The sequence below is a fragment of the Brachyhypopomus gauderio genome, chromosome 18 (genome assembly GCF_052324685.1).
Source record: "Brachyhypopomus gauderio isolate BG-103 chromosome 18, BGAUD_0.2, whole genome shotgun sequence".
In the NCBI taxonomy this organism is placed as follows: Eukaryota; Metazoa; Chordata; class Actinopteri; order Gymnotiformes; family Hypopomidae; genus Brachyhypopomus; species Brachyhypopomus gauderio.
The window spans coordinates 15,048,256-15,120,344 of NC_135228.1; the positions used below are offsets into that span (position 1 = coordinate 15,048,256).

The 72,089-nt window shown below is 41.5% G+C and overlaps 1 protein-coding gene and 1 long non-coding RNA gene across 4 annotated transcripts; one reads left to right on the plus strand and one right to left on the minus strand.

The window, feature by feature from the left end:
- The first annotated feature begins 7,543 nt into the window (after positions 1-7,543).
- Positions 7,544-59,803, plus strand: LOC143481487 (complement factor B-like). 3 transcript variants are annotated; one of them, XM_076979526.1, is made up of 18 exons: positions 7,544-7,632; positions 13,541-13,741; positions 13,838-14,023; positions 14,134-14,307; positions 14,895-14,981; positions 15,230-15,363; positions 15,719-15,866; positions 15,968-16,099; positions 16,188-16,283; positions 16,494-16,631; positions 16,784-16,890; positions 18,924-19,053; positions 19,172-19,316; positions 19,407-19,486; positions 19,652-19,761; positions 20,687-20,813; positions 21,968-22,017; positions 59,410-59,778. In XM_076979526.1, exons 1-18 carry the CDS (start codon positions 7,569-7,571, stop codon positions 59,572-59,574), a joined length of 2,274 nt encoding a protein of 757 aa, XP_076835641.1. In that variant the 5' UTR covers positions 7,544-7,568; the 3' UTR covers positions 59,575-59,778. The 3 variants fall into 3 exon arrangements, with proteins under 3 accessions (XP_076835641.1, XP_076835640.1, XP_076835642.1); XM_076979525.1 differs by lacking the exon at positions 59,410-59,778 and adding an exon at positions 22,165-22,471; XM_076979527.1 differs by lacking the exons at positions 7,544-7,632; positions 13,541-13,741; positions 13,838-14,023; ... (12 more) ...; positions 20,687-20,813; positions 21,968-22,017 and adding exons at positions 25,243-25,343; positions 41,545-41,745; positions 41,843-42,028; ... (12 more) ...; positions 58,887-59,019; positions 59,161-59,210 and having other exon boundaries at positions 59,410-59,803.
- On the minus strand, positions 21,334-24,302 carry LOC143481488 (uncharacterized). The gene is made up of 4 exons (XR_013122032.1): positions 24,248-24,302; positions 22,661-22,696; positions 22,249-22,323; positions 21,334-22,041 (listed from the first exon to the last, which is right to left on the minus strand). It is a non-coding gene; the product is annotated as an uncharacterized LOC143481488 (long non-coding RNA).
- Positions 59,804-72,089: the final 12,286 nt, after the last annotated feature.

Consider the following 72,089-nt stretch of genomic DNA (forward strand, 5'->3'; position numbering starts at 1 on the left):
AGTTGAGTCAAATAAAATGTCATGTTGTCCAAACAATTCTTGGTAACAATTCTTGGTTACTGATTACATTCATTCCCAGCACACCAGGGACGTCACGCGGCGAACCTCCTACAGGGTCTTTAACCACTAAAACCCCACACTTTGGTACCACCTTACTGCATAACTCTACATCCAACTCCAGATAGCCAAGGTAAGGAATAGCCAGCCCGTTCGCTGCTCTAAGCTGCAGCCACTGACACGAATGAAGACGATCTGGACCCCAGGGCTCAAAGTGCTGTGAGAAAAAACTTTCAGTAACTGGACACCATTGACCCAGTATCCACCAGGCATGACACCTTGACTCCACCAATAAAAACATCAATATGGGGACATGACGCGATTAAAGTTGGCCTAATACCTGAAGTATTTACAATCCCTGAGCCAGTAAGCACCCCATCCGAACTGTGGCTCTGCAACTCGGTGGGTGCTAGTTTTCCGACACCTGATGAGGGCGAGAAGCACCACCCAAGGTTGAAGGTGGCTCCCGAGCAGGACCAGGGGGAGTACCTGAAGTTCCCGGCTCTCAGGTGCACTCTCTAGCAAAGTGTCCAGGCCTTAAACACCTTCTACAAACCATTCTACCCCTATGAGGTGGCCTGGGTCTGTGGGACTCCTGTAGAGAAGCAACCATTTGAACAAGTTGATTTAACTGATCTTGTTGCCGTTTCAAGATTTCTTTCAATTCCCCCAATTCAGATCCCACCCGGACACCCCCTGTCCCTGCCTGGGTACCCCCTTGAACCCCATACTGAATACCATATGCAGGCACAGACAGGCTTCTAGCTCGAATGCCCCCTAGCATACCCTCTTGCTCCCACCGAATGGCTTCTGCACGAACCTCTAATAAAGTGACAGTGGGCTGCCGACGCACCAGTTGTTTCAACTCCCTACGAAGAGCGCATTCAGACACATGCTCAATAAATTGGTCACGCAACAGAACTTCAGCATTAGGCACACCACTAGGTGCACGTTGTTTAACTTTTTCCATCAGATGTAATAATGCTAAAGAAAATTCCTGCAACGTTTCACCATCTTGCTGCTTCCGAGAAAAAAATGCTTCCTGCAAGGCTACATAAGATACAACAATGAGAGCACCCATACAGTTCCTGCAATATTGCGATGACCTTATCCGGATCTCCGGATGGTTGTGCTGGGACAGCCACTTGTAACGGTCACAGCGACAACTAGCTCCGCGGAGGCACAAAACAAATGTGCGCAGGCAGGTTTTCGATTGGTCCAAACGCCGGCAGTCCCACTATAATTCGCACGGAAAATCACGAATTTACAACAGTAATAAAAGGAGGTATTCTCATAGTGTGTCTTTACCTTAACGCCTAAGCCAACCAGGCTCAGATAGTGGCAAACACGGTATGGTGCAGTGATGACAGACTTTCTAAATAGAAAAATAAAATAAACATTCTGAACGCCAACTACCACCTGCGCCCCGACCGCACGCACGCACGCACACACGCACACACACACACACACCCACCTCAGAGCACGGTAACGACAGACTTTCTCGGGGCAAAGCAGCGACCCGGAAGGGGAGGGGGAGAACCCAGAGCAGTCCTGATGGCCTCAATCAAGCCCCTTTTATAGGAGCCTCGCAATTAAAAGAACCAGTAAACTCGATGTAGTAATTAAGTTACCACCAATAGAAATGATCATTGATTTAATCTTATTAAAACTAAACCACCCGGCTACAATAACATACAGACAAAACAGAACTGAAATATCGAATGAATGTAAAGACTAAAATTACACACACGCGTACACACACAGTAACTAGAAAATACAGAACTCACGCTACAATACGACATCACTATAACATCGAGGAATAAGGGTAACGGAAGAACAACACAAGCTGAATGAGACGGACTGGGAACCATTAACTGAGGCAAGGAGGAACAGAAGAAGGAAAATACACGAAGAGTAAAGGTAGACGAGACAGAACTAACCAGACCGGCACACGGGGAAAACAGGGAGTAACAGGCTATATACAATATAGCGAAATCAGAACACAGGCGCATAGGAGAATCTAAAGGATACAATGACCGACAACGAGGGGGTAAAACAGAGGGCATAATATACTCTGAAACAGGGAGGAGAAACGAGACACAGCTGAGAACACTTGAGGACAGGGGCGTGACAAACAGAAGGGAAACCAAGGAAACGAGAAAACAAGGCGGGGCTAGGGCAGACAACACGGGACTGGGGAGGCGAGCGGAGCTGGATGTGACAATATCATCCATGTAAAGGAGGTATTTGAGGGTTGTTCTGTTCCATGACTGGTATCCACAGCCGCTTTTGGTGATGACTTCACTGCGGGGGTTCTGGCTAGAGGTCTGCGCGGGACTGCTTTTTTAATCCCGCTCCCGCCCGCTCCCACTTGTTTTAGACCCGCTCCCGCCCGCTCCCGCCAAAAAATCGCTTGTTTTCATCCCGCTCCCGCCCGCACCTGCTTGTTTTAATCCCACTCCTGCCCGCACCGGCCAAAAAAGCGCTTTTTTTTAATCCCGCACTCGTCCGCCACATATATATTTCTGTCGCCCCCGCCCACAATCCTAATATGAATTGAATTAATTAGATTTAGTACTTGAAATTTTCTTATGTATTAATTAAAACAGCAATATAGCGATGGATCGCGCTGTCCCATTTCTTAGCACTGTCCAAACACGTGCCGTCAGGTGACGTACACCAACACTTTCTGACATCTATCACAACAAGCCGATTTCCATCTCCATTAATTACAATGGAATATGACTTCCATACATCAGACTTTCCTGTAGTTTGCTTAATTGTGGTGTATTCGCCTGTTTTAATAGAATTTTATATAGACGGTTGACCGTCTACAGCAGGGGTCGGCAACCTATGGCACGTGTGCCACCATTGGCTCGTGAATTAATTAGATTTAGTACTTGAAATTTTCTTATGTATTAATTAAAACAGCAATATAGCGATGGATTGCGCTGTCCCATTTCTTAGCACAGTCCAAACACGTGCCGTCAGGTGACGTATACCAACACTTTCTGACATCTATCACAACAAGCCGATTTCCATCTCCATTAATTACAATGGAATATGACTTCCATACATCAGACTTTCCTGTAGTTTGCTTAATTGTGGTGTATTCGCCTGTTTTAATATAATTTTAAATAGACGGTTGACCGTCTACAGCAGGGGTCGGCAACCTATGGTCTGATCGCGAAGGAAGTGTCGGTCGATCGCGAAGGAATGTGCGTAGATCGCGTCACATAAAATAGTAGTAGATGAATCGCACATCTGCACTGACGGTTGTATTTTGATTGACATTCACGGTAGCCAATCTCAATCTGCAATCCACTCAACAAATTACGTTCACCACCCCCCCCCCCCACCCCCCCCCCCCCCCGCTCAACATCTTATAAGTAGCTCGCAAGCTGAAAACTGTGGGCACCCCTGGTCTACAGTCTCTGCCATTTCTGTATCAAAATGACAAAATGACACACTTCATGTTCACATGATCAGTTGCTTAGCCAATATTTTGAATTGGTTTATTGCTTACTTACTGAATGATTAGTTGTTTTCGTCCTGTTCCTTTTGCATGGAAATCATTGCGTTGTTATTATTATAATTTTCTAGACTATTAATTTGCGGGATTTTTCTACATGTATATGTGGTCCCGCTCCCGCATCGCCTGGACTAATTCAACTCCCGCTCCCGCCAATAACAATTAAATTCTGTCCCGCGCCGCAAGATATTCTGTCGGGTCCCGCGGGACCCGCGGGATTACCGCGGGAGTGCAGACCTCTAGTTCTGGCCTATGCAGAGCTGCAGTGGGGACAGGCATCTTCATCTTCTTGCTGAATCCCACACTTGATCAGACATATGCATAGTATTTGGAAACAAAAGGGGAAAGGTCATTATTGTGCAATAACAAAGAGTACAGATATTCTTCTCTTGTTCCATCCAGAAATAAACCTCTAAGTTTTATATTCATTATAAAACACAATAAATGTGTTGTATTTGTAGGAAGGAATGTAATAAGAGACCAAATAAGCACGAAACACACTGTAATACGAACGTGGTTCTTTTTACTTCACTTTTCTTCTTCTACTCTGAACATTGGCTCTTTTTACTCACACAGCGACACCTGCAGGCAGGAGTATACTACACAACAAAATGGAAATGGAAAAAAAATCTTACCTGAGAAATAACAGGTTTTGTCTCTCACTCAAGGCTTTAAACTTTAACTATATAAAGGGTAAACAATGAGAAAGGATTGGAATAATTATGATAATAATTATTATTATTATTCATGCAAAAGAATCAGTAGACTCATAGAACTATTCACTGCATAAAATGACAATGTCATCCTAAAAGTGCAAGAGCATGAGTGAAAAATACCTGCAGTGTAGAAAACAACTAGATAAGAATACCTATAATTTCTCTATATTATATATACATGTTACATGCATCTTATAGGGATGTGTGAAAACCACTGAACGTAATGGGGAACTGAAGTTCACAGGCGAGTTGCAAATGGAAACCATAGCTGTGCACATTGCTAAACGTATCTCACGCTATGTTCCAAATGGCCTACTGCACTCAGTACATACTGGATACTGCATACTGGTCCTTGTAGTAGTATGCAGTACAGAATCCAGTATGTGACAAAAGCAAAAGCTCATGGGCTGACACGAACGTTTAATGCTCCACCTATTTATCTTTTGACACCAAAGACTAGCGCTTCTGTTGAAGTCTCGAAATATCCGACTGCTTACCAGTTTTGAAGAGAAACGAGGAAAAGACTTTCAGACCAGCTAGTTAGTTATAACACATGATTCCAAATTATCAGAATCAGGTGTTCCAATCACTTCCATGGCCACAGAAATATAAAATTAAGCACCTAGACATGCAGACTGTTTTTACAAACATTTGAGGAAGAATGGGTCACTCTCAGGAGCTCAGTGCATTCCAGCGTTGAACTGTGATAAGATGTGACCTGTGCAACAAATCCAGTCGTGGAATTTCCTCACTCCTAAATTTTCCACAGTCTACTGTCAGCTGTATTATAAGAAAATGGAAGTGTTTGGGAACTAAGTGGTAGGACATGTAAACTGACGGAGCGGGGTAAGTAGATGCTGAAGCACATAGTACGAAGAGGTTGCCAACTTTCTGCAGAGTCAATCACTACTGTCATCCAAACTTCATGTGGCCTTCAGATTAGCTCAAGAACAGTACGCAGAGAGCTTCATGGAATGGGTTCCATGGTAGAGCAGCTGGATCCAAGCCATACACCACCAAGTGCAATGCAAAGCATCGGATGCAGTTGTGTAAAGCACGCCAGACACTAGAGCACTGGACTCTAGAGCAGTGGAGGCGTGTTCTCTGGAGTGACGAATCATGCTTCTCCATCTGGCAATCTGATGGATGAGTCTGGGTTTGGCGGTTGCCAGGGGAACAGTACTTGTCTGACTGCATTGTGCCAAGTGTAAAGTTTGGTGGAGGGGGGATTATGGTGTGGGGTTGTTTTCAGGAGCTGGGCCAATCACTTAGTTCCAGTGAAAGGAACTCTGAACGCCCATGGTAGCAGACCCCTTCCTCTTCCCACATGACTGTGCACCAGAAGCAAGGTCCATAAAGACATGGATGGCAGGAGTCTGGTGTGGATGAACTTGACAAGCCTGCACAGAGTCCTGACTTCAACCTGACAGAACCCCTTTGGGATTAATTAGAGCGGAGACTGAGAACCAGGCCTTCTTTTTGGCAATATAGTGTTTGTGTGTGTGTGTGTGTGTGTATATATTTATAATTAAAAAAAAGGAAATTGCATCATAACAGCATTTCAAGTATATTGCAAAATGACCACCTACATAGTCATTGCCAGTGTTGGGAACATTACTTTAAAAAAGTAATTAGTTATAGTTACTCACTACTTGTTCAAAAAAGTAACTGAGTTAGTAACTGAATTACTCTATAATAAAAGTAACTCGTTACCAGGGAAAGTAACTATTTGCATTACAGTAAAAAAAAGGTTATATGCCAATGAATAAGGATTTTTTGAAAAAGCAGTTTTCACAGTCAGTTGAAATGAGTAGATCATAAAGGTGTTTAACTTTTGACATTTATTGCACATCAACAGACCAGTGCAGGATAAAATCCTTTAAAATCCCAAATCTTTGAAAAACAAAGAAGCAAAAGTAAACAGTTACACTATATACACAGTAAAGTGCATTTACATCTATCAAATTAAATTAAATTCTCTCAATCTGAGACAAATGGTTTGTTCACAACAGAAGTAAACTTAACAATTAAACCTCTATTCTTAATTAAATAAATCAAAGACCCAGTCTGGTAGACATTCAGGAACTTCAAGTATTTTCTTCACGGACGTAGTTTTGGGGGGGGGACGGGGGGGACATGTCCCCCCCACTTTTTCAAAAGCCGGTTTTGGTCCCCCCCAGTTTTTACAGTTAAAACCAAATATTTAAGTAGTGACGAAGTCATGTCCCCCCCACTTTTTAACGGTAAAAAAACCAATATTCAAATAGCGACAAATCTAGCACTAGGATCATGCAGCACCCCCCCCCGCTTAACAGTTCGCCACCCCAGGTTGTGTCCCCCCCACTTATGAAATCAAAACTACGTCCATGATTTTCTTAAATAATGTTTATATCGCCACCTTGAAAATGATAATTTTTCTTCGGCTTGCTCCTGACTCGCCATTTCTGCCTCTTCTCCGTTTGTGTCGTAAAAACACTGGCTCTGATTGGCTACCATAACGCTGCCTTAGCCAATCGCTTACTGACTTGTTAAGTTAAACAGGTGTTACACCGAGAACTGTGACCTATCGAGATCTGTTACTCCTCACTAGTCTGGGCAGCGGTCCGCTCGGATTACTGTTAGTATATTAATATATAGTAACCCACCGCTTTTAATGACCAGTAATGTCAACGGCGTTGTAACGACAGGAAAAGTAATTAATTATATTATCCCGTTACTGACAAAATGATGCCGTTACCCAACACCGTTATTTTTAACGGCGTTATTCGCAACACTGGTCATTGCAGGCACCTTCTGTTTATTCTGTATTTCAGTCTGTATTTCAGATGAGAATTATTTTCTTGTTTGCAAAGCTAGGGAGTTTTGGATAGAAAGTTTGTTCAACGAGGTTATTTGCATTGCATGTAAGTATAGGTAAAGTTCCACTCTTACACAATAATGTAGATTACAGTACTTCTCTTGTCTATTACACATGGAAACGGTGTGTTCTCTATCTCTCTCTCTCTCTCTCTCTCTCTATATATATATATATATATATATATATATATATATATATATATATATAAATATAATTTACAACAATATATATAATACAGAATAATATAACAACCTCTGTGAGTCAAGTATTTTATAAGTGGCTCTTACTGTTTTACTTCCTATTAAAAAGTGACAATATTTCTATATGGCCATGCCTACCCCTACTATATAAGTATGCATCTGCCTTTCTACTTCCTTATCATCTCATTTAAGCTTGTAAAGGCAACATGGTGTCTGTTCTTAGTCTGATTTTATTCAGTTTTATAATAGGCTACTGTCCGCTTGTAACTGGTAAGTCCTGATGATTTTGACTAAGTTTCGCTGGCCGGTAAAAACGTACATAATTATAATTTAAAAGCAACAATTTTTTAAATAATTTTAAAGAGATCTTTATTAGCTGACTTTTATTAACTTAGATCAAGTCTTGTTTAACAAATTGGATTACAATAACGTACAATGTTACGTGTATTCTACCGGCCTTACGTCTACTGACCACTCAGCATGTTTATGGTTTGTTTCTGGCAAGGCACACTTTGTTTTGGTAAACATAACTGGTTGGGTATCTGTTACGCGAGTTTGGTACATTTGGTCAAGTACGAACGACGTTGTTAAGCCCGAGAATGGTCCAGAACACCGATCTCTGGTCCTTTCGATCTGGTCTCTGGTCTACAGAGTTCTGCTGCGTTCCGCTCCGGTGATTGGTTAATTGTGTGATGTTACCGATTCGGTTTATCACATATGGAAGTTATTCGGTCTCAGTATTAAAAATTAAAATGTAATACGCAAAACGGCAATGTAATCCTAATCCCAATTAAAATAAAGGCTTAAAATAAAGCATCAAAATCTATGTGTAAATGAAATATTTACAAAAATTGCGTTTGACTTTGAATTTTGAAGTTGCTTGAGTGGAACATGTAAATGCATACCTAGGATTACATTGCCATTTTGCATATTAAATTTAAATTTTAATACTGAGACTGAACAACTTCTATAATCACAGTGGTGATTTTGGCCGCTGGAGTGTTTATACCCAAGGGAAAAAACAGCAAACGGATAAACCTAGTGCATAACATTTAGCAAAGCTAAACGAAATATTCCCCACATCAGCTGAACGTAATTTCGCACCCTTAGGGTACGTTTAATTTTTTTATTTGATTGTGTCAAAGCAGAAAATGATGCATTACATTTTAGTCCTGCTCATGGAGTATAGTCCTGGAGTATTTACCTTGGGACAAAAAATGTCAATGAAAGTCACATAGTTATGATCACATCTTGATTGAACAGCTTTTATGACGTAGGCTATAGTTTGTGACAAGTACATAATCCTCTATGCTGTGCTAAATGCATAGTTTGTGTATGCATTACTAGTTGTAATCTAAGGAAACGTTGCTCAGGCAAAATTCATTAATCACCACAAGGAAATCCTCCAATGCAATAAGTGCATTTCAATAGGCAATTTAAATAACAACATCACTAGTGAGAAGCACACAAACATCAGCAAGGGAAATGGAGATTTGTGCCATTGATTCACAGTGTTGATCCTATATCGAACAGCTAAAACAATGAATAAAACATAGCAGGCTGGTGACACTTTATTAGGTACACCTTGCTAGTACCGGATTGGGCCCTCTTTTGCCTTCAGAACTGCCTTAATCCTTCATGTTGGCTGCACATCCATGATGCGGATCTCCCGTTCCACCACATCCCAAAGATGCTCTATTGGATTGAGATCTGGTGACAGTGGAGGCCATTCGAGTACAGTGAATTCATTGTCGTGTTCAAGAAACCTATCTGAGATGATTCGCGCTTTTTGATATGCTGTGTTATCCTGCTGGGAGTAGCCATCAGAAGATGGGTACACTGTGGTCATAAAGGGATTGACATGGTCAGCAACAATATTCAGGTAGCCCATGGTGTTCACACGATGCTCATTGGTACTAATGGGCCCAAAGTGTGCCAGGAAAATATTCCCCACATCATTGCACCACCACCACCAGCCTGAACCATTGATACAAGGCAGGATGGTTCCCAAGGCTGGACTGGGACAAAAAATCGGCCCTGTCATTTTTGGTTCAGACCGGCCCCTCATAATTAGCAGAGCACAACCGACTTGTAATGTGGGGTACCACGTGGAAAAAAATAATTAAAAAAATTACTGGTTAGTCACTGGATTCAATCTTAGCATTATTATATCATAATCACTATTATGATTTTATTGAAATCATCTCTAATATGTATTTTTTGAATTTCTTCGATATAACAGTTCAATTCTAATTCTTCAGGTTAAAGGTGCTCACTTCTTTAAACACCTATAACATGTATTTGTATCTGTCACGGTGAGGCGGCCCCCTACCGGCCGCCTCTGTCCACAGCGGCTGTTGTTGTTGTTGTTTTGTGACGTCATGTGCGTCCCTCAGGTGGGCGGAGCCCGTGATCCGTCTTACCTGAGGGTCTATATGTCTTGTCTTTGTACCAGTTGACCGCTGGTCATTATATCCTTAATTTGGATCTTTTGCATGGGTTTTGGTTTGCACACTTTCTATTAAACCATCTTTTTTCCCTGAGACTTGGCGTGATCGCTTCCTTTTCAGTTGCTCACACCGCCCGTCACAGTATCCGGCTACAAACAAAGCTGTTTTATGAATTCATGCAACGCAAACATGTCTTAAAAGCATTTTACATCGTTTTACTCTTATTCAGTGTGGGCATATCTTTTGCTAATATTACTTATATATATATTTTTTTACACTTACTGTAGTCATGCTTAAATTGCAAAGCTTTTATTTATCATTTAAAAGTTTTTAAATCTGTAATTGCACTTGTTTGAGTGCTTTAAAAAACATGTTGAACCACAGCATAGAGGCTACAAATTCAAACTACTATGCAGCCTTTCAACACGCCTTTAACATAAATATCTAAAATGCTATGATAGCCTAAAATGGACACTTGCTGCTCATCCAACACTTCTCAGTTTTGACCATTTGCTATTTTATCAGAATAAGGCTGCCAGATTTTGGGAAGTATACAAATACCAATTAATATTAATACTAATCAATCGCCATTGCTCATCATTCTCATGTAATAAAGTCCCCGTTTTATCCTAACATTACTATCTGCTTACGTACTACACTTTCCCGCTCAGTTTGTCCCTCGGTTTTTCTTTCACAAGCCTGCATCTCTGGCTGCTGCTCCCCCTGTCTGCTGCTGTCTTCACCTACAGAGGACGCGGAGGCTACAGCAGCGAACATGTCTGTGATTTTTACACATTTTGTAGCATCTTCATTGAAACTCTTCAATTTCTTTGTGCGTAACTTCTCCGCACCCCCTTTCTGCCGCTTCTGTTGCTCCATGCTGCCTCTCCTATAACAACGTGCTCAACACTGAAGGTAGCGGGAGTTACAGTGGACCACGCAGAGAAAGAGTGGGGCCGCTATATCCTGATTGGTTCAGTCCACTGTCTATATTGAAGATGGGCCAATGGGACACTAGCCCGGTCTCTTAGAAAAAAAGAGAAGAAAAAAAATCCATCGGCCCCTAAGGACTGTCGGGTCCGCAGAGAGTTTTTAGAAAGGCCTAGGGATAAAGGTGACCTGGCACTACCAAATATGAGAAACTACTACTGGGCATCTAATATTCAAAAGGTCATATATTGGTATCAGAGTCCACAGCTGGATTGGTGTAAGATTGAGGCAAACTCCTGGACCTCTACCTCACTTTCTGCTTTGGTCACCACTGGATTACCACTTTCACCCTCTAAATTTACTTCTAGCCCTGTGGTATCTTCCACTCTTAGGATATGGACGCAATTTAGACATTTCAAACTAAAAGAATTCTCTATATACAGCCCTATTTGTAATAACCACCTTTTCCCTGCCGCCAGAATAGACCACATGGAGGAGGAAAGGTTTGGATACATGTGAACATTTCTATATAGATGGTATTTTTGCTAATTTCATTGACATCTCAGCCAAATTCCACTTACAAAAATATGACCTATTCAGATATTTTCAGGTCCGTCATTTCATACAAAGCCAGAGTCCTACATTTCCTACATCTCCAGCAGATTCAGGACTGGAGAAGATTTTGCGTAACCCTATGCATGGGAGGAGACATATTGCAAACATCTCAAATATAACTAACTCTCTTCAGACAACGACATTAGATGGGATTAGAACTGCATGGTCGGAAGAACTTGGTTCTGAAATTTCTGAATACTTCTGGGAACACGCGCTGGAAAGAATCAATGGAACATCATCCTGCGCCCGGCTTAGCTTGATACAGTTCAAAGTCCTTCACAGAACTTACTACACCAAATCTAAGCTTTCAAAAATTTATAACGACCTTGACGACAGGTGTGAGCGCTGCAATTCTTCTCCAGCAAACATGACCCATATGTTTTGGAGTTGCCCCAAGTTAACTGAATTTTGGTCATCTATCTGTAAAACACTCAATGATGCATTTAATACCAAAATCAAACCATCTGCAGATATGGCCATATTTGGAGTGTTGATTGACGAGCACATGCTACCCATTGACAAGAGGAACGCTTTCGCCTTTGCATCTTTGATAGCCCGTAGAAATATAGTATTACATTGGAAATCCCCTGAACCACCCAAAATGTTGGTCTGGCTCACTGAATTAATGTTTTTCTTGAAATTGGAGAAAGTTAAATATTTTACTAGAGGATCAACACGACAATTTCACAAGATGTGGGATCCTTTGATTGAGTACTTTAAAAATCTCAAGACCCTTCCATAAGGCTATGGAGCCCTGATATATATACTTTATATGTACTTCATTTTGCTTAGTACTTAAATAGGTAATTCCCCCACTGTCTGTCATCATTATTCATTTATTTACTTATTTATTTTATTTATTATTATATATATTATTTTTTTAAATTGTATTTTATATTTGTTTATTTACTTATTTTATTTATTTATTTGTTTATTCTTTACAGCAGTATATGGGTGTTGTGGGTGGGTGGGGTTTGTCTGTTGAAAGAAAACAAATTTAATTCAAGATATTGTATTTGTGACGCTCGAAATATGAAGCACGACGAACGTCAACTGTGCAACACTGAACGTTTAATGAAAACAAACAAACACGTGAAGCTCCGTGCGGAGTGCAAACAGACAACACACCTCTCACACAGGCACGAAACTTTAGACAAAGACGAGCACAAGACACTGCGCGAACGCACATTAAATAGGTGAATAACCCAAACCCTCGTGATCTCGAGACAAGGCACAGGTGCGACTACGAACACGCTCACGAACAACCCACACCCACGGAAGTACATACATGGACATAACGACACGCAGACAACGTAGCAGCACGCCCACAGGGAAGGGTCCGGAGCTGTGACCGTGACAGTATTCTACTGCATATTACTTTGTGCCTTCTTGAATAAAATATATTTACAAAAAGGGCGTTACTAAATAATAGAAATGAAACACATTGAGCAGGCTCACTGCGTGTTTACTTTTCATCAGCGTCAAAGAAGCATTAAAACAATGGCAAATGTTTGGAGAAATATGATCATATTTGATGGGGATTTTACTCTTTCTTATATAAATGAATGTAAGTGTTGGGTTCCGTGTAAAGTGGTTAGATCACTCTTTGGTTTAAAAGAAAACTGGATGGAGACGGATTTCAAATATGAAGTGCTGTTTATTCTGCTACAGGCTACAGGCTCTCCTGCTTCTCTACTTTCGTTTTTTTAATTGCACTCCCTCTCAACACAGACCATGTGACTCCTTCAACCAATCACCCAACAGAACAGATTACTTACATGAGAACAAAACATTATTAGTTTGTACTACTAGAACCTAAATTAAATATATATATCTTAGAAATAATAAATCTTTTTAACTACTTAGTAGTACATTATAACAAATAGAAAGCTTACATGAGTATTGCAAGCTTAATGGGAATCTGCTCAATCAACTTCAATCAGGACTGCAAATATATATTATAATACATATGATTAGAGAGAGAGAGAGAGAGAGAGAGAGATTTGGCATGCAGCAAAACTAACCAATATGCTTTGCTTGAACAAATGGAAATGCTGTTACCAATGTCATTTCCTCATTTAAAACACCTCCACTGGTTCCAAACCCTGTTTCTTAATATTACTTGCCATTTCGTCACAGTTTGTTAAGGCTGTATCAGATCTCACTTGTGTTGTTTTCTGTAGGTGGTCCAACTTCACATCAGTGCTCTGACAGAAACCTGGCCATTCAAGGAGGCAGATTAACTCTTTCCAAGATGTATAATGATGGTAGTGTATTGAAGTACCACTGCCCAGAGGGTTATTATCCACATCCTGTGGTAATTCGCAAATGTTTCAGAGGCCAGTGGGATCCTGCACCCAGCAGAAAACAGCCACAGTGCAAACGTAAGCAGCACACCAATGTAACACGTCTCCTCTGTAATAAATGACACATTATCCTTCATTATAGACCACTGTCTCACAGTCTTTCTCATTCTACAGGGGTCACATGCCCTAATCCAAATGTTTTGAAAAATGGAGTTGTTGACCCCTACAAGAAGATTTACTACGTGAATGACACAACAACTTATAGGTGTAACTCTGATTACACATTCCGAGGTTCCTCCACACGAGTGTGCCAGGCTAATGGGAAATGGAGTGGTGGCACACCGATTTGTAGTCGTAACTGTAAGTACAGAGATGTTCCACTGGTCTTGCTGCTATTTGTATTAAGTTATCATCTGTATAATCATTAAAACTATGAAGATGTTTCATGTTGAAATGTACCCAACCCACAGATGACCACTGCCCTGATCCTGGTACCCCCCCTGGTGCCAGCAGAACAGGCCACATCTTCAACATTGATGACACAGTTACCTACCGCTGCAATAACAAATTGATGTTGCTGGGTTCTAAAATTCGTGTGTGTCAGGATGATGGACAGTGGTCTGGGCAAGAACCGGAGTGCTATGGTGAAGACCCTGGCCTACAACACACTGCTGCACATCACACTAATAGCTCTCAAATGTATCGTGTGTTATCTGCAGCGGTGTAGTCCTAAAAAAATAAGTGCGGGTCGTTTTTGGTGTGGCGGTGTAGCGATTCTAAATTGTTGGGGGGGGGGGGGGGATTGGCGATCGTAAGTTGTTGAGCAGGGGGGTGGGGGGTGGCGAGTGTAAGTTGTTGAGCGGGGGGGTGGCGATCGATCGCCAGGAGTTGGCAAATTACTAACACATCATGTATTAACCTAGCGTTTGACGTTACAGTCTCAGCAAGAGCAACATCCAGTTAAAATAAGTGGGGGGACGGTGTTCCCCCGCTACACACTCCCAGTATACCACTGGGGGACACACGTCCCCCCTGTTAAAATAAGTGGGCCCCCCCCACTACACCCCTGGTTATCTGGGAATAAAATTAATTATCGCTTTTACAATCTATAACAGCCTTTTAGTCACATATGTACTAATTAATTCTGTTCCTGTACCATATATATGCTACGAATAGTAAAATGATTATGATGGATGTCCTGATGTCACCTATGCTGTGTTCTTCATTTTAGCTGTTTTCACATATGACACTCCAGAGGAAGTAGCAGAGGCTTTCAGCAGTTCTCTACAGACTACGTTAATCATGCATGAGGAAACAGGTAGAGGAGCACTGCACAGCTCACATTTTCCTATTCGTTTCAAGTGACTTTGATATCTAAAAACCTGAAAACCCACAGACCACACATTTAGTTTTACATTATTTTTTTGGTGACATGGATATCTCTGTATATTTACTATATTTTTATTCACTGATCCTATTTATGTTAATGTTTCCTGCTGAATGTATTGTACATTGTAAATCACAAATAAGCCTGACTTAACAGCACACCTGTTTTACATGTTTCAGGTAAAGAAGGGAAGAGAATCAAACTGGAGCAGGGTGGGAAACTGGACATCTACATTGCCCTGGACGCATCTGACAGCATAGATGAAAATGATTTTAACGAAGCAAAGAGTATCATTAAGCAACTCATAGAAAAAGTTAGTATGAATGTTTTAATTGTTGGATTCCAAATTACCAATCTTAATCTCAACATTTGTGATTGTTCTGATAAATTTGATTTTAAATATTCGTAAGTTTCTAAACTAGAATGTCAAATGTCCAGTTATTCTCTCATTTACTGTGTACTGTTCCACATCAGAATGGCCTCACATACAGATATCACGTGTCCTTTTGACGGCAGTGGTTTTAAATTTACTCTCAATCCTAACATTTGTGATTGCTTTTGATTGATTTGATATTTTATTTGAAATATTCACAAGTTTCACCCACAACAGAATGGGTTCACATAAGGGTAATTAATCTTTACTGTTTTAAATCCTGTTCTATCAACAGATTCGCTACTATCAGGTCTCCCCAAACTACGAAATCATTATTTTTGCCACAGAAGTGACAAGAATAGTTAGTATTGCAGATTACAAGCGGAATGATGATGAGAAACTGGATAAAGTTCTTCGGGACCTGGAAGGGTTTAATTATGATGGTAAGTTTTTATTTTAAAGTGCATCTTTTTTAATAATACATACTAAAATTCCAGAATACTACGTGCTGTGGTTCACTACAATGGACTTTTGTAATTGGCAGCAAAAGGAATCAAAACAGGAACCGACATCTCAAAAGCATATGGAGCAATTCTGGAGAGCATCAGTTTTGAAAAGACCAGAAATCCAAAGGCCTTTAATGACATACATCATGTTATAATTATGTTTACTGATGGTAATGACTTTAGTACTCAACAATGCTTTCTTCATAATATAGTCTTAATATCCTCTAAACTTACAAGTTCCTATTTTACTCTCTGAAGGCCTTTATAATATAGGAGGGAACCCCATACATAATATTAGAGCAATCCAAGACGAAGTGTTCTATGACCAAATGGAGAAGCGTGATGAATATCTTGGTGAGGAAACCTTGCATTTTATGTTATGCAGTTTGGATTCCTCTTTCTGTACTAGCAATGAAATCATGTATATAAGCAGAAGATGTAAAACTCCTACATGAGCTGTAATATCTTGATCTATATTCATACATTATTATTACATACTACATATATGAAAAACATTTTAAAGGGCAGTTATAGTCCATTGACTCTGGAATTGTTACATTACAGATCTGTATGTGTTTGGTGTGGGCAATGAGGTGCTAAAAGAAGACATTGATGGCTGGGTAACAAAAAGACGAGATGAAAAGCATTTCTATTCACTCAGGAATATAGAAAATGTGCAAGAAACCTTTGATCAAATGATTGGTACTTCCGAACTTCTCTGTTCTGAAGCTCATACATTCGTTTCACTATTAATATCATTATACTCTGCTTTAGTTGTAGTGAATTCTATTCTGCATTACAGTGTGTGTGTGTGTGTGTGTGTGTGTGTGTGTATCACATGTATTTGTGTTTAGATGAGAGCACTAGTGTGAGTCTGTGTGGACTCTACAGAGACTATGATGATGGAACTCCATCATCCATGCGTCGTAGATACCCCTGGCTCATTAAGATTGATGTGACTGTGAGTATGTGTAATAATTTAAATCTTTCAATCAATGTACAAAACTTAAAACCAGAAAAGTTGGCACGTTGTGTAAATCGTAAATAAAAACAGAATACAATGACTTGCAAATCATTTTCAACCTATATGCAATTGAACACACTGCAAAGACCACATACTTAACGTTCGAACTGGTAAACTTTGTTATTTTTTGCAATTATTAGCTCATTTGGAATTTGATGCCTGCAACATGTTTCAAAAAAGCTGGCACAAGTGACAAAGAAGACAGAGAAATTTGAGGAATGCTCATCACTTATTTGGAATATCCCACAGGTGAACATGCTAATTGGGAACAGGTGGGTGCCATGATTGGGTATAAAAGCAGCTTCCTTGACATGCTCAGTCATTCACATAGAAGGATGGGGCGAGGGTCACCACTTTGTGAACAAATGCGTGGGCAAATTGTCGAACAGTTCAAGAACAACTTTTCTCAATGAGCTATTGCAAGGAATTTAGGAATTTCACCATCTACGGTCCGTAATATCATCAAAAGGTTCCGAGGATCTGGAGAAATCACTACACGTAAGGGGCAAGGCCGAAAACCAACATTGAATGCCCGTGACCTTCGATCCCTCAGGCGGTACTGCATCAAAAACCGACATCAGTGTGTAAAGGATATCACCACATGGGCTCAGGAATACTTCAGAAAACCACTGTCAGTAACTACAGTTCGTCGCTACATCTGTAAGTGCAAGTTAAAGCTCTACTATGCAAAGCAAAAGCCATTTATCAACAAGATCCAGAAACGCCGCCGGCTTTGCTGGGCCCGAGCTCATCTGAGATGGACTGATGCAAAGTGGAAAAGTGTTCTGTGGTCTGATGAGTCCACATTTCAAATTGTCTTTGGAAACTGTGGACGTCGTGTCTTACGGACCAAAGAGGAAAAGAACCATCCGGACTGTTATAGGCGCAAAGTTCAAAAGCCAGCATCTGTGATGGTATGGGGGTGCATTAGTGCCCAAGGCATGGGTAACTTACACATCTGTGAAGGCACCATTAATGCTGAAAGGTACATACAGGTTTTGGAGCAACATATGCTGCCATCCAAGCGACGTCTTTTTCATGGACGCCCCTGCTTATTTCAGCAAGACAATGCCAAGCCACATTCTGCACGTGTTACAACAGCGTGGCTTCATAGCAAAAGAGTGCGGGTCCTCCCCTGGCCTGCCTGCAGTCCAGACCTGTCCCCCATTGAAAATGTGTGGCGCATTATGAAGCGTAAAATACGACAACGGAGACCCCGGACTGTTGAACAACTTAAGCTGTACATCAAGCAAGAATGGGGAAGAATTCCACCTGAACAGCTTCAAAAATTGGTCTCCTCAGTTCCCAAACGTTTACTGAGTGTTGTTAAAAGGAAAGGCGATGTAACACAGTGGTAAAAATGTCCCTGTGCCAACTTTTTTGCAATGTGTTGCTGCCATTGAATTCTAAGTTAATGGTTATTTGCAAAACAAAATAAAGTTTCTCCGTTCGAACATTAAATATATTGTCTTTGCATTCTATTCAGCTGAATATGGGTTGAAAAAGATTTGCAAGTCATTGTATTCTGTTTTTATTTACGATTTACACAACGTGCCAACTTTTCTGGTTTTGGGGTTGTAATAATTGCTGCTGTATTAAGTTTATATCTTACAGTGAGGAAAATACGTATTTGAACACCCTGCAACTTTGCAAGTTCTCTCACTTAGAAATCATGGAGGGGTCTGAAATATCCATCTTAGGTGCATGTCCACTGTGAGAGACGTAATAAAAAAAAATCCAGAAATCACAATGTATGATTTTTTTAATCATTTAATCAAATCAAATCAATGATCAATGTGACAATCAATGCTAATATTTGGTACAGTAGCCTTTGTTTGCAATTAGAGAGGTAAGGTAATATTCAGATATGTCATATGAAATATTTTGCCTCAGTATTTCTCTTGATGTCTGTCTTTTTTTCAGCTATGAAGGAAAGTTCAAGAATTAAATCTTTTTCATGTTCTCCACAGCATGAGGATGGCAAAATATCAAACTGCTTAGGATCACTGGTTACTCCTAAATTTATTCTAACAGCTGCCCACTGCTTTAGGATTGATGATAAATCTGAAAAGATCAAAGTTGAGGCACCCAATGCTAGAGGTACAATATGCATTTGAAAGTAGAGTAATTTTAAGATGAAATTTTAACAAATAAAAATATACAAGCATCGTAAAACATACTAAATAGTCCCTCTAATACCTCTTTCACTTGTAACCAGACATATTACCAAAAGTGAAGGAATACATCCCTCACCCCAAATTCAAAGTTAGAGGTAAAGTGAAGGAGGGAATATCAGAGTTCTACGAGTATGATGTGGCTCTCATTGAACTAGAGAGGAGTGTAATAGTTGACATTAATCTCAGGTGAGCAAATGGGCAATGACAATTATATATGAGAATATACCGAGACCAAGTTATATCCTAACTCATTATTCTCGGCTACCTGTGTATTAGAACCATATGCATCCCCTGTACCAAGGAGACGAGTGGGGCTCTAAGGTTGTCTTCCAGTGGTGTGACATGCAAACACCACAGTGAGTTAAAGACTTTTGGGATTTCAACAAATTGAAAACCATATTTAATGTATATGTAGATATTAACGACAGACATAACAAATGTATGTGCATTATTACAAAATCTCTGTAGCAGTTAAACTGTTACAAATGTAAATAACTGTTTTCTCTTTTTTTCTCTTACAGAGGAAGAACTGATGAATAATGATCTTGTGAATGCTAATTTCATGTCAGCTAAGAAAGCGAACGATGATATTCTTCCAAAAAAAAAAGTTCAAATCAAACAGGGACATAAGGTAAAGACATATCTTACAGTCTACTGTTTAAAAGTTTTAATTTACTTTTTATCTCAAATGTTTCTTGCAAGTGCACAACATACTTTAATCATTAAAAAGAAAACCGTAGACAAGTGAGAGATCTCAGTGAAGTTAGCAGGGTAATGTCTGTATGCAAAGCCAGCAAAGCCGGGGGGGGGGGGGGGGGGGGGGGGGGGGGGTAGCAAGACTGTCAACGGACCTGTTTCTGAATACCTGCATTGACCTGCTCCCCGCCATATGGGACGCCCTAGGGATCAAAGGGTAGCAAGGCCATGAAGACATTTAAAAACCATCACTAGAACCTTAAGATCTATTCTAAAACGGACAGGTAACCAGTGCAGTGAGTGGAGTGCAGGTGTAATATGATCCCTCTTTCTCCTGTGGGTCAGGACCCTTGCAGCAGCATTCTGGTGAAATTGAGCTCTTTCGGAGAACACATAAAACTCTTACAATAATCTAGCCTTGACAAGATAAATGCATGGACACATAAATGCATGCAAGTTTCTCACAATCAGCAGTAGAGAGCATGTCCCAGACCTTAGCCATATTTTGGTGGAATTAAGTTGTCCTGCATGTAGTCATGATGTGTGATTTAAAGCTGAGCTCATTATCAAAAGTCACACCCAAGTTCTTTACACATTGTTTGGCCTTCAGATTGATTTGATTTAAATAAGTCTGAACATCATCTCTTTATGAGTCACTACCAAGAACAAGAACCTGGGCCTTCTCTTTATTTAACTGCAATAAATTGTTAGACCTTCATATATCTGTATATCACCTACACACTCAAACAGTAAGCTAATTTGATTTTAGGGCTTTAGGTTCTAAAGAAATGTTAAGTTGAATGTCATCTGCATATTGATGATAACTAATATCATGTTTTATGTTTTTTATTTTTCCTTAGAGGGCTGCATGTATTGAAGATGCCAAAAAGGAATTAAAACTAACAAATGCTAATCGGATTATTACAGACAACTTCCTGTGCACTGGTGGGATTGAACAAAATCACATAGATGATATTTCCTGCAAAGGTAAACTAAAAAAAAAAAACAAAGAAAAAAACAACACATAACATAAAAATATTGGACTAGAATAAGAGACAAAGGCTAAGTACAGAAACCTGAGGCTAGGATAAATATGAGACAAAACACAAATATGTACAAAACAGCATCTAGAAATCAATGACCAGCAATCACAAGGAACAAACACAGGTTTAAATACACAGTGTCTCACTCATCTTGATATGCCACACCTGTGAGTGGTGGATGGTTTATCTCAGCAAAGGAGAAGTACTCACTAACACAGATTTAGACCTAATAGTGATCAAAATTTGAGAGAAAAAGGCCTTTTTTTTGTACACAGGAAAAGTCTTAGATCTTTGAGTTCATAATTGGAGCAAAACCAAAAATACTGTGTGTTTTGTTCAGTGTGTGTGTGTGTGTGTGTGTGTGTGTGTATATATATATATATATATATATATATTGTATATATATATATATATATATATATATATATATATATATATATATATATATTAGTGGCAGGCCGTTATCGGCGTTAACAGAGTTCGTTCATTTGATACTCTTATCGGGCGATATAGAATTATCGCCGTTAATCTATTCTTAAAGTTGGGTTGGGAACTGGGTAAAAATAGGTAAGCAAATTATGATGACTTTCACCTTGATAGTTTAGCTCAGGTGTATTACTAACCAAATTGCACAGTAGGGGCGAGAACGAGTTTTCAAACCTGTCAATTACAAATCGCACGTGTGCTTACATGGATGTAGCCACGAAGTCACCAGGTTTGCTTCATGGAAAATTCATTTTTAGGAAGCTTCCTAATGGAGACATTGACAAGACTAAAGTTGTTTACACCTTATGCAATGTGGAATTAGTTTATTGTAGGAGTTCTACCAGTCTGAAGTACCATTTAAACGCAAAGCACCCGTTTGCTAATGCTGCTGATGCTGGGTCAAGCACTGATGCAGCCCAGGGGAAGAGTCGCTGCTGCCGAAAACAGGTTGAATGTACTAAATGTTGGCTTACACAGAGAGTGAGTCAAAAGTCACAGGGCACCATTTTATTTCAGAAACAAAAGGGGAAATGACGTAAATGAATACCCCAGCAAGTAATGAACGTTCTGTGAATTCATCTTTTGGGTACTTGCTCTGTGTCCTCCAAACAGGTGATTCTGGTGGTGCTACATTTGTGGAACAAAAGTCTCGTGTGATCCAGGTGAGGGTTTAAATCACATCCTGCCTTTGGGTAGAAAAGGTTAAGCTATAAAATGCTTCAGCTTGATCTGAAAAGTGCAGTCTAAGATTATGTCCAAGTGTATATGTGGAGATGTGCAAGTGTAACTATCTGTTTTGTTTTTAATAGGTTGGCATCATCAGCTGGGGATTAAAGGATATTTGTACAGATGTAACACAGTCTGTGGTAACAGCCAGAGACTTCCACACAAACCTCTTCAGTCCAGAAGTGCAGGCTTTCCTTAAGCAATACCTGGGTGATGGAAGAAGAGGTGCTCCTCTAACGTTTCTGAAAATGTAGTGAAGTGAAGGTCTGCTTACAGTTTCTGAAAGCACATTATATCTCTTTCTTAATAATTCTTTATTGCTTTTTCTTTGTTGGATATTTGAAGCATTTATATACAATGAGCAACACAATAAAACATTTTGCATGTTAAGAGAATGCCCTGTGTGTTTTTATACATCTAATTTGTTTTCAACTTAAGCAAAATAAGTGCTATATAAACTTATAACTACTTGATAGAGCCAGTCCTTAATCTAATGTCTTATTAAATGTTTCCTCACTGGCTCTATGCTACATGGCAGCATGAAAGAGTGCCTAAGACAATTTCATAGTTAACACCAACCTGCAGTCTGTTGTTCCTGTACTGGGTTTGAAGCAACTGAGAGAGAAGATGGGACCAAACTGGCATTTAGTATTTTTTCAGCTTCCTAACCAAACTCAAAACAGTGCTCAATGTGAGTGCGCATTAATTTTATCTTTGTAATGCTGGGTACATGATAAAAGTACAGACACTTGAAGATTTAAATGGGAGTTGTTTAATATATGATACAGTCTTGTAACACAGTTCAAAGATCTTATGCAGAGAGATGGTGGCAAAATACACACTTAATTCAAAGGGGTAGTCAAGGGCAGGCCGAGTCCGCAAATCCAAGAGATAAATTGAGCTAATCCAAAGAATCAAAGTACAAAACAGACCAGAGCAAACCATGTGCCAAAAAGGATCTGTGCCAGCGATGCAGAGCATGCTGGGAACTGAAGTCTCTGGAGTAGAGGGGTGTGACAATCTGGGTCATATAATGATTTGAATCAGCTGCCATAAATTCAGACAATGGTTTGACAAGTTACAGGGGACAGACAACCACAGCTAGACTCAAAGTAGCTGAGACACAGAGGATGCCCTTAATGAGGTAATGTCGCCAATGCAGCCATACTGAACATGAGAAAGTGGGGCCTGTCACTCACGCCTCACAATGCAAAGTGTTCCTAACTGGGCATAATGTTACAAATGCTTTGTTCTGGGTTTCACTGACATTTCTGCTCCTTTGTGTTAGCTCCCAATGAAATTGGTTTGACCTTTGCTATGAAATCTACATCTGATGACAAAGATAATTACAGATAAACACTCACAGCCGCAATGCTATACATGCACTAGCAGAAAACCCCTTTTGGCTTACACACATTTCAAAAGGCTAACAAATGTTTTTTTTTCTTGTACCATTAAGTCCAGTTCAGTGTTTGGGTTGATCATTTGTAAACTACATTACCTACTCTGCTACAGGTGTATTTTCCCTCTATACTCTCACATGTGTATTTCAAGGACACAACAGTCAGGATAATCCGTTACTCAACAACATATAACTTTTATTCTTATTCTTTCTTTTCTGTCTTGCCCCTCTAGCGCATCCCATGGCCATAACCTGTCATTACAGCAGGAAGATGTAACGCGGGGATGCGGGCGGAAGGACGAGGCACAAACTCCAGCTCGCACACTCAAACGCAGGGTTGCCAACTCTCACGCATTGAGCGTGAGACACACGCATTTGACCGTTTTCACACGCTCTCACGCCACACTTCCGATATCTCACGCCGAAAAAAAAAAATCCAGTTTATTTACCTCAGATCCACATATATGATTCAATACGTTACTAGTTCGCTAGCTCTGGCGCCATCCACCGGCGATATAACACTGAATCTGTGTCCATTTTTCGTTCGCCAACCCCCCCGCTCAACAAAATACATGGCTCCATGTTAAAATCTCACTCCAAGCGAACGTCAAAAGTTGGCAACCCTGCAAACGTCACTTTTAATGAGTGATCGATGTAGTGGACACAGCGCGCACACACAACACAAAAACAAACAGGTGACACTCAGACAAAGACGAGCACAGGACACTGCGCGAACGCACATTAAATAGGCGGTCAACGCTTACCGTCATGATCTCGAGACAAGGCACAGGTGCGACTACGAACACGCTCACTGACAACCCACACCCACGGAAGTACATACATGGACACAACGACACGCAGACAACGTAGCGGCACGCCCACAGGGAAGGGTCCGGGACTGTCACTGTGACAGAAGAACTTCAAAGCAAAATGTTTTGTCTTAACATCTTGCACAGTGATGTTTTCACACATTATCTTTTTACATGGGTTATTTCATGTATATTATTTCCTTATTGTGATTTTATGTCACATTGTGTTTTTCATTTTTAAAACATTAAAAATATTATTTCCTGAATAATCATTTATTTATTTATTTATTCCTGTTGTTAACAGCAAATTGCTAAAAGAAATTCCTCATTACACACGCTCCCTTTTTAAGCCCACAGGTCCGTGCAGTCAGTGCTGTGCATTCCTTGTGCATTTCAGACCTGCTAGACGTCTGCTGCTGTTCTCCTGTCGTCTGGGCCGAGTTATAGTGATTGTGTGAGCACGCTATGCTCCTTTGTCTCTTTATGCCTTGTTTACTGAGCTGTGCTGTGTCTATCATGGAAATGGATATTAAAGAGAACATGGCCCCATCCTCTGTTTCTGCTGCTTCTGTCACCCAGTTACAAAAGTGTTTCCCCACACACCAAGTTATCTATAAAACCAGCTGAATTCGATCACTGGGGAAGGTTATAATCCATACCAAGTGTGTTACAATTCACCCTGTTCACATTGTAATTATTACTTTAAGTGTAAAAAAATAAGTGTAAAATAGCAACGTTGCTTTTCAGTGAAATAATAGACATAGCATTGGTTTTAAATCTTTACTTTCATGGCTTGATATGTCTGAAGAACAGTGGTAATCATTTTGCATTGCATGGTACTTCGTGGTCAGTGGTTCTTTCTATTTGACTTCTTGTTAAACAGTGACAAAATGGACTGTGTTCCTTCTGGCCATGTCTACCCCACTATATAAAAATGCATTGACCCTTCTGGTTGCTTATTTTTCATACCATTTACACTACGCTCGTAAAGACAACATGGAGTTTGTCACTTGGATGAATTTGTTCATTTTTATGAGTGTGACTGTAACTGGTAAGTCCTGTTGATGTTGTCTTTAGTATAAGAGACTTCTTCACTGAACACTAAAAACAATGTTTACTGATAAAATAATCTGTAAAACTTGTTCTAATGAAAGAATATTGAGTAACATTTGTATTAGAAATACCATCATGTATTTATATTTTCTATAATTCTATATTTTGTTCCATATATTATTATTGGTTTAATCCATGATATATATCTCTCAGGTCCCTAATTGGGTCCATCAAGTTTTTCAGGATGTCCTTGTTGTTTTAATGTCCTGTCCCATCCTCAACACAATGGAGTTAGATTTTGGAGATTAGTTGAATGAAGAATCTAAATATATAAATTAAATAAAGGAAGAAAAAAAGCTAATTTTAAATAAAATACTGGTAAACTCATTTTATAAATTCATATTGTCATGGGCATAGAATGTGCAGGGGGGAAGGAGGAAGCAAACACAAGTCTATAACCAAAGAGTTTACTGAAATGTACTGAAACTGAACATTAAAGTGCACTAAAAGGAAAAAGAAAGTAAGCGTTTGATGGAAGCTACAGGTGGGGGCAGGGGCGGACTGGGGAGAAAAAGTGGCCTGCTCCAGTTTTGTTATGTCTTCTGATCCATCAAAAAGCACACCCCAGAATTCGGCCGCTTTCAGTTTTTCATTCAGTTGAACTGATTGACCGTGCAATGCACTGAAGGATCGGGCTCCCCCTTCTCGTGAATGATATGCACTGCCGACGTTCACTCCAAGCCTTTAAAAAAAGCACAATATCCTCCTCATATGAACGCATGGGACGTGCATGCTTTGCTTTGTGAAAGGCCAACAGAAAAATATTACAAAGTGCTTGACGCTGTTCTTCATTGAGTTTATCCTGCCACCCAGACGTGTGGACTCGAGTCACCTGACTCGGACTCGAGTCCGACTCGAGTCACTAAACTGATGACTTGTGACTTGACTCGACAACATCACTGAACTTGCGACTTGACTTAGACTTACCTTTACTGACTTGGACTTGGAATCGGACTTGAGCTTTAAGACTCGGAAAGACTTGAAATCCTTATTTTAACATAATAAATAAGTAATATAGAATCACATAACTGGATCATTTTGTATTAAATGGTGCTATAAAATGTGAACTGCTCAGCTCAGTTTATCCGTAACCAATCGGGGGAGAGGGGGAGAGGGGGCAGCAGTGTTGAATTTGTGCGGAAAGGACAAGCAACATACTCCCAAAAATTATCCTGTTCAATTATAAAGACTGCTGTTGTGAATAAAAGAAGAACTGTGACATGCAAGACTTGTGGAGTCAGGATAAGATATGTAGATGCAACCTCTTCAAACTTTGTTCGACATTTGAGTGCACAAACAAAAGTAAGTCTCTGCTATGTATATTTCACATAATGCCATAACGGTTAGCTAGCTACAGGGTTGCCAACTCTCACGCATTGAGCGTGAGACACACGCATTTGACCGTTTTCACACGCTCTCACGCCACACTTCCGATATCTCACGCCGAAAAAAAATATCCAGTTTATTTACCTCAGATCCACATATATGATTCAATACGTTACTAGTTCGCTAGCTCTGGCGCCATCCACCGGCGATATAACACTGAATCTGTGTCCATTTTACGTTCGCCCCCCCCGCTCAACAACTTTCGTTCGCCACAACAATACAATCGCCACTGGCTCCAGGTTAAAATATCACTCCAAGCGAACGTCAAAAGTTGGCAACCCTGCTTAGCTAGCTGGAATGTGATAACTCAGGGGTCGGAAATTAACTAATGTTAGGCGTTTGAGTGATTCGGTTCGCTTGAGTGAGTTGTCGTCGTCACCTATCCCCCCCGTTCGCCTCAGTGACTTTCTTCCGTCCGTCCGTCCCGCCGCTTTCGAATTATCGTTGGTGTGGACCGCTGATACAAGTCAAGTTGCTCATGTGGACCCTTGTAAAAGTTAGTCTGACTACCTTAATATACTACTACTAAACAACTGCATCAACTGTGTTAAATATTGAAATTACACCTGGTGACTTGACTAGGACTTGAAGTTTAAGACTTGGGACTTGACTAGATAGATGGATGGATGGATGGATGGATGGATGCATGCTAGCTAGCTAGGACCCCAGCCTCCTCAGAAAGTAGAGCCGGCTCTGCCCCTTTCTGTACAGGAAGTCCGTGTTGGTTGACCAGTCCAGCCTATCATCCAGGTGTAGCCCGAGATACCTGTAGGTCTTAACCGTCTCCACATCAACCCTCTCAATAGAGACAGGCTGTGTGGGTGGTGTCATGTGATGGGACACTGAGACGTAGTATAACTGCACTTAAACTCGTTTATTCATATCCCCACCCCCGTGCTGTCCTCCCACTCTCCCCACTCTCCTATGGTAGCCCAACTGGGACATAAAGGTAAATCTCACATCTCCCCCTTTTTTTTTTAGAATACAGGCATGAAAATGGGTCAGGGGTTAAAAAGGTGAGAAGACCGGGGGGCGGGGCATGTGACGTCATGGGGATACGGGGCGTTGACATGTGACGTCATGGGTATATGGCGACGGGGGGGGGGGGGGGGGGGGGTGGCTGCTGGTGTACGGGGATACAGCGACAGGAGATGCCAAATATTACGGAGCCCGTAAGGTGACATCATGTAAAAAATATAATAACGCGTGGCCACGACTTACTAACGCGTGCGAACAAGATAATTAAGTATTACTTTATATAAAGCCAGGTTTACCTTCCTTGGGCAGTCAGTTCGCGAACATCCCTGGGATCTGCTTGCTTTGCTGTGAAAAAATAAACTTTGTTGCCGCGTGTGAAAGGCGACATTAGTATCTCGTTCCCACGCGTTAGTAAGTCGTGGCCATGCGTTATTATTATTTTTTACATGATGTCACCTTACGGGCTCCGTAAAATATAGTAAAATCCATTTAAAAATTTTTTTGACTGTCTTGTCAGTGGATTCAATGTATGGAGCCAGATCCTTAAACGCGAGAGGCCGCTTTCGCCATTCCAGATGGCTCAGTCAAAACCATTACGTCTTAATGAACCAATAAATACATCAGCAGCGAAAATGAGTGTAAAAATACCAGGGTTCACGTGTTTTTATTTTCTAACATGGTCTAAAGCACAGGGTAGACTCAAACGACAAGAGTTTACAACTTCATCTTCAACCTTTTCAGCCCTGGCGCGAATGTTATCCTCACACGTCCCTGGATTCACCAGTTACAACTACAGACACACTAGAAAAAAAATCTCGTTTCTTATTTTATGTCACCGTTAACTACACGGGGTTGACGCGAACTTAATAGGACTATCTATCTACCTATTTATCACAAGAGCTTGTGGCTCTGACAGTATTCAACGCAGTAACGGCAGTAACTTTGTTTTACCGCAAAATATGAAAAACGATTGAAAGCGGTGTAACACTAGGTCCTGCTTCTCGTCCCGCTTAGCAGTAAATGAATAACATGAATGAAGAACGTTGGTATGACTGAAACGCTATTTGGCCTCTATGATGGTTCGGGGCGGAAACTGCTGGCCACTGTGTCATTGAAATTGCCGATTTCGGAAGTGCTCTGTTTGCTTAATGAGTCAATGATAATTAAAATATATACATATAACCTCCCGAACCCCCCCCCCCCCCCAACAAAAAACTCATCGGATCTACACGATTCACGCAGGTCACCCTTTTCAACTTCAAAACGGCGAATTTCGCCGAAAGGTGACAGATTTTCATGCCTGAGAATAAAATAAAGCTAGCAAGGCACACAAAATAAAAAAAAAAACCTCCTCAGTGCCTGTATCAGAACATAACTAAAGTAACCCTTTTGTTATGATTTGAACCCATAACATTAAACATTTACATTAACATCAATACATGAGCTTGAAACTCTTAAAATTTCCTTTTTTTTTCTCTTTATATTATGAACATACAGGAACAGTGTTTTCAGAATACTGGATTGTTTGCATTGTAAACGGTCCTCGGACCTCCCAATGGATTATTCTGCCCTTTAAATATGAGTCCCTAGTCTCTAAATCTAAGTGGCACTTTTATCTCCCTCCCCCTTGAAGTCACTCTCACGGGTGTTGTTGACCCAAGGGGAGAGCCTGGAACAGGGTCTGGAGATGGCTGCCTTGCTGGTGGTTCCTGGGGAGTCACCACTTCTGTAGTTGTACAGTCCTGCTGTGGAGTAGCTGGAACCATGTGTTGCTCATCTGTATCAGCTGTCCCTGGGACCGCCTGAAGGTGTCATCTGTTTCGGCGGGTCACATTACCGTTGGCCATCTCCACCCAGTAGGATCTTGGCTCTCTGGTCTTACTGATGACTCTGGCTGGCGTCGTCCATCCTTGGTCTCCATCAAGCTTAACCTTCTGACCTGGTTGCAGCTCAGGAAGTGGACGAGCTGAATGTCTTCGGTTGTAGAATAATTTATAAGAGTCTTTAGCTGCAGCATCCTTTTGATGCACCATGTCCTGATTGGCTGGACAGGGCAACAATGTCTTTTCCAAAGCTGGGACAGTGGTGCGTATTTGGCGTCCTGTCATAAGCTGAGCTGGACTCGCCCCGGTTGCTGTGATTGGTGTAGACGGGAGCTCATTAATGCTAAGCAGGGGTCAGGCTGTTTAAGGATGTACTTGGCTGTTTGAACAGCTCTTTCAGCAGCCCCGTTAGACTGTGGATAATGAGGACTCGATGTTATGTGGGTGAATCCATAGTTCTGTTTAAAGTCTTTGAACTCTGATGATGTGAACTGTGTTCCGTTGTCGCTGACTAATTCCAGCGGAATTCCCCATCTCACAAACATGTTTTTAAGCTTGTTGATGACCTGCCTGCTTGTGGTGGTAGTGAGGGGAGCAATTTCAATGTCTCTTGAAAAATAATCAACGACTACAAGGAAGTTCTTACCCTCCAACTCATACAGGTCAGCTGCAATCCTCTGCCAGGGGCCATTGGGCAAGGATGTAGGCAATAGCGGTTCACGTCTCTGTGTGGGTTTGTGCTCTGCAAAAGTTGCATGATCTTACTTTGTTTGTAATTTGAAGTCCAATATTGGGCCACCACACAGTTAATTTAGCTCGCTCTCGACTTTTAGTCAGTCCTTGGTGACCTTCATGTAGTTGCTCTAAAACATTAGGTCTGAGAGCTGTGGGGATTACAATGCGATCGTGGTAGAGCACAAGACCCTCTGACTCTGAAAGCTGGCTTCTAGCTGCATAGAAGCCTTGCAGCGGTGAACTCTTTGCCATTCTACGAGGCCAACCCTTTTGGGTGAAAGTGATTACCTTTTGAAGGTCTGTGTCCGTCTGGGTGGCACTGCGGATTTCCTCCAACTTCTGTGACTTTATAGGCTTACTCGCAACTACGTTGTTTACATAAGTCTTGACTTGGCTCTCAATGTCAGACTGGCAGTTTTCTTGCAGCGGGTGTCTTGAGAGTGTGTCTGCCACCACTAACTGTTTCCCCGGAACGTGTTCTGCAACAACATTAAATCGCATCAGGTGCATTAGCAGTCTCTGACACCTCAGTGGTGTTTTGTCGAGGTCGTATGAGTTGATTAAAGGAACTAATGGCTTATGATCGGTTTGTAGACGTACGTGGCCCATCCCTTGAATGTAGCGGGCAAAACGTTCACAGGCCCATACAGATGCCAGACACTCCTTTTCAATTTGCGAATATCTGTTCTCCGCATCTGTGAGTGTGCGTGAACAGAAGGCAATGGGCCGCAACTACCCGTCGTGGTCCTGTAACAGTACAGCACCCAGGCCATAACAGCTGGCGTCTGCACTGACAACTGTTGGTCGGCCCGCATCATAATAACAAAGTGCTGGTGCTGATGCGAGCATTGTTTGTGTTTTACTGAATGCCTGTTCCTGAGACTCACCCCACACCCATGCAGTCTCTTTTCTGAGTAGATTGGTCAGTGGGTGCAGCACAGTGGACAGGCCTGGAAGAAACTTACCAACATAGTTTATTAGACCAAGTACTTGCCTGAGTTGTTCCACATTTGTGGGGCTGGGCATCTTAGCGATCACCTCCACTTTGCTGTCGTCTGGTTTCACACCGTCCGCACTGATGATGTGCCCAAAGAACCGTAGTTCCCCCTTTCTGAAGTGGCACTTGGCCCTGTTAAGCTTGAGGCCTGATGCTTTTATTGTCCGTAGAACTGCATCCAAGCGACGATCATGCTCCTCTTTGTTTGATCCAAACACAAGTATGTCGTCCATCACAACAACAGTCCCATCCAAGTCTTTGAGTAACGTGCTCATCAACCGCTGGAAGATCTCGGGTGCTGATGTAATGCCAAATGGCAGGCGCTTAAAGCAAAACCTGCCCATCGGAGTTATGAATGTGGTCAGTTTCTGGCAGCTGGAGTCCAGTGGAATTTGCCAGAACCCGCTGGATGCGTCCAAGGTGGAGAACACTTTAGCCCCAGCTAACTTAGGAGCTATATCTTCCAATGTGGGCAGGATGTATCGTTCACGTTTGACACTCTTATTCAGGCGTTTTAGATCCACACACACTCTGATCTCATCTTTATTGCGCTTTGGTGCAACCACTATTGGTGCACACCAGTCTGTTGCCCCGGTAACTTCTTCTATAATACCGAGGTTGAGCATGCGCTTTATTTCTTTTTCCACCTTTGGGAGGAGTGGAAATGGGACCCTGCGCGGTGTGCTCACACTGTATGGCACTGCGTCATCTGTTAACTCTATTTTTACAGGTTTACAGTTCAGTAGTCCTATTTCTCCAAACACATCCATAATTAAGTCACAATTAATTTCGTTTACTCTAGCAACCAGTCCCATGTGCTTTGCCACAGTTTTGCTTAGCAGGTTGCTTGCATATTGCCCTTTTATTACTGTAACCCAATACTGATATTTTTGCCCTTTATACAATGTAGTAGCAAGAAATTTACCCACACACCTGACTTTCCCTCCAGGACTGTACACTGTTTGCCTGGGCTGGGTCAGTTTAGGTCTCTGCTGTAGCTTCATGAAAGTTGTTTCCTTCATAACAGTTGTATCAGCTCCAGTATCGATTTTAAAATCAACCAGACTGCCATTCACAAGTAGCTTGATGTCCCAATCTGGATCTGAGCTTGACTCTTCAATGACTGCTGAATTTGATGTGGTTGCGGCTCCCAGGAAAAGCTCTCCTATAAAAAATGAATCCTCATCCGAATCCATTACAGTCTCAGACCTGACTTCTTTTAGCATTTTAGTTTTACATGCAACTTCAAAATGTCCCATCTTGTTGCATTTTCTACCTTTTATTTAGGGCTGGGCAGCTCTCTCTTTTATCATGATCTCTGTTACATCTTTGACACCGTTTTTTATTTTGCCCATGTTTGTGCTCTTGTACCTGGTGTGGTTTGTTGTAGCTCCGCCTAGTGCTGCAGTAATGTCGATTTTTCACCTCATTCACGGTACTTTCCACCCGCTCTGCACTCTGTTGTTTAACTTGTTCGCTCTGGCGCGCTAATTGTACTGCTCTCTCCAGTGTTAGATCCGCCTCCAGCTGTAGTTTTTGTGAGACCTCTTTATCGATTAGTCCAATAACTATTCGGTCCCGGATCTGTTCGTCTTTGCTGCCGCCAAACTCACAGTGCTGTGCGAGCTCATACAGACTCCGCACAAAAGCTTCGACTGTCTCACCGGCCCTTTGGCCTCTTCTGTGAAAACAGGCGCGCTCGTGTATAACGTTCTTCTTGGGGACAAAATGTTCGTCAAAATTTGTCGCCACGAGATCAAAGTCAAACTGAGGATTTGGTCTGGCCTCAGTAGCCACCGGAAACACAAATGAGCCATATATTGGTTCAGCATCTCTCCCCATTGAATAAAGGAGTGAGTTTACCTGCACTTCCCCACTCTCCTTATCGAGTTTTGAAGCGACTCGGAAACGGGAGAATCTCTGCCGCCATATTGGCCACTCCGCTGGCTGTGTGAAGTCAAACTGCTCCGGAGGTCCAAACTTAGCCATCCTCTTCTCAATGTCAGCGTGAAGTCTTTACCTCTGACACCATGTCATGTGATGGGACACTGAGACGTAGTATAACTGCACTTAAACTCGTTTATTCAAACAGTAGGTGCGTACATGTCAGGTGCATTCCTCTAATAATCCCCACCCCCGTGCTGTCCTCCCGCTCTCCCCACTCTCCTATGGTAGCCCAACTGGGACACAAAGGTAAATCTCACAACAGGTGGTCTGGTCCTTCGGAAGTCCACTACCATCTCCTTGACTCCATCTCTGAGACTTGATTGTATTGACTTGGGACTTGACTCGAGACTTGATTGTGAAGACTTGACTTACTTGTTACTTGTAACTTAATGACTTGTTCACATGTCTGCTGCCACCTCTCCAGGGGTCGACTGTATTTCTGATCAAGGCTGCGCCTGTTATCTATAGTTTGCAGTATTTCAGTATTTCTCGTGCTTTTCAAAAGCTGGGTGGCTGAAATTTTTTGTTCCTATATAAAAGGCACTGCTTTTATCCGTGAGACTGGGATTTTCACTGCATAATTTACAATTTCTGTGCGGTCGTCATCTGTTTGGAGCCATGCTATCACCTGCAGCCATTTTTCCGCGAATTCTCTTTTTTTTACCTTCAGTCTCAGTCTGGCATTTCTTTGGAGGTGGTGGAATACGAAAGTAATTACTTAATGTAGCATGTTTCTTGGACATGCTGATGAATCGGTGGGAATCTTAAAACCAGTAAAAAAATAATAAGCTAGTGCTAGTTATCAAATAAGCTAACTACTCTCTGGAGCCCGCCTATGTTATCGTGGCCCAAAAACGCCAAACATAATGGTGCGCTAACACGCTTCACGTTGTTATTCACGTTGCACATCAATAATTTTGACCACGCATGCGCACCTGCGCACCACTTATGTGCATCCCTGTGTATATATATACACAGTGTAGCCTAGTGTAGCCTATATATATATATATATATATAGGCTACACTACCGTTCAAAAGTTTGGGGTCACTTAGATTAGAAATGTTCTTATTTTTGAAAGAAAAGCTGTTTTTTTTTCAATTTAGCTAACATTAAATGCATCAAAAATACACTCTATACATTATTAATGTGGTAAATGACTATTCTAGCTGTAAACATGTGGTTTTTAATGCAATATCTACATAGATGTATGGAGACCCATTTCCAACAACCATCACTCAATGTTCTAATGGTACATTGTGTTTGCTAACTCTGTAAGGAGGCTATTGGATATTTAGAAAACCCTTGAAAACCCTTGTGCAAGTAGGTTAGCACCGCTGAAAACAGTTTTGCTGATTAGAGAAGCTATAAAACTGACCTTCCTTTGAGCTAGTTGAGAATCTGGAGCATTACAATTGTTGGTTCGATTAAACTCACAAAATGGCCAGAAAAAGACAACTTTCAATTGAAACTCGACAGTCTATTCTTGTTCTGAGAAATGAAGTCTATTCCATGCGAGACATTGCCAAAAAACTGAAGATTTCCTACAATGGTGTGTACTACTCCCTTCAGAGGAGAGCACAGACAGGCTCTAACCAGAGTAGATGGAGAAGTGGAAGGCCCCGCTGCACAACTGAGCAAGAAGACAAGTACATTAGAGTCTCCAGTTTGAGAAATCGACGCCTCATAGGTCCTCAACTGGCAGCTTCATTAAATAGTACCCGCAAAACGCCAGTGTCAACGTCTACAGTGAAGAGGCAACTCCGGGATGCTGGCCTTCAGGGCAGAGTGGCAAAGAAAAAGCCATATCTGGCTAATAAAAGAAAAATATTAATATGGGCAAAAGAACACAGACATTGGACAGAGGAAGATTGGAAAAAAGTGTTATGGACAGATGAATCAAAGTTTGAGGTGTTTGGATCACACAGACGAACATTTGTGAGACGCAGAACAACTGAAAAGATGCTGGAAGAGTGCCTGACACCATCTGTCAAATATGGTGGAGGTAATGTGATGGTCTGGGGTTGCTTTGGTGCTGGTAAAGTGGGAGATTTGAACAAGGTAAAAGGGATTTTGAATAAGGAAGGCTATCACTCCATTTTGCAACACCATGCCATACCCTGTGGACAGCGCTTGATTGGAGCCAATTTCATCCTGCAACAGGACAATGACCCAAAGCACACCTTCAAATTATGCACAAACTATTTAGAGAAGAAGCAGGCAACTGGTGTTTTATCGGTAATGGAGTGGCAAGCGCAGTCACCAGATCTCAACCCCATTGAGCTGTTGTGGGAGCAGCTTGACCGTATGGTACGAAAAAAGTGCCCATTAACCCAATCAAACTTGTGGGAGCGGCTTCTGGAAGCATGGGGTGAAATTTCTCCAGATTACCTCAGCAAATTAACAGCTAGGATGCCAAAGGTCTGCAATGCTGTAATTGCTGCTAAGGGAGCATTCTTTGACGAAAGCAAAGTTTAAAGTAGAAAATTATTTCAAATAAAAAAAAAAACATTATTTCTACCTTGTCAATGTCTGGACTATATTTCTAATCATTTTGCAACTAATTTAATAAATAAAAATATGAGATTACAGGGAAAACACAAAATTGTCTAGGTGACCCCAAACTTTTGAACGGTAGTGTATATATATATATATATATATATATATATATATATATATATATATTAGGGATGCACCGAAATGAAAATTCTTAGCCGAAACCGAAAACCGAAAATGAGGAAACCAAGGCCGAAAGCCGAAAACCGAAACACCGAAATACATTATGCCAATTATTAGTAACATTGGATTTATGGCTAACCTCACTAAAATCAAGGCATTGCTATTCAAAGAATAAATCAACTACAAAATTTGATTTGAAAATATTTATTTAGCACTGACATTACAGTAATGCATATTATAAAATAAAATTAGTGGTGGGCCGTTAACAGCGATACCGCTGACAACGGCCGACCACTAATTAAATTAAACTCGCTTGCAGAGAGGATAAATATATGTATTTTATACGAGTTAAATTTAATTATAACTGACTGGCCTGAAAGATAAATATAAATTCTCTCATAAAAACGTGACGCGAGTTGCAACAACATTAAACAGCTCAGGTAAACACACTTCTGAGAAATGTCGTCTGCTCGGCAAAACATAACGGGGCTCAATGTGCTCTATTAGCCTACGAAATCCCTACGACAGAGAACGGCTGATCGTCTAAGGCAACGAGTTCCATAATTTTTGGTGTAATGTCCTTTTGCCTTGGCGCCATCAATGGAAATTTTTTTTGCTAGCTTTATCCAAATAAGCGCGTGCAGGTGGCGATTTTTGCTTGCGTCATCACAGCACACTGTTTCGGCCGTGTTGTTTCGGTGATGAAAGTATTTCGGCCGAAAACCGAAAATGCAAATTTAAGCCATTTCGGCCGAAAATTTTCGGTGGCCGAATTTTCGGTGCATCCCTAATATATATACATGGCACATAGTGTATATGACAGCTTTTTTTGTCATATGGACAATATTACTTCCAGCAATAAAATGATTACAAAGAATAACTAACAAACTTAACTACTTGACCCTGACAAAGTATAGGCGAAAAACAACTGGAAAGCTACTGAAACCTACATTGTTCACTCAGTGAGTAACTTCTGCAGCTTTTCTTTTTTTTCTCTCTCAGCTTTTCAGCACCACCTTTACGTTTCGTAGATTGCTCCATCTTTACGGCAATGCGAACTTATTTTTTCATGTTTCAGTAGTGTGAACCGTGTTGTGGAGGGATCACATGATGAGTTGGACCCTCAGAGGTGTCAATGTGCAACTGGCATCTCTCTCTTGACTTGTCACTCGTGGGATACAAACAGGGAGATATAATTAATGTGGCATTAGTATGGACAAGGCTCTTTCAGTTCATGACTACTTGTATTAATAAGTGACACAGCTGCTGTATGTTTTCGTAATCCGGCCCAGATTTTCTGGGACAAGTTGTTTTTTTTTCTGATCTCCGCTGCATGCCGTCAGCCTGCATCAGCTGGCCGGCATGCTTGTTCATGTGTTTACAGGCCCAGTCCGCGGCCGCGCGCTGAGCAGATTTACCTGACTGCAGCGGGGGAGAGGTAATAGGCACCGTTAAGGCTGGATTATACTGTTGCGTATAATGTTGCGTGACCGTAGCACGACTCTGCTCTTGAAACGAAATACCATTACAATTTCAAGCATTTAAAAGTAGGCTAGCCTAAATTCCAGCACTTGGAACACAATGCAACATTAAAATTCGTCAGGTAAATGTTCCTTTCCGTTTTTGAGGGGTGTTTCTTTATACTACCACATATCGTTTCGGACAACACTGCACAGAATGTGACGCGCCAAGTATAAATGCCTCTGCCGTTCGCGGAGGTTCGCGCGAGGTGTGTGGAGTCGCGCACTACGGTCACTCGCGAAAGTATTATCCAGCCTTTAAACAGCAGCGTCACTACGGGGCTGCAGTGCGCGGCAATGACTTCTCCACGGGCCAAGTTAAACCACCAGTGGCCCACTAACCCATCTGCCCACCGGGGAAACCCCCGGTAGTAGGGTATGCCAGTCCGCCCCTGGGTGGGGGGGTTGGGGGGTGCGTGCTCAGTCACATGAAGGATGCTATGTCTCCTGGACATGATCACACTGCATCTCTGGAGCATGGTGGCTGCCTTCTTCCTCCACTGAGCCTGGTCTCACTGACTGACCACAGAGCCATGGAGAGTTGACCATGTTTCCATGGTGGAACACTCGAGGTTGACTGGACATGGAGATGCAGAGATGGACAGAGAAGGTTCCTCAGTTGGGCTCTCTTAGTTGATCAGATGCAGAAAATATTAAGGCCCATGCCGTTGATCGGGCATGTTAGCTTGGCACCTTTACCAGGGGCCTCATGCACTAATGGTGCGTACTTACAATAAACATTGCGCACACATTGTAGTAAGCCTTTATTGTGTAAAATAAAGTAAATTAATCAGACAATAAAACAGTAATTTATTCTGGCAATTTCATTGCCTTACTGAAATAACCATTCAATGTTTTTCCACTTAGCCTAGATTATATAAACATGCATGAAATGTTACGCTTGGGAGATGGCAGCGTTGGCATGACTGGAAGATATTGCTAATTTCACGGAGAGCGCGTTTTCCAGACCATTATGATTTTTTGGCCCATGATGATGACTGGCTTATAAGCCGTTTCAAATTTCCAATTGTCCTCTTGGAACTCTGTGCTGAGTTGGGTCCAGTTTTGGAGAGAGAAATGGCGAGGAGTCGCGCATTGCCAGTTTCTTTACAGGTACGGACAATGCTTGGCTTCCTGGCAACTGGCTTGTTTCAAAGAGAACTGGCAGACCGGTCGGAGATATCCCAGTCATTTTTGAGCCGTGCCATGCCAGCTGTTTTGGAAGGGATCATCTGCATGTCAGCTAGGTATATAAAGTTCCCATATGATGCGGTTGACCAGGCAAACATTAAAGCGCAATTTGCAGCGATAGCTGGTTACTCTATTGTAATCGAAGCGATCGACTGCACACACATTTCTATAAAGGCACCATCTGAGAAGGAATTTGCTTATGTGAATAGAAAGCACTTTCATTCCATAAACATGCAAATAATATGTGATGCAAAAATGTGCCTTACTAATGTAGTGGCACGGTGGCTTGGATCAACCCATGATTCGTACATCCTTACAAACAGCATGGTTGGGATAAGATTACAAGTTGTCAGAGTGCATGATGGTTGGCTTTTTGGTAAGCAACAAATTTAAAGCATTTAAATAAAAGCATTTGACATTTCCAGCTTAGAGTAATTAATTTAAAACATGGGTAATTGTTAATTAGGGGACAGCGGCTATGTGCTCAAGACGTGGCTGATGACCCCCCTTTGCAATTCACAGACTGACCGGGAAAGGAGATACAATTCTCTCCATTCTCGCACCCGGTTAGTCGTGGAGAGGGCGATTGGGCAGCTGAAAAGCCGGTGGCGCTGGCTGGACAGGACCAGGGGAATGCTCCTGTATCGGCCAGAGAAGGTGTGTTGTATTGTGAGGGGATGTGGAGTAGGGCTGCCATGATTAGTCGACTAGCCACGATTATGTCGACTATTAAAATAGTCGACGACTAATTTAATAGTCGATGCGTCGTGTTTTTTTTTTCTCTCCATACTGCTGCGGTCGCGTCTGCCTTTCTGTCCCTAACGCACATGCGCAGTAGTGGAAACCGAGGTAGACAGTGGACGACATCCCAGGACATTATACAGACTGGTATCATGGTTACCCGGCTACGGAACTCAAAAGTGTGGGATCATTTTCCGTAACCGGGTTCCGAAACGCGTGCAATATCTGCAAGGCAGAACTTTCCTTCCACGGCAGCACAACCGCGATGTACGAGCACCTGAAGCATGTTGTGGCTTATTGTGACAATGATGAAGAGGGACCGTCATCTCTGTAATCTAAATCGCTAGTTAGCTGCTAACGTTACCGTAAACAGAGCGTTAACTTTATACTTACTTATCGTGGTAACTGTAAAAGTTAACATTAGTGATGGCGATTTGTTTCATTAGCCTTAGCACGCATTCGTGTGTTTTCTGTAACGTCAGTGAGACCAAAACTTTATTTTTGTGAATAATTCCTTAGTTTCAGGTACCTACCTAATTTGATTTATATGTAGCTACGTTTGATGCCAGAGACAAATGAAAGAAATAAAAACCTAAATAAAATTCTTTATTAATGTATTTATTTTTGCGTTGTTTAAGCCAGTGCCTTATACTTATAATTGTTGCAACAAGTTGCATATTTCATTAAAGGTTTAATGAACTATGATCTTAATTGTTTTTATTTTTAGCTGAAATCTAATGATTATATAATAGCAGTTGCATTCTAGTGTGATAAGCTGTATGTTTTATATTCAATTAATGCACGATCCTATTAGTCGACTAATCATAAAAATTAATCGGTGATTAGTTGACTATAAAAATAATCATTTGTGGCAGCCCTAATGTGGAGTCCTGCACAATGTTGTGCACAGGTATGCCGTGCCATTGTTAGAGGTGGTGGAGCAACCAGCGGACCCAGCGCCAGGACAAATTAATGTGCATCCACCTTAATGTCTGACCACTTTTTTTTTCTGCCAGTGTGCGTTGTTCTGACCCCACAGAATTTTTTAAAGCATGACACACGCTGTCCCACTCAGACCGTTTGCGCTTTTCCGTAATGCCAGAGGACAGCGTGCCAAACAAACATTTGTTCCATGCCTCTACCTCATTTAGGAGTGCCTCCACTTCACATTCGGTGAAATTCCTCTTCTTTCCCCGTTTAGACATGGTTTGTGATAGATTAGAGAGGAAACTCCTCTGGTGCAGGGCAATTTTTAATGAATTTGCATATTTATAGGGGGGGTGTAACAGGAGGAGTCAGCCACTCTCTTGTGTGTGCTCAATTCTATGTTGTTTGGGATGTACAAAAGAAGTGTGCGTGGATTCTGGCGTAAGCACGGTTTGATACATGTGGATTTTTTTTGGATAGGCCATTTTCTGGATTTGTCCGTACACCAGGTTTCAGTAAGAAATTCAAGTCTTTGTACATGAGGCGCCAGGTGTGGAGACGTAGCCTGTTGCTTCTTTCATCTGGGCTTTCTGCATCAACTGGGTGATCGCCACAATGAACATGCCTGCAAAACACTCTGGGTTGGCCTTCAGACTGACTAGCCTTATCACATAGCAATCAGGCATGAACTTATTGGTAGCTGGACTGCAGGGCCATGGTCTAACTAACCAACCCCTGAACCCCCCAAAAACATATTCAGGGGTAACTATCTTCTCTGGAGCCAAGGTACTCTAGTCCTGCAGATCAGGCTATTGACCTGGCCGGCGCACTTCGGTTGGAACTCACGTCATGACTCCCTGCTGAGTCAGATGAGAAAATTTGATCAAGCCACTTAGTGGAGGATGGCAGTAGCACCAACATCCTTGATGGGCATTGGGGATACAGACATCCTGTGAATGCTGGGACTTCCTACGGAGATCAAACCCCCAGTGAGCTTTGGTGAAGACCACATCTGTCCACTATCTTTCGCATCCGTCAAATTTTGAGGAAGATTTTTACTTTCTACTAAGGCCATCAATCTTTGATTTAAGACCAGGGCTACACTGAAGCAATGAAGGCTGCCCATGAAGCAAAACCTAGCAAATCATCGAAATAGCTCTTTTCTTCAGCTTTTTCTTCCAGCTTCTACTCCATCCCACTTGTCTGCTCCTTTGCAGATGTTTCATCTTCATGTCAGTGCTCTGACAGTAACCTGACCATCAGTGGAGGCACCTTCACCCTCTCCAATATGTATAATGATGGTAGTGTACTGAAGTATCACTGCCCAGAGGGTTATTATCCATATCCTGTGCAATTTCGCCAATGTTTCAAAGGCCAGTGGGATCCTGCACCGAACAGAAAACAGCCAGAGTGCAAAGGTAAGCAGCACACCAAATGTAACACGTCTCCTTTGTAATAAATGACAGATTATACTTCATTATAGACCACTGTCTCACTATATTTCTCATTCTACAGGGGTCACATGCCCTAATCCAAATGTTTTGACAAATGGAGTTGTGTACCCATACAAGAAGATTTACTGCGTGAATGACACAACAACTTATAGGTGTAACTCTGATTACACATTCCGTGGTTCCTCCACCCGTGTATGCAAGGCTAATGGGAAATGGAGTGGTGGCACACCGATTTGTAGTCGTAACTGTAAGTACAGAGATGTTCCACTGGTCTTGCTGCTATTTGTACCAAGTTATCATTTGTATATTCATTAAAACCAGGAAGATGTTTCATGCTGAAATGTACCCAACCCACAGCTGATCACTGCCCTGATCCTGGTACTCCCCCTGGTGCCAGAAGAACAGGCCACATCTTCAACATTGATGACACAGTTACCTACAGTTGCAAAAACAACTTGAAATTGCTGGGTTCTAAAGTTCGTGTGTGTCAGGATGATGGACAGTGGTCTGGGCAAGAACCGGAGTGCTATGGTGAAGACCCTGGTCTACACATAACACACTGCTGCACATCACACTGAATAGCTCTCAAATTTGACATGTGTAATCTAGGAATAAAATTAATGATGTCCTGTACAAACTACTACTCATACTGTAAATATCATTTTAGTCACATATGTACTTTGCTGTGTTTTTCTCTTTAGCTAATTTCACATATGATACTCCAGAGGAAGTTGCAGAGGTGTTTAGCAGTTCTCTACAGACTACGTTAACGAGGCATGAGGAAACGGGTACATTTTCATATTTATTTCAAGTGACTTTGATATTTTAAATCTTAAGCATGAATAAAATACATATACAACATTATTCACACTGCCCGACCTCAGCAAGTTTCCCCTCGGCACACAAACAGTACTTGCAGTCAGAAGTTACACATAGCCAACGTGACAGGGTGTCAGCGTTGGCATGACTACGACCAGAATGGTGCTCTATCGCAAAGTCTAGCAAGCCACCTTGCGAACTGAACTTCTGGTACACGGAACCGCATAAGCCAGTGCAGCGCCACATGACAGAAACATGTACACATGTAGCAGAAACTACACTCCATACACATATGGCCAAAAATGGTTCAGCCCCTCCACAACAGCTAATAACTCCTGCCATGTGACGCAATAGTTTCTCTCTGATTTATCCAGGCAAGGCCTGAAGTGTGAGATCACCCGCTCAGAACCGTCCTGAACTTGCAACAACACGACCCCTAAACCATGGACACTCGTGTCCGTGTCAACAATTAACTGCTCGGTAGGGCTAGAGTCCTTAATTTGCCCGACTCAAAAAGAGCGAGACAAAGGCCCCTGACCGAAGTCTAAGGAGATCTCGGTGTGTCCCATTAACCCAAGATGATCACCAGCGCGCCTACCTGCTAGATCTGAAAGCCCTTTGAAGCTATCAGTCAGTAGACCGGGTCGAATCAGGGACACTGACGACCCCATGTCTAATGCTTGGGTTTGCCAGCCGGACATTCCTCAGAAGGTCACCAGGTTCCAGTGTGCATAAGAAATGGTCCAGCGCTAGCCATTGTTGGGCCGCTCGAAGGAACATTGGGTATGCCTAGCACACCAACAAGGGCATTTCAGACGCCAGGATGCCGATCTGCTCCTCGGTTTGTCAACAGTAGATTGGCCGCAGTAGATTGGGTTGGCGGCCGAAGCGAGCCTGCAGAGCCTTCCTCAGTGATGTGAGCTCATGCCGGCATTCAGCAGGGACATCTACCAGTATTCGCCAGTAAGCACCGGCCCCTGTAGTGCCAGGCAAAGATGTGCTGACATCTCTGTGTCCGTCTGTCCGGCTCAACCCGCCATGACCTCCAGTTCAAAAGCAGCCCAATCTGCTTCACAGCTGTAGCTAGGAAGACTGAACTGGCACGCTGGGTTAGTTGCCGTTGACGCCGTATCTGCCGCATCTTTTTATGAAAAGGGTTTATAATTCTTTTTACAGTGAATTGTGTCAGAATGCGCATTCAAACAGGAACTACTCGCTCGTATCACAATGGTGCACGGCATCAAAACATCCATATGACATGAACACGGTGCACACAAACAGCGCACCAACTACATGCAATAAGACAGGATGTTAGCTTAAGATAGATAGATGGATAGATAGATCAGGGGTCACCAACGTGGTGCCCGCGGGCGCCATGTCGCCCGCGAGGACGTTATGAGTCGCCCGCGGGCTTGTTTTAAAAACAGCTCACTATATTGCCATGCACCAAAGCGCTGCATCGTTTGTTTTTGCTGCTATTAGCGATTGTCCGCGGTTGCTAGCGGTCTTCCCGCTTAGCAATTGACACGCGCACATGAACCCAATCCCCCCCCCGCTCAACAACTTTCGTTCACCGCCACCCCCCCCCTCCCCGCTCAACAACTTTCTCTCTGGTAGCCCTCCGCAATAATTGGTATCCAAGAAGTAGCTCCCAACTTCAAAAAGGTTGGTGACCCCTGATATAGATACATACATACATACATACATACATACATACATACATACTTTATTGATCCTGAAGGAAGTTACACAATAGATCACAGTAATTTCACAAACAATACAAGACTATACAATACAAGTGTGATACAATACAGTACCAGTGTGATACAATACAGTACCAGTGTGATACAATACAATACAAGTGTAGTGCATACAATACAAGTGTGACAAGTATACCGACCAAAAAAGGTAAAACTGGAATTGGTATGTGCAATGTCCAGTAGTGCAAATGTATGGGATGTGCTGTAAAAGTGTCAACGTGTCAAAGTGTTGAAGTGTCTAAGTATGTGCAATGTCCAGTAGTGCAAATGTATGGATGTGCTGTAAAAGTGTCAACGTGTCAGTGTGTCGAAGTGACCAGGAGTGTGGATGTACTGACATGTACTCGTTCCTCATCTGTCCCCCTCCCTCTTCCGACTCCACTGTGACTTAACTGACAACATGTATGACCAGTGTAGCACAAATACCCAACTGACAAACATTTAAACACTTCTAACAACCATTAGAAGACCGCAGGTGTTTGTGGGTCCTCTCCCAACTGGATCAACATTACAATACATAACATAATGACAAAGTGGCTAGATAAATGGAAGAAACCAAAACAAAGACAGATAGTGGCAGGACTACATAAAGACATAAACGAGACTGACAGGTGGGAGCAGGGCTAGGCATGACAACCTGTTTTATATGTTTCAGGTAAAGAAGGGAAGAAAATCAAACTGGAGCAGGGTGGGAAACTGGACATCTACATTGCCCTGGATGCATCTGCCAGCATAGCTGAAAATAATTTTAATGATGCAAAGAGTATCATTAAGAAACTCATAGAAAAAGTTAGTATGAATGTTTTAATTGTTGAATTCCAAATTACCAATCTTAATCTCAACATTTGTGATTGTTCTGATACATTCGATTTTAAATATTCATACATTTCTGAACTAGAATGTCAAATGTCTGTAGTACATATGCACTGTGAAGTGCAGTTATTCTCTTATTTACTGTATGCTGTTCCACATCAGAATGGGCTCACAGAGAGATCATGTGACCTTTCAACAGCAATGCTAGCATAGTTTCTAGCTCCACTCGTATAGTCATCTCTTTATTCTAACATATACATTTTATATTATATTTTGACACCAATCCCAACATAAACACTTGGAATCGACTATAACGAAAAAGTTCAACAATTCTGCCATCCCTAAGGAAAACCTCAATGTGGCTATTGCTAATAGCAAAAAGCTAGCACTTCAAGAACATCAAAATGTTCTCGGTGCAATACTTGCCACTAAAGTTAAGGGATCTATGGATTTGATCTTGGTTCCTGCGTTACATGATCCACACACAGATCTACAGAAGACTAATGAAGTGGTCAAGAAAATTTGCAGTGCACTAGAAAGTGTGACTCCAGACCGATTGGACTCAAGAGGACAGGTGATCGCTATCGACCTAAAGGAACAGTCCGGTCAACTCACCACAAAGTTGACAAACTTGAAGGATAGGGGACGCAGAAACAACTGGCTTACCAGATATGGCAGAGGGCTCGGACACAGGATTCTGCTATCTAAAGGCTCGTCTTCGTAAATGGAAGGGATTAAATACTCTAAACAGGGAATTGAAACGAGACACAGGTGCAAGCACTGAAGACAGGGAAGTGACAGACAGAGGGAAACCACGGAAATGGGGAAACTAGGCAGGACCAGGGAGGAGGGCGGAGCTGGACGTGACAATGAGGACTGAGACGTTAAAATTATTCATTTATTACAAATATATAAATAGGACAAAGACAGACACAAGACAGACACAGACATGAGAGTCTCATTCAAGCATGACAACTCTGAAAGCAAGGGGGACAGTCCCCCTTGGTTATATACAATCTTAAACACAATTCAGCAGTTCTAGCAAGCAGGTTATCTTAAAGCACAGCATGTTCCAAAACATAGGTGCCCAGCAGGCTACTTTGTCTCACATATGTGTATCTCCTAATATGGACTTCCCTAGAGTTAGCAGAAGCAACTGATGTATCAGTTGAATGCGCTATCCGTTCTTACTTTGAAATCGCGGACCGCGATCTCAAGACGATGCTGGGGATTGTGACTACCAGTTAACAGAGTGCTCTTACCCTTCGCACTCTCCCTGACCCAGGGTTGCCAACTCTCACGCATTGAGCGAGACACACGCATTTGACCATTTTCACACATTCTCACACCACCATTCCGATATCTCACGCCGAAAAAAACTATTTACCTCTGATGGCGGGCCAATTTATTTATCAACCGGCGGGCCGCAACGGTTGTTGTGCACCCCTGTTCCAAGCGATCTTCAAAAGTTGGCAACCCTGCTGACCTGGGTCACAGTATAGCACACATACATAATATAAACTAAACATAAGTACATGATTACACTGAAACACACTACTTCATTATTGTCTAATCAAATGGCATGTACTAAATCATAAAGTTCATAATGATCTCTTATAATGACATGACATAATCAAGAATGACAATTTCTGTCACATGCTATAGACATGTGTCGTAGTGGATTGGTCAGGGATCAGTTGAAGTTTGTGTTTTTGCAGGCCTATGGAAAGATTTCTGTGTGGTCTGTGCCAATTTATGTATATAATCTTTCCAACACCACCCCCTCCATATATTTTTACTACACGTTAGAACTCTACGAGCATTATTGAAATATCAAAATACTTGGCAGGTTACATTCTTTTTCACACATCAGCACATCTCTGTAGTTATCTTGTTATTGAAACTGATCTTGGTTGTTTTGTTTGAAACACAAATGCCACCTTTTGATTATTCTGTCACTTACATAGACTGTATATATAATGGACGGTACATCACCATTGATTCCCATTATGAACTTCTGAAACCACCAAGATAGCTATTTAAATTGTAGCGGCCACCTCTCTTATCCCTGGAACCTTTATCACAAAGCATTAGACAATCTCTAAGCATTAGACAGCATTAGTTCTCCTATGAGAACTGGTGATTAAAACCACATTATATCACTGTACACAGATGACATTTTAGACAATTTTGACACATCCACCCAATAATTTTAATATTTTAGTGGCTTCTCTGCTACAAAATAAATTTGTCAATATCCACCTTAATGACTCTGAATAATAAAAGTATAAAAGCTCCACGTATTCAGGTCAAACACTCTTTTATCTATATGAGCAGTATACTGTAATTCATAAAAACGTACATAAGATAAACATGAACAACTTCAACACCATGTTAAGTCTGACATGAATTTAAAAACAACCATCCCAGCCCGACTTAATACTGTCAATACATTTGCCATGTATCAATTTCCTTTTCTTTATGTTGCCACTTTCTCCCCCTTCAACTTACTTAAACTCTATGATGTACAAATTTATTTGAAATGGTAGAAGGCCTCGTGTGATGGGCAAGGAAGTGCAAATAGGAAGGGAAACTGGAAAAACTGCAAAACAGAAGCAATCCCGCCATTGCTCGGTGGTTTGGCAATACCAAACTTTCAACTTTATTATTGATCTTTCCAACTCAGGGCACCGTGGCATGGAAAATCACTGAGTCTGCCAAGGTTGCACCACATAGGCTACAAGATATTTTGTTTACAACTATATGGGCTTAAGTTTCCCTGGGACTCTCCGTTTCCCCTGCTAGATTGGACTTTGCCTATATTTGGTAGATCGTCTGTCTATACTTGTAACGCCTGGCCCTGCCCCCACGTGTCAGTCATGTTTTGTTTATGTAGCCACGTGCCTTCTGTCAGTCATAGTCCCTCCTCGTTTTTTGCAATCCAGCCCCTCGTTATTGTAATCAGGTGTTCCTTGTTATGTTTTGTGCATTTAGACCTTATTTTTTGTTAGTCATGTTGCTGGTTATTGTTGTCTAAAGTGGTTGTCAAAACTTTGTCTAAGCATTTGGTCTTTTCAGCTCGGTGTTTGTGTATTTTTGTGGTAACGTGTATCAGTATTGTATGTTTGTATCATGTCATCTTGTTACTTGCATGTTGGCTTTGCCTCAATGTTGGACTGCTACGTTACACTCTATGTTGGACTACGGCGTTACACTATAATATACAGCAAACTAATTGAACACAGTTTGAAGCCTTTGTCAGTTCAATCTATTTTGAATAGGTAACTGTGAGAATTAGATATAAATATTAACTGTGTGGTCTAATTTAGGTTTATCTTCAAATATCTTGGCTCATCAACTTATCCACTTTAAAACCATTCACAGAACATCCACTACCTATATGAGATTCCATATGCAGTAACAGCTCACCTGGAATGTTTCTGCACATGTATTGGGATTGTCCAATCATGTCTAACTTCTGGACCCATGTAAACTGTTATTTGATGTACTTGAAATCTCTTACATTGCTAATACTGGTCTCTGTCTCCTTAATGTTACCTCTGATATCTCTCTAAAACAAATTCAATATAAAATATTAATTGCTGGGTTCATATCCACAAAGAAATCAATTACAAAACAGTGGTTTTCTCACTGGATACGAAGTCAAGTCATTGTGAATACGAAGCCTTCTTAGAATCGTTAATCTTGAACTTACCACTGTGAGACTATATAAAGCCTGCCCTGCTACCCTAGAAGCTTTGGAAAACTTCTCATCCATCACATCTTCTCATTTCCTGGATGAGACGATAGCTAACTACAATACTATTACTGTACACAGTGACTAACTACAATCACTATTACTGTACACAGTGATGCTTAATATGGCTGAAACCCCACCCTTCCCTCACTCTTTTTGTTGAAAATCAATAAAATGTCGATCACAAAAAAGAATGGGTTCACATAAGGGTAATTAATCTTTACTGTTTTAAATCCTGTTCTATCAACAGATTCGCTACTATCAGGTTTCCCCAAACTATGAAATCATTATTTTTGCCACAGAAGTGACAAGAATAGTTAGTATTGCAGATTACAAGAGGAATGACGATGAGAAACTGGATAAAGTTCTTCGGGACCTGGAAGGGTTTAATTATGATGGTAAGCCTTTGATTTTAAGGTACATCTTTTTGTGATAATACATTCTAAAATTTCTGAACAAACTACATCCTGTGCTGTTTCACCATAATGGGCTTTTGTAATTGGCAGGAAAAGAAATTAAAGCTGGAACCGCCATTGCAAAAGCCTATGGAGCAATTCTGGACAGCATCAGTTTTGAAAAGACCAGAGATCAAAAGGCCTTTAATGAAACAAATCATGTTATAATCATGTTCACTGATGGTAATGTCTGATTTACTGATGGTAATTAACAGTGCTTTCCTCATAATATAGTCTTTTAGTCTAAACCAGGGGTCGGCAACCGTTGGCACGCCAAGGCATAATCACTGGCACGCGGCACGCTGGACAAGCATCAGCAAAAAAATTTATAGACATGTCCCCCCCTCTCAGTGGGGAACCGTCAGGGCCCTCTACGCCCTCTCAGAGGGCCTAAAATATACTTAAAACATTATATATATAATTATCCAATTTTATTTTATCTACTTACAGTTTTACAATCGACATCTAAACAATTACAAAAATATAAGCAAATAAATAATTTCACCCGTGTCTATTCAATCTGTGTTGGAAGGTGAGGGGTTAAGTGGAAGCCTGTGAGGCTGTGTCTCCCCCTATCAGGACTGTGATGCCCAGTGTTCGTTTACAGAGGGCCTGGCAGTTATAATTCAGCGCAATACCAGTTTCAAATGACAGCAAAATTGGCCAATCATATCGTCCCTCTTAGTGGGTGGGCTTAACTGTATGATAATTTCCTCCCGCTGTGGCGATGCTAGCTGTCGTTAGCACCACCGCTAGCTAGTTTCGATTCAGTCCTTTGACATCCTCATTTACATATTCCGCTTCCGAGAATCACGGAGCTGTGTAACCATATTTTGTTTGGAAACTTATTTTGCTTAACAAGTTATCTAGTACAAATGTTATTGTTTATTGCATTTCTAAAGCTATACTGTCGTCTTGGTTTTTTCTTTAAAAAAGCGGGCCCAGGTTTAATGGTCACGGTTCGCTACTGCCCCCACTTTTTCAAAAGCTGGTTTTGGTCCCCTGTACTTTTTACGGTTAAAAACAAATATTAAAATAGCGACAAATCAAGCACTAGGACCACGCAGAAAACGACCGCTCCGTGTTCTCCCCCCCCCCCCCCCCAATATTATTTGTTGATAGTGGCACACTCATTGACTAGAAATGTTATGTCTCAAAGGTTGTCGACCCCTGGTCTAAACTTATAGTTCCTATTTTATTGTCTGTAGGTATTTTTAATATAGGAGGGAACCCCAAAGACAAAATTGATGAAATCAAGCATGAAGTGTACTATAATGAAATGGAGAAGCGTGATGAATATCTTGGTGAGGAAACCAAGCATTATATATTATGCATATAAGTGTGTTTATAAGTGTCTAATTTTTCAAAATTATGTATTGTAAAAACCTTTGGAAAAGTGCAATTTGATAGTCCACTGACTTTAACATTGTCACATTACAGATCTGTATGTGTTTGGTGTGGGCGATGATGTGCTGAAAGAAGACATTGATGGCTGGGTAACAAAAAGACGAGATGAAAAGCATTTCTTTTTACTTGGGAAAATGGAAAATGTGCAAGAAACCTTTGATCAAATGATTGGTATTCCTGAACTTCTCTGTTCTGAAGTTCATACATTTGTTTCACCATTAGTATCATTATACTCTGCTTTAGTTGTAGTGAATTCTACTCTGCATTACAGTATGTGTGTGGTGTGTGTGTGTGTGTGTGTGTGTGTGTGTGTGTGTGTGTGTGTGTGTGTGTGTGTGTGTGTGTGTGTGTGTGTGTGTGTATCACATGTATTTGTGTTTTATATAGATGAGAGCACTAGTGTGAGTCTGTGTGGACTCTACAGAGACTATGATGATGGAACTCCATCATCCATGCGTCGTGGATACCCCTGGCTCATTAAGATTGAAGTGACTGTATGTGTAATAATTTAAATAATTCTTAACTTTTTTTTTTTTTTACATATTTTACTAATGTAGTAAGTTTATATGTAAAGTTGACATTATTTTCTAAATATTTTTAAGCTGACATAATTGTCTGATTTTATCAGCTCTGAAGGAAAGTTCAATGATTGCTTTTCTTGTTCTCCACAGCATGAGGATGGCAAAGGATCAAACTGTATAGGATCACTAGTCACTCCTACATTTATTCTAACAGCTGCCCACTGCTTTAGGATTGATGATGATACTGAAAAAATCAAAGTTGAGGCACCCAATGCTAGAGGTACCATATGCATTTGAAAGAAAAGAGTCTTGAAATGAAGCTGTAATTTGAACAAATTAAAAATAAAATCATCAAAATATATAATAAAATTTCTCTTTAATTTTTTTTATTATGTGTAATCAGACATATTACCAAAGGTGAAAGAATACATACCACACCCCAAATACAAAATCAGAGGTAAAATGAATATGGGAATATCAGAGTTCTACGAGTATGATGTGGCTCTCATTGAACTAGAGAGGAGTGTAATAGTTGACATTAATCTCAGGTGAGCACATGTGCAATGACAATTGTATATGAGAATATACTGAGGCCAAGTTACAGTTGTGATCAAATTTATTCAACCCCCACTGAAATAAAGTGTTTTGGCCAGTTTGACATTGATTTTGATCATTTCAGTCATCTTATTTACAATTATATCAAAGAGGCACTTATAAATTAGACAAACATAACATAATATTTATGATGGAATAACCACAAATGTCTTTACTGTGCTCACATCATTATCAGTTTTATTCAACCCCCTAGTGACATTATTTTTTAGTACTTAGTACAACATCCTTTTCCAGTTATGACAGCTTTCAAGCGTGAAGCATAGCTTGACACAAGTGTCTTGCAGCGACCTATGGGTATCTTAGCCCATTCTTCATGGGCAAAAGCCTCCAGTTCAGTCACATTCTTAGGCTTGCGCACTGCAACTGCCTTCTTTAGGTCCCACCAGAGGTTCTCAATTGGATTTAAGTCTGGTGATTGCGATGGCCACTCTAGAATGTTCCAGCCTTTCATGTTCAACCATGCTCTAGTGGACTTGGATGTGTGCTTCGGATCATTGTCCTGTTGGAAGGTCCAACGTCTCCCAAGCCGCAGGTTTGTGACTGACTCCATCACATTTTCCTCCAAGATCTCCTGGTACTGAAGGGAATTCATGGTACCCTGCACACGTTGAAGCTTTCCTGTACCATTAGAAGCAAAACAGCCCCAAAGCATAATTGACCCCCCGCCATGCTTCACAGTAGGCAAGGTGTTCTTTTGTTCATAAGCCTGGTTCTTCCTTCTCCAAACATAGCGCTGGTCCATTGTCCCAAACAGTTCTAATTTAGTTTCCAAAACCTGTTCCAAAACCTTTGTGGCTTGTCCACATGACTTTTGGCATACTGCAGTCGACTTTTCTTGTTCTTTGGAGTCAGCAAGGGGGTGCGTCTGGGCGTTCTGGCATGGAGGTCTTCGTTATGCAGTGCGCGCCTTATTGTCTGAGCTGAAACTTCAGTGCCCACATCTGACAGGTCTTTTTTCAGTTCCTTAGCAGTCACGCGGGGATTTTTCTCCACATTACGCTTCAGGTAGCGCACAGCAGTCGCGGTCAGGATCTTCTTTCTGCCACGACCAGGTAACGTTTCCACTGTGCCCTTTAACTTGAACTTGCGAATGATACTTCCGATAGTGTCTCTTGGAATATTTAACAACTTCGCAATCTTTTTATATCCATTGCCATTCTTGTGAAGAGCAATAACCTCTTCTCTTGTCTTCTGGGACCATTCTCTTGCCTTCACCATGCTTGGAAACACACCAGTAGATGTCTAGAAGGAGCTGAGTATCACAGTCCTTTTAAATCTGCCTAATTGGTGCTTATCATGCTTGATTGCTGCTCATTGACATCCACAGATGTTTTCAATACCTGATGGAAAACACTGGAATTGAACCTCTGTTCTTAGGAGTGGTAGTCGTAAAGGGGTTGAATAATTGTGTCAATGAAGAAATCACAAAAAGGCCATTTAATACTTTATGACAAAAAAAATTGATGCTATCTTAGTTGCATTTAGTTCTTTAACAAGTCCTTGTAAGATTTCATTATGAACACAATTACAAATGTGCACTGAATTCCATAAAACCCTTCGCAGCATTGGGGGTTGAATAAATTTGATCACAACTGTATATCCTAACTCATTATTCTCGGCTACTTGTGTATTAGAACCATATGTATCCCCTGTACCAAAGAAACGAGTGGGGCATTAAGGTTGTCATCCAGTGATGTGACATGCAAATACCACAGTGAGTTAAAGACATTTGAGATTTTAACAAATTATTGAAAACCATATTTAGTGTTTATGTAGATATTAATGACATAAATAGAAACAATTACGTGTATTGTTAAAAAATACCTGTAGGTGTAATTTTACAGTTACAGACATCTAGCAGTTACAACTAGCAGTTAAACAGTTACAACTGTGAATAACTTTTCTCTTTTTATCTTACAGAGGAAGAACTGTTGAATAATGACCTTGTCAACGCTATGTTCATGTCAGCTAAGAAAGACGATGATAACATTCATCCAAAAAGGAATGTTCAAATCAAAGAAGGACCTAAGGTAAAGACCTATCTTACACTCTAATGTTTAAAATTATTAATTTACTTTTAAAGTTTTTATTTCTATTGTTTCTTGCAACTGCACAACATGCAGCAATGTCAAAATCATTCCACTGCGTGACTCATAAATTCACACAATTCACCTTTACAACTTGATTTTCTGAATTTCTAAATTAAATGAAAATGTAACATTTTATTAATTGTTGATGATTTTGCTGGTCTGTCTGGTGGCTCTTTTGCTGATATGTTTGGAGTCAGTACAACAGAAGAATAATTGGTTCTAGAATAGTCATTATCGGACATTGAAGAGTGACTGCAGATTTTAGTTAAACCATTGTCATTTTATGTGGGTGTTAATACTTGTGTTATGTTATAGCACAAGTTATTGTTATAGACGTGTATAAATTTGCTTTGAGAAGTGCTGGGGTCAAGAATGAGGAGTGGGGCTACATCTAAAATGGCATACTTAAAATGACACACTTAAAACGACATACATAAAATGAATGCACTAGATTCAGTTCAATATGCACTGCTTGTGTTGTGGCAGTTAATTGAACACTTTTAATTAAACAGAGTTTTTCTGCATGCCGCACGACGCTTCTATAAACACAGCACACAGCTATTGCTAGCGTAAGCGATAGCGTAAACCGGCTGATGCCAGTTTGTTTGAGCATTTAAATACATTTTGTGAACACGTGTGGACTCATGGAAAAATATTTGTGCCCATCTTATCTGAAAAAAACAATTTCAGACATCGGCATCAAACTTATAACGACATATAGTGTTGAAGCATCATAGTCATTAAGAAAGAAATCATTAAGAACTACAGCAACTGCATGGGCAGTTGTACGGCTGCATCTCCCAAAGAGCTTAAATGAATGAGCTAAATAAGGATGTAAGAATGCACATTATTGCAGAAACCCAGAGTTTTTTTATTATAAACAACCACATTAAAACCACAAATGCCAGCTCTAGATAAGGATAAGGGTTAGGGAACATAAACCTAACATAACCTAACCTAACATAAATGTTTAACATTATAGTATAAGCCTGTGCATGTGTAACGCAGCACGCGCTGCGGAGCATTGACGCGGACACAAACACTGAGAAGAGCAAGATTTATTACAGGACATCCCATAATCGAGGTCGTAGTCACAGGCAGGGGTCATAACAGGCGAGCCATCCAGGTTATAATAATAATAATAATAATAATAATCTTTATTTGTATAGCACCTTTCATACATACATGTAACTCAAAGTGCTTTACAGTATAAATAAAAGAAACATTAAAAGGAGATAAGACAAAGACAAAAAGAAAATGTTAAAAGAAATTAAAGATAAAAATATTAAAATAACATAAAAAGTAAAAAGTGAACTAAGATAATAAAAAGTAAAGTAAATAAGATAAAACTATTAAGATAAGAGTTTCTTAACTAAAAGCGGATCTAAACAGGAATGTTTTGAGACTGCTCTTAAAACTATGCAGGGATGAAATGCCTCTGAGCTCTTCAGGAAGAGAATTCCAGAGCTTTGGGCCATAGTGGCTAAAAGCACCCTCGCCAATCTTTAATCGGCTTTTAGGAATCACCAGTAGATTACTGTTTGAAGACCTGAGAGACCTGACTGGAACATATCTAACAATCATTTCACTTAGGTAAAGAGGGGCAAGACCATGAAGACATTTAAAAACCATGACTAGAACCTTAAAATCTATTCTAAAGCTGACAGGTAACCAGTGCAGTGAGTGGAGTGCAGGTGTAATATGATCTCTCTTTCTCCTGCGGGTCAGAACCCTTGCAGCCGCGTTCTGAACTCGCTGTAGGTGCGAAATAGAGCTCTTTGGAAGAGCAGATAGAACAGCGTTACAATAATCTAGCCTTGATGTGATAAATGCATGGACAAGTTTTTCACTGTCAGCAGGAGAGAGCATATCTCGGACCTTAGCGATGTTTCGAAGATGAAAGTAAGCTGTCTTGCATGTAGTCATGATGTGTGATTTGAAGCTGAGCTCATTATCAAAGGTGACGCCCAGGTTCTTAACACATTGTCTGGCATTCAGATTCATTTGATTTAAATAAGTCTGGACATCATTCCTTTGTGAATCACTGCCAAGAACAAGAACCTCTGTCTTCTGTTTATTTAATTGCAGAAAATTGTCAGACATCCATGTCTGTATATCATCTATGCAGTCAAACAGTGAGCAAATTGATTTTAGGGCTTTAGGTTCTAGCGAAATATAAAGTTGAGTGTCATCTGCATATTGATGATAACTAATACCATGTTTATTAATGATGTGTGGTAACGGAAGCATATATAGGTTGAATAGTAACGGCCCAAGAATTGATCCTTGGGAGACGCCACAAGTTATTTTTTGACGTGTGGAGGAAGAGGTACCTAATGCTATATAGTAATCACGCCCAGTTAGGTACGATCTAAACCAGTCTAAGACTAAGCCACTAAGGCCTACCCAGCTCTGTAGTCGATCAAGAAGTATTTCATGATCAACGGTGTCAAAAGCGGCACTTAAATCTAGCAGAAAAAGGACTGAGAGTTTGCCTGCATCCTTATTCAATCTCAAGTCATTTACTACCTTAACTAGGGCTGTTTCAGTGCTGTGGAGAGCTCTGAAACCAGATTGAAAAGTGTCATTTATTTGATTTACTTTTACATAGTCATTCAACTGGATTGACACTACTTTTTCAATGATTTTGCTAAGAAAGGAAAGGTTAGATATAGGTCGATAATTATTAAGAATTGTGGGATCAAGATTTCTGTTCTTTAATAGTGGTTTAACCATTGCAGTTTTAAAAATTTTAGGGAATTCACCCAATTGCAGAGACTGATTAACAATCGTTAGAACTTCATTTGCTAATGAGCTCAGAACCTGCTTGAAAAAGCTTGTTGGTAAAGGGTCCAGTTCACAAGTAGAGGATTTTAGTGATGAAATCACATCAAGTAGTGTTACCATGTCAACTTCTTGGAAATAAGACATATTAAAGTTAGGCTGAGTAACTGATATAAGGGTTGATGGTCTATTAGTGCTTGTTGCTATGTTCTGCCTTATACTAGTAATCTTGTCCCTAAAAAATATAGCAAACTCCTCACATTTTTCAACTGAAACAGTCTCAGGGAAGCCACAGGAGGTGGGGTTTACTAGCTGATCTATGCTTCTGAACAAGACAAGTACAGGGGCATGATAACAGACAGACACGAAACAGAGCAGAGTACACAGAACAAAGAGCAAATCACGGATAAGCAAAATACTACACCAGAACACTGAACCACAACAGCACGAGAGAACGAATAACCGACAAGGGGCTAGGGAAACACAGGGACTATAAGTACATGTGTGGCAGTCAACAAGTTAAAGCCCGTGTTGCCTCTAAGGGTAAATTGTTATGTCGGAAGTTGGTTTTTAATTTTTTTTTTTTTGCTTAAAAGAGACCTAGGTGAAGGCCTTAAGAAATCTGCCTTTGAGCCCCCACCCCTTCCGGGTCATTGCTTCAGCGCAAGATCTTACTGCGTCTCGTGAATTGGCCTGTATCCCTTGGCCTGTATCCAGTGCTTGCAACCCTCAGTGCTATTAACCAGCGGTGACTGGCTCCCTAAACTAAAATATCTCTGCGCGGTGTTGCGGCTGGATTGTGCATCCAGCCAGCGCGATTGGATCAGAGCACCTGCTGTTTGTGCGTAACTGCACCCTGCTTTGGTGTAGGAGCTGCCGTTTTGGCTCAGAGTTGTAGCGATTGCGTCGTCGTTGGCATGATTTACTGAATCCAGCTTTTTAAATATTTGTTTGATATTTCTTTAGCGGCCTGACTGGAAGGGTGACGCTGACTACTTCCAGCGAAGTGTGTGTAATCGCGGGGCAAGCCACGGTCCGATTGTTTATCTTTAAGGCCGTGTTATTATTATCATCATTAGGATTATTTGTTTTACTATTATTACTATTATTATTTGTGCTTTAGGTTGTAATCTTAATATTTTTTTTATTGTTTTGTTATATTTGGATTTACCATCGTGTTTTCCTTTTAAAGTTTGTTTCATGAGCTGCACACACTGAGTGCGAAGAGACTGGGTTTTCTTTGGTTTGTTGTGTTCACTGTTTTTCTTTTTTTTTTTACTTTGTTTAATTGGAGTTTTGCACTTGTGTGTAGTGGTTTATTTTGTAAACTGGTCCTCTCCACTATGTGCCTTTATGCCTTTTTAGTGCTGGGGTAAACATAGTTGGGGTTGGTTGAACTAGTAAAGTATAAGAATAAGTATTAGTGATTGTTTTAAATTGAGATTGTAATAAAGCGCGTTGTTTAAGATTCATATCCATTTTCCTCATAGAAGTGTGTTTGCATGGTTTGGAATTGTCATTAAAACTTATTATTGTGTATTTATCTCTCTCTGCCTTTTTGGTCTCAATGAACCTGTGTGCTGATATAATTCTCTGTGGAACTCCCTGGGTGGCGTAGCCGGTTGTAAATTCTATAAATTTAATACACAGTTAATGCTTGTTCACGAAATCCACCTCGTGACGCACCCCTCCCCGCCACACATGGAACTAACAAGACACAGCTGAGGATGATAACGACACGGGCGTGTCAGACAGAGGGAAACCAGGGCAACAGACAAGCAGGGCGGGGCTAACGGGCCAGGAACAACAGAGACACCGGTGACAGCAAAGAGAGGGGGGCGTAGCCCTACGTGACAGCATGCTTCTGTATGCCTCAGTGATTAACAAATTTATTTCAAAAAGCTTTTGTTAAAGGGGCAGTATGTGGAAATGTTCATAGAGAAACATCAGCAGGAGGCTTTATTCCAGCCTTATCTGTGAATTGCTAAGCAGTGTGTCAAATGTAGCACTAATCAGTCCTTTTATGTCACTACACAAACATAAAGACATTTGCTGAACTCATATGGTTTTCCATTTTTCCTTAGAGGGCTGTATGTGTTGAAGATGCCAAAAAGGAGTTGAATTTGACAGATGTACAAGTGGCGGAGGTTATTACAGACAACTTCCTGTGCAGTGGTGGAGCTGAACTAAATAACATAGATGATATTGCCTGCAGAGGTAATTTACCATAATTTGTTTACTAATACACATTTTTGGTAAAGGTTTTTAAAGATAGATAATATGTACTATATTTGACTATATTGTTATGTTTTATATATGAGCATTCATCTTATGGGTTCTCGCTCTGTCTCCAAACAGGTGATTCTGGTGGTGCAACATTTGTGGAGCAAAAGTCTCGCATGATCCAGGTGAGGGTTTAAATCGCATCCTGCTTCTGGATTCTTATTGGAAGATATTGTTTTGTATAAAAATATCTATGAGCAGATACCTCAAATAAGGGTTATAAAAGGTTAAGCTATAAAATGCTTCAGCTTGATCTGAAAAGTGCAGTCTAAGATTATGTCCAAGGAGATGTGCAAGTGTAACTATCTGTTTTGTTTTTAATAGGTTGGCATCATCAGCTGGGGACTGAAGGATATTTGTACAGATAAAACACAGTCTGTGGAAACAGCCAGAGACTTCCACACAAACCTCTTCAGTCCAGAAGTGCAGGCTTTCCTTAAGCAATACCTGGGTGATGGAAAAAGAGGTGCTCCTCTAACGTTTCTGTAAATGTAGTATAGGAAGCTTTATTCCAGCCTTATCTGTGAATAGCTAAGCAGTGTGTCAAATGTAGCACTAATCAGTCGTTTGTATGTCACTTTAGAGTATGTCACTCTAACATTTCTGTAAACGTAGTGAAGTGAAGGTCTGCTTACAGTTTCTCAAAGCACATTATAACTCTTTCTTAATAATTCTTTATTGTGTTTTCATTATTGTATTTTTGGGTCATGTATGGACAATGAGCAACACAATAAAAAATTTTGTATGTTAAGAGAATGTCCTGTATTTATTTATGAATCTAGTATTTCAATTTAAGCAAAAGGAGAAGTGCTATATAAACTACTGCATATAAACTACTGGATAGAGTCAATCTTTAATCTAACACCTTATTGAATGTTTCCTCAGTGGTTGGATGCTACAAGTGTAACATGGGAAGGTTGATAGTTAACACCAACCTGAAGTCTAGAGATATTAGCAGAGATATTGTTCCTGTACTTGGTTTGAAGCAACTGAGAGACAAGGTGGGACCAATCTGGCTACTAGGTGTTTTTCAACTTCTTAACCACACAAAGCAGTGCTCAATGTGAGTGAGCATCTACCTTATCTAGGACAGTGTCACAATGTGAGTGAGCATCTACTTTATCTAGGACAGTGTGTCCCTAGGTCCATTGAACTTGTTTTTTTTCTTGGATATTCATGATAATGAAAATGTGGTACTATAAAGACTCTGTAATGTCCTTGCCACTTTTAAATCTTCATGGGATAATGGTCTCCAATATTTCCAGACGTAAATGGACCATGTACCTGAATGATGTGCTAGTTCATGCTCCAGATCTCTGTGGTGGCCTAAGGTTCCTCTTAAGTGTGGACTCATTGACATCCAGACATTGTCTTAATGTAATGTGCACTATTGTCAAATTTCAATTTAGACAGTTAGTCCAGTTCAACATACCTAGAGGCACACACCTAAAGACATTGTTTCCCAGGAGTATATTCCGGGATATGTGTATCTGGACAAAGTTTCAATCCCTGGACTTTTACTCAACATGAACATTACTTTCCAGTATTTGCTCATTCTGCTCATGGTTTCAAATTAGCTGTAATAACCTGTTGGCAGTACAGTCACAAAAATGAAGGCATTGACAGCACATACAGAATCATTAAAAGTTCAGTAAACGCAGTATGACAAAGATAAAACCAGCTGGATTCAATCACTGGGGAAGGTTATAATCCATGACCAAGTGTGTTGATTTAATTATTACATGACATAATTATATGTTCATGTTAAATATAACATTCATTTAAAATCCTTACCATCATGGTTACAATTTGCACCTTGACGTGACTGGCAGGAAAACAGTGTTGATTAATCGCTTTGCCTTGCATGTGATGTAGATGGTGGACAGTGGTCCTTTCTATTTGACTTCTTGTTAAACAATGACAAAATGGACTGTGTTCCTTCTGGCCATGTCTACCCCACTATATAAAAATGCATTGACCCTTCTGGTTGCTTATTTTTCATACCATTTACACTACGCTCGTAAAGACAACATGGAGTTTGTCACTTGGATGAATTTGTTCATTTTTATGAGTGTGACTGTAACTGGTAAGTCCTGTTGATTTTGTCTTTAGTATAAGAGACTTCTTCACTGAACACTAAAAACAATGTTTACTCAGTTTTGAGAAAATAATCTTTAAAACATATTTTCAAATTATATCATATTGAATGACATTTGTATTAGAAATGCCATAATGTATGTTTATTTATATTTTATAAATTTGTTTTTATAAAAATCTATATTTTGTTTCATGTATTATTATTTCTTTGATCCATGATCAAAGTTTCTATGTCCTGTCTGTGACGTTGGGTGCACAGGCAAGGACGAGGCACGGAGTCCTAATTCCTTTAGCCCGCACGTTACTTTATTTAACAAATAGCGCAGACAGCGCATGTGAAACATAAACATGTACACACTTAAACAACTCTGACAAAGACGTGCATGGGACACTGCATGAACGCACATTAAATAGACGAACCACATAAGCCCCAAGTGTTCACGAGATGAGCTACAGGTGAGACTGATGAACACTCAGACACAACCGCACCCACGGAGATCCACAGACACAGATGACTAGACGTAGACAACGTAAACACACACCCCAAAGGGAGGAGTCAGGGGCTGTAACTTGACACTGTCCCATTCTCATCACAACAGAGGCAGATTTTGGAGATGGGTTGAATTAAGAACCTAAGAAATTAACCTATAAATTGAAAAAAGGAAAAAAAAAATCATTTTATAGAAAATAAAATCATTTTATAAATTCATATTGTCATGGGCATAGAATGTGCAGGGGGTAAGGAGGAAGCAAACACAAGTCTATAACTGAAGAGTTTACTGAAATGTAGGAAAATTAAACTGAACATTAAAGTGCACTAAAAGGAACAGAAAGTAAGCGTTTGATGGTGGCTATAGGTGGGGGGGGGGGGGGGGGGGGGTTGGGGGTGCGTGCTCAGTCACATGAAGGATGTTATGTCTCCTGGACATGGCCGGAGTGGGCCACTTTTTCAGCCCGGGAGTTTCACGCGCAAATCCGGCCCAAAATTATTTTTCCATCCCAATCGGCCCAAACTAGAGATTGACATGAGCCGGCCCATCGGGAATCCTCCCGAATCTCCCGATTAGCCACTCCGGCTCTGCTCCTGGACAAGATCACACTGCATCTCTGGAGCATGGTGGCTGCGTTCTTCCTCCCCTGGACCTGGTCTCACCGATTGACCATAGAGCCATGGAGAGGTGACCATGTTTTCTTGGTGGGACACTGGAGGTTGACTGGACATGGAGATGCAGAGATGGACAGAGAAGGTTCCTCAGTTGGGCTCTCTTTGTTGATCAGATGCGGAAAATATTAGGCCCCACACCGTTGATCAGGCATGTACATGGTGCCCCCTTATGTTAGCTTGGCACCTTTACATGGACCAGGGGCCTCATGTACATACAAAAACATTGCGTCCGCTATGTTTCACGCAAACTGTCAGATGTACTAAATGTGACTTGAATGTGAGAAAGTGCGATGGAGCCATGGAGAGTTGACCATGTTTCATTGATGGGGCCCTCAAGGTTGACTGAGCATGGAAGTGCAGATGTTGGACAAGTCCCCAGCGCGCTTTGGGGAAGACCATGTCTCTCCAACATTTTATACTTTCTTCAAATTTTGGGGGAGATTTTTTATTTCTGAACTAGAACTATCCATCTTTGATTTTAGACCAGGGCTATGAAGCGAAACTTATCAAATGGCTTATTCAAAAATTCTTTCATAGTTCTTCCAGCCTCTACTCCATCCCACTTGTCTGCTCCTTTGCAGATGTTTCATCTTCATGTCAGTGCTCTGACAGTAGCGTGACCATCAGTGGAGGCACCTTCACCCTCTCCAATATGTATAATGATGACAGTGTATTGAGGTACCACTGCCCAGAGGGTTATTATCCACATCCTGTGCTATTTCGTCAATGTTTCAGAGGCCAGTGGGATCCTGCACCCAGCAGAAAACAGCCAGAGTGCAAACGTAAGCAGCACACCAATGTAACACGTCTCCTCTGTAATAAATGACACATTATACTTCATTATAGACCACTGTCTCACAGTCTTTCTCATTCTACAGGGGTCACATGCCCTAATCCAACTGTTATGACAAATGGAGTTGTGTACCCCTACAAGAAGATTTACTACGTGAATGACACAACAACTTATAGGTGTAACTTTGATTACACATTCCGAGGTTCCTCCACACGAGTGTGCCAGGCTAATGGGAAATGGAGTGGTGGCACACCGATTTGTAGTCGTAACTGTAAGTACAGAGATGTTCCACTGGTCTTGCTGCTATTTGTATTAAGTTATCATCTGTATAATCATTAAAACTATGAAGATGTTTCATGTTTAAATGTACCCAACCCACAGCTGATCACTGCCCTGATCCTGGTACCCCCCTGGTGCCAGCAGAACAGGCCACATCTTCAACATTGATGACACAGTTACGTACCGCTGCAATAACAAATTGAAGTTGCTGGGTTCTAAAGTTCGTGTGTGTCAGGATGATGGACAGTGGTCTGGGCAAGAACCGGAGTGCTATGGTGAAGACCCTGGCCTACATATAACACACTGCTGTACATCACACTGAATAATAAATTATGGATTTTATAATCTATGCTAATATTGCTAACAGCCTTTTAGTCACATATGTACTAAATAATTCTGTTCCTGTACCATATATATGCTACGAACAGTAAAATGATTATGATGGATGTCCTGATGTCACCTATGCTGTGTTCTTCATTTTAGCTGTTTTCACATATGATACTCCAGAGGAAGTAGCAGAGGCTTTCAGCAGTTCTCTACAGACTACGTTAATCATGCATGAGGAAACAGGTAGAGTCGGACTCCTATTTGCTATATGTGACGTCGGGACAGAAGTAGCAGGTGGCAGAGGCTGTGCGCACAAACGTTTATTATCCATAATAAAAATGAACAAAAAAACTCCGGCACAGAGGCAGAATGAATACAACAGAATACTCAAAAATGTATTGGGAATTCAAGAGGGCCAAACCCGATTAGTGGCAGGTGTCAATATTCAGGTGATTGGGAAGGTGGGAGTGTCCTGGGATGTAAGGGTGTGCGCTGTGAAGCGGTGGGCGTGTTGGTTTGTGAATGGGTGAGTGTGCACGCCCTCTGGTGGCATCCGGGGACGACCCACCAATATATATATATATATATATATATATATATATATATATATATATATATATATATAGTATGAGATTTCAGGGAAAACACAAAATTGTTGTTTGGGGTGACAACAATTGGTGTTGTTTTCCCTGAAATCTCATACTTTTATTTATCAAATGAGTTGCAAAATGAATAGAAATATAGTCCAGATATTGACAAGGTAGAAATAATGTTTTTTTTTTTTTTATTTGAAATAATTTTCTACTTTAAACTTTGCTTTCGTCAAAGAATGCTCCCTTAGCAGCAATTACAGCATTGCAGACCTTTGGCATTCTAGCTGTTAATTTGCTGGGGTAATCTGGAGAAATTTCACCCCATGCTTCCAGAAGCCGCTCCCACAAGTTTGATTGGGTTAATGGGCACTTTTTTCGTACCATACGGTCAAGCTGCTCCCACAACAGCTCAATGGGGTTGAGATCTGGTGACTGCGCTTGCCACTCCATTACCGATAAAACACCAGCTGCCTGCTTCTTCTCTAAATAGTTTGTGCATAATTTAGAGGTGTGCTTTGGGTCATTGTCCTGTTGCAGGATGAAATTGGCTCCAATCAAGCACTGTCCACAGGGTATGGCATGGTGTTGCAAAATGGAGTGATAGCCTTCCTTATTCAAAATCCCTTTTACCTTGTTCAAATCTTCCACTTTACCAGCACCAAAGCAACCCCAGACCATCACATTACCTCCACCATGTTTGGCAGATGGGGTCAGGCACTCTTCCAGCATCTTTTCAGTTGTTCTGCGTCTCACAAATGTTCGTCTGTGTGATCCAAACACCTCAAACTTTGATTCATCTGTCCATAACACTTTTTTCCAATCTTCCTCTGTCCAATGTCTGTGTTCTTTTGCCCATATTAATCTTTTTCTTTTATTAGCCAGATATGGCTTTTTCTTTGCCACTCTGCCCTGAAGGCCAGCATCCCGGAGTCGCCTCTTCACTGTAGACGTTGACACTGGCGTTTTGTGGGTACTATTTAATGAATCTGAAGTTGAGGACCTGTGAGGCGTCGATTTCTCAAACTGGAGACTCTAATGTACTTGTCTTCTTGCTCAGTTGTGCAGCGAGGCCTTCCACTTCTCCTTCTACTCTGGTTAGAGCCTGTCTGTGCTCTCCTCTGAAGGGAGTAGTACACACCATTGTAGGAAATCTTCAGTTTTTTGGCAATGTCTCGCATGGAATAGCCTTCATTTCTCAGAACAAGAATAGACTGTCGAGTTTCAATTGAAAGTTGTCTTTTTCTGGCCATTTTGTGAGTTTAATCGAACCAACAATTGTAATGCTCCAGATTCTCAACTAGCTCAAAGAAAGGTCAGTTTTATAGCTTCTCTAATCAGCAAAACTGTTTTCAGCTGTGTTAACCTACTTGCACAAGGGTTTTCAAGGGTTTTCTAAATATCCAATAGCCTCCTTACAGAGTTAGCAAACACAATGTACCATTAGAACACTGGAGTGATGGTTGTTGGAAATGGGTCTCCATACATCTATGTAGATATTGCATTAAAAACCAGATGTTTACAGCTAGAATAGTCATTTACCACATTAATAATGTATAGAGTGTATTTTTGATGCATTTAATGTTAGCTAAATTGAAAAAAAAACTGCTTTTCTTTCAAAAATAAGAACATTTCTAAGTGACCCCAAACTTTTGAACGGTAGTGTATATATATACATATATATATAATAAAACAGATTTTAAAATGTCTTTTCTGCTATTGATGATCAGTTATTGAATGTTGGTGAATGTTAAGCCTGGTTTATACTTTCGTGAGTGACCATAGCGTGCGACTCCGCCCACCTCGCGCGACCCTGCGCGAACGGTGGAAGCGTTTATACTTTCCACGTGCAGTGTTCTCCGAAACGATATGTGGTTGTTTAAAAAGAAACACCCCTCAACAACAGTGGAAGGAACATTTACCTGACAAACTTTAATGTTGCTTTGTGTTTCAGGTTTGAAAGTGCTGGAATTTAGGCTAAAGTATTTGAAAATGCTTGAAATTGTAACTCGTTTCACAACAAATATCTGTCTGACTGAACAGTTCTCTGGTATTATGTCAACAAATACGAGCCTCTTGTAATTCCAGGACGAAACATGAAGAGAACGTGAAGGCGTTAAGATTGGGTGTTTTGAAAATAAACCACCATTAAATAATGTGATTAAAAGCGAATAATTTCGAATAATTTCGAATATATGTATAAATATTTAACTTATTTAAGTTTATCGTGCTGGGAAATATTGAACTGGAGCTTGAAAGTGACGTACAAGTGCTTTAATTCCACCTTGTAAATGTGTATGAACCCTGCAAACAAGACTTTGTTCATTGCGTTGAGGCGCGGCGCACGCGAAGTTACAAAATTCGAGAGGTGCACGACTTCACGAATCGACAGCGCACGACAGCGCACGGGCGGAGCCACAACGATTACGTCATTTTCGCCATGCGGACTCTTGCGCCGCTCGCGGAGTGTCAAGTATAAACCAGGCTTTAAATGTGCTCACCAACATTTTATAATACAGAAAAAAAACATTTCATGGTGTTAAATATACATATTTCTCCCATGGGCCCACCACCTGTGGGACAGGCAGTACTATGGGTTCGGTGCATTGTGGACTGGGCGGTGGCCAAAGGCAGGGGCCTTAGCGTACTGATCCTGAGATAGTGAAGCTGGCTCTTGGGACATGGAATGTAACCTCTCTGGTTGTGAAGGAGCCTGAGCTGGTGGGGGAGGCTAAGAGATACCAACTAGATATAGTTGGGCTCACCTCAAAACACAGTTTGGGTTCTGGAACCAATCCTCTCGAGAGGCTGGACTTTATACTTTTCAGGAGTTGCCCAGGGTGAAAGGTGGGGGGCTGGAGTGGGCCTACTTATAGCTCCCCGGCTCGCTGCCTGTGTGTTGGGATTTTTCCCGGTAGACAAGAGGGTTGCTTCCCTGCACTTTCAGGTTAGGCAACGGGCTCTGACTGTTGTTTGTGCTTATGCACCGAATGGCAGTTCGAAGTACCCGGCCTTCTTGGAGTGCTTGGAGGGGGTAGTGGAAGGTACCCCTTCTGGGGATTCCATTGTTCTGTAAGGGGATTTCAATGCACACGTGGACAATGACATTAGGACCTGGAAGGGCGGGATTGAGAGGAATGGCCTCTCTGATCTGACAGACCTAGCAGACCCAAATGTATTGTGAGGGTTTGCTGGGAACATCTGGCAGAGGAACCTCTCATAAAGATTTTTAACTCTCACATCCAGCAGAGCTTTGACCGCATCCCGAGGGAGGACGAAGACATTGAGTCAGAGTGGGCTTTGTTCCGTGCCTCCATTGTCAATGCGGCACATCGGAGCTGTGGCTGCAAGGTTGTCGGTGCCTGTCGTGGCATCAAACTCCGAACCTGGTGGTGGACACCTCAGGTAAGGGAGGCAGTCAAGCTATCGGGCCTGTTGGCTTGTGGGACTCTGGAGGCAGCAGACGGGTACAGGAGGGCCAAGTGAATTGCAGCTTTGACTGTTGCAGAGGCAAAAACAAAACAAAAAAGAGTTCGGTGAAACTATGGAGTTCCCGACCAACACTGTATACAGTGGGGCTGTGGATATGCTGACCTCGACTGGGGATGTCATTAGGTGGTGAAATACTTCGAGGATCTTCTCAATCCCACCATCACGTATTCCACAAAGGAAGCAGAACTGGATGACCCGGACGGGTGTTTGCCCCACTCGGGCTGTGCTGACCAGGGTAGTGAAACTCCTTGGCGGCAAGGCTCCGGGGTGGATGAGATCTGCCCTGAGTTCCTTAAGGCTCTGGATGTTGTTTTAAGAAAGAGGACCAGAGGGTGTGCTCCAACTATTGGGGGATCACACTCCTCAGCCTCCCTGGTAAGGTCTATACAGGGATTCTGGAGAAGAGAGTCCACTCGATACTCGAATCTCAGTTGCAAGAGGAACAATGTGGGTTCTGTCCTGGTCATGGAACACTGGACCAGCTTTTTACCCTTGTGAGGGTCCTAGGGGGTGCACGGGAGTTTGCTCAACCAGTCCACATGTGCTTTGTGGATTTGAAGAAGGCATTCAACCGTGATCCGCAGGGATTCCTCTGGGAGGTGCTCCAGGAGTATAGTGTATGTGGCTCACTGCTACAGGCTATCCAGTCCCTATACAAATGGAGCAGGAGCTTGGTTTGCATGGTCGGCAGTAAGTCGGACTGGTTCCCGGTGGGAGTTTCGACCCCGCCAGGGCTGCCCTTCATCACAATTCTGTTCATAACTTTTATGGATAGAATTTCTCTGTGTAGCCAAGTGGCGGAGGGGGTTCGGTTTGGTGGCCGCATTTCTTTTTTGGAGATGATGTGATCCTGTTGGCATCATCGGGCTGAGACCTACCACTCTCGTTAGATCATTTTACAGCCGAGAGCCAGGATGAGAATCAGCACATCTAAAACTGACATCATGGTATTCAGTCAGATAAGGGTGGAGTGCCTTCTCTGGGTCAGGAATGAGTCCTTGCCTCAAGTGGAGGAGTTCAAGTATCTCTGATTCTTGTTCACAAGTGAGGGAAGGATAGAACGAGAGATTGAAAGACACATCAGTGCTGTGGATGCAGTATTGCAGACGCTGTACTGAACCGTTGTGGTGAAGAGAGAGCTGAGCCAAAAGGCAAAACTCCCGATTTACTTGTCAATCTACGTTCCGACTGTTACCTATGGTCACAAGCCCTGGGTAGTGACCGAAACAATGAGATCATGAATACAAGCGGCTAAAATTAGTTTTCTGCACAGGGTGTCCGAGCTCTGCTGCCTTATAAATAAGGTACGGAGCATGGTCATCTGGGAGAGGCTCAGAGTAAAGCCACTGCTCCTCTACGTAGAGAGGAGCCAGTTGAGGTGGTTCGGGCACCTGGTACGGATACCACCTGCGTGCCTCCCGAGGGAGGTGCTCCAGGCATGTCCAACTGGGAGGAGACCCCGGGGAAGACGGGTGAGATGAAGCGGATGAGAATGGATGGATATATGAATATTGATTATTATATATAAATATACTTTTATGTAACGGGCTGACAGAAGCAGCAGACACAGCGCAGGAGATGATCATGATCATGTAGCGCAGGAGGAGGTCTGGGTAGGATTTTATTGGGAGTCAGAGTAATGAGGGACAGGTGCACATGATAATGAGTGGTTGAGTGGTGATAAATGAATGATCAGTATGTATATATATATATATATATATTTGATTAGTCCACAGGGAACTTAAATATCTGTGTTTTTGCTCCCATTAGCTGAACCTTATACAAAAGGCCTTTTTCTCTCAAATATTATTCACAAATAGGAGCAGGTGATGTCCAGGATGTGAAGGGTTTGCAGTCCTGATGATGCGCTGCAGCCTATGGGTGTCATGTGGGTGCCACATTGTGATGGATGCACTGAGAACAGATGCTACAGTGACGGTGTAGAACTGCACGATCAGCTTTCTTGATGATGGTGGCGATGTTGCAGTCCCGTTTTAGGTCCTTGGAGATGGTTGTGCCAAGGAACTTGTAGGTGTCTACAGCCATCACAGTACTGTTAAGGATGGTGAGTGCTGGAGGGGTTGGGGGGCCTCTCCTGAAGTCTACTCTCATCTCCACTGTTTTAGCTGTGTTCAGCTCCAGGTTGTTGTGGTTGCTTCATAGGACCACCTGCTCGACCACCCGTCTATAAGCAGACTTGTTGTTGTCCTGGATGAGGCCAATGATTGTCATTCATCTGCAAACTTCAGTATCTTGACTGAGGGTCCTTGGAGGTACATTCATTTGTGTACAGTGAGAAGAGCAGTGGAGAGAGTACACAGCTTTGTGGAGTTCCTGTGCTGATGGTCCTGGGGTAATCTTCTTTCCCAGTCTCACAAGCTGCAGTCTGTCAGTGAAGAAGTTCATGATCCACTGGCAGGTGGTGGCTGGTACACAAAGTTGGGTCAGTTTGGTGTGTAGTTGTCCAGGTATGATCATGTTGAAAGTGGAGCTGAGGTCCAGGAACAGAACTCTGTTCCATGAAGTTCCATTGTCCATGTACACTGCATTGTCCACCGACCTGTTGGCCTGGTAAGCGAACTGCAGGGGGTCTAGCTGGGGGTTGGGGATCTCCTTCAGGAGGGTCAGAACCAGCTTCTCAAAGGATTTAAGGGCGATTGGTCTGTAGTCATTCAGTCCTGTGATGGTTGGCTTTTTGGGGATGGTTATTATTGTCGAGCATTTGAAACACGATGGTACGACACACAGCTCCAGTGATTTATTGAAAAGTTTTGTGAAGACGGGGCAAACTGGTCTGCGTAGTTCCTCAGGCAGGAGGGTGACACTCCATCTGGGCCTGGCGCCTTCCTCACTGTGCATATCTACTTCGCAGATCTTCAGGGCAGGCTGGATGGGTGGCTGGGAGCTAGGAAGGTTTGAATTGGTGCTGTATTGCTTTGTGGAGCTGGGCTTTTCAATCCTACAGTAGAAACTGTTATGGTCATCAGTCAGCTGATGACTTCCTATGTCTGGTGGGGGGTCCACTTGTAGCCTGAGAGATTGTGTAGGCAAGTCCACACAGCTGATCGCTCATTTGTGGATATCAGTCTACTCAGTCTTGATGGAGAAGCACTTCTTTGTAAAGTCTGATCTCTCTATTTAGTGTGTTCCTAGCCTTATTGTAGAGCACCCAGTCCCCACTCCTAAAAGCTTCCTCTTTGGACTGGCGCAGCTGCTTCAGTTTGGCGTTAAACCAGGGCTTGTCATTATTGTATCTAATGCGCGTCTTGGTGTCAAAATGTTTTCAGGTTCCAGAAATTGTGTACCGATCCTTGCAACATGGAGCCATGCAGTGGCGGCCTCTGACAAATATCTCCGGGGGGCAATTGTGATGACATCCAAGGTGACCATTTCAGTGGGTAAATAAAAAACAGTGACTAAACCAATGAAAATATAATCATTACATTTCAATACAATCATTTACATTTTATGGCATTTGTCAGATGCCCTTATCCAGAGCGACTTACATTTTTATCTCATTTTTTATACAAGTGAGCAATTTAGGGATAAAGTGGGCACTGTCAAACTCGCTCAGTCAGTCACACCACTTCTCCTCAAACATGAACATTTGGTCTGGGGAAAATTACCATCCAATGCACATCCTGGCAGCAGCCCCATCGACAGGGGGGGACAACCGGGTCTGTTGTCCCAGGCCCCAGGGCCAGGGGGGCCCATCAAAGAGCCCAGCAATTTATTTTTTATTTAAAAGCGGAGGACAAATTTCGACTGCGGTGTAAAAATCACAATTGACAAAATACGGCACATTTAATTTAATTTTTTATTTAATTATATTTTAGAGCTAAGCCACGAGGTGTACTCATTGGTCGGCTTGTTACATCCTTGTGGGGAGATAGATGGGTGCTCTTGACGGTTGTAAATTCATCCAATAAGGTGATAACACTGAAGAGAAACAGCAAGCTGGCAGATGTCTCACCTTGTCTGGCAACTCAGGATCTAGATGTGGTTCAGGGATTACACGTGTCGAAAGAAGTGCAACCTGACACACCTATTGGTGGCTGTATTGCTTGTCAAGGTAAAAGTTTATTAGAACTGGGGCTTGGTGATATCAACATTGATTCGTGTCAAATGAGTGAAGCCTGCAAGTCTGAACTTACTCATCTGTTAATTGAATATCAAGATATCCTTTCCAGGCATCCACTGGATTGTGGTGAGGTTAAGGGCTACGCCCATCAAATTCACCTCACAGATGATCACCCCTTTC

Coding starts and splice junctions, on each gene's coding strand:
- LOC143481487 (XM_076979525.1), top strand. CDS start 7,569: ATGGTGTCTGTTCTTAGTCTGATTTTATTCAGTTTTATAATAGGCTAC. Junction 15,364..15,718: donor TTAAGCAACTCATAGAAAAA/GTTAGTATGAAT, acceptor TTCTATCAACAG/ATTCGCTACTATCAGGTCTC. Junction 15,867..15,967: donor GGAAGGGTTTAATTATGATG/GTAAGTTTTTAT, acceptor TGTAATTGGCAG/CAAAAGGAATCAAAACAGGA.